This window comes from Papaver somniferum, chromosome 4 (assembly GCF_003573695.1).
Source record: "Papaver somniferum cultivar HN1 chromosome 4, ASM357369v1, whole genome shotgun sequence".
NCBI lineage: Eukaryota > Viridiplantae > Streptophyta > Magnoliopsida > Ranunculales > Papaveraceae > Papaver > Papaver somniferum.
In genome coordinates, this window is record NC_039361.1 from 61,044,638 (window position 1) to 61,116,726 (window position 72,089).

At 37.6% G+C, this 72,089-nt stretch overlaps 5 protein-coding genes across 5 annotated transcripts; 2 read left to right on the top strand and 3 right to left on the bottom strand.

Annotated features, from left to right (window-relative positions):
• Positions 1-25,682: 25,682 nt before the first annotated feature.
• Positions 25,683-26,439, bottom strand: LOC113275672 (PLAT domain-containing protein 1-like). Its single transcript, XM_026525215.1, has 2 exons — positions 26,332-26,439; positions 25,683-26,248 (listed from the first exon to the last, which is right to left on the bottom strand). The coding sequence occupies exons 1-2, from the start codon at positions 26,407-26,409 to the stop codon at positions 25,853-25,855; spliced, it is 474 nt and encodes a 157-aa protein (XP_026381000.1). The 5' UTR covers positions 26,410-26,439; the 3' UTR covers positions 25,683-25,852.
• A 798-nt stretch (positions 26,440-27,237) lies between these two features.
• LOC113272593 (heat stress transcription factor A-2e-like) lies at positions 27,238-27,930 on the top strand. The gene is made up of 2 exons (XM_026522407.1): positions 27,238-27,435; positions 27,529-27,930. Exons 1-2 carry the CDS (start codon positions 27,238-27,240, stop codon positions 27,928-27,930), a joined length of 600 nt encoding a protein of 199 aa, XP_026378192.1.
• Positions 27,768-28,727, bottom strand: LOC113275674. Its single transcript, XM_026525217.1, has 2 exons — positions 28,534-28,727; positions 27,768-28,458 (listed from the first exon to the last, which is right to left on the bottom strand). Exons 1-2 carry the CDS (start codon positions 28,618-28,620, stop codon positions 27,991-27,993), a joined length of 555 nt encoding a protein of 184 aa, XP_026381002.1. The 5' UTR covers positions 28,621-28,727; the 3' UTR covers positions 27,768-27,990.
• A 1,733-nt stretch (positions 28,728-30,460) lies between these two features.
• LOC113272595 (pentatricopeptide repeat-containing protein At4g04790, mitochondrial-like) lies at positions 30,461-32,610 on the top strand. The gene is made up of 5 exons (XM_026522408.1): positions 30,461-31,310; positions 31,546-31,756; positions 31,904-32,018; positions 32,195-32,310; positions 32,511-32,610. Exons 1-5 carry the CDS (start codon positions 30,461-30,463, stop codon positions 32,608-32,610), a joined length of 1,392 nt encoding a protein of 463 aa, XP_026378193.1.
• Positions 32,611-32,802: 192 nt separating this feature from the next.
• On the bottom strand, positions 32,803-33,596 carry LOC113272596 (ethylene-responsive transcription factor WIN1-like). Its single transcript, XM_026522409.1, has 2 exons — positions 33,044-33,596; positions 32,803-32,915 (listed from the first exon to the last, which is right to left on the bottom strand). The coding sequence occupies exons 1-2, from the start codon at positions 33,594-33,596 to the stop codon at positions 32,803-32,805; spliced, it is 666 nt and encodes a 221-aa protein (XP_026378194.1).
• Positions 33,597-72,089: the final 38,493 nt, after the last annotated feature.

Below are 72,089 nucleotides of genomic sequence, written 5' to 3' on the forward strand. Positions count from 1 at the left end.
TCTTTCTAGAGGTCCAATATCTTTGATGTGTTGTCTATGGTGCTCCATGGATGTTGAAGTATCATGAGTTGCTGTTGTAAGGAGCTTAACTGTTGCTGAATATTGCCGAAGGAAGTTCTGTTTCATAATGATAGTACTCTTCTTGCTTCTCCAAGTTTCTGATCCAAATAATAAGCTACAGAACCCCTAAATTGCTTGGCCCAAGCATTATTAATCTGAGTTTTACAAGACATATCACGCAACCAACATTCAAAGAATTTCCAGTTCCTGACACTATGTTTATCATTTGGTGACATGTCAAGAAAGATGGGACAATGGTCTGAACCAAGGAAAGGAAGGTGTTTAAGACAGGTGTTAAGGAAATTAACTAGCCACTCAGTATTGATGAAGCCTCTGTCTAATCTAGATTTAATTTTTCCTGTACCATGTTTGTTGCTAGTCTAGGTATAGGGATTGCCATGAAACCCTAAGTCCATTAAACCTATATCTTGAATTATCTGAGCAATAGGGGAAGCATGAGAAGTAGAACCATTACTATTTATCCTTTCCTCACTGTGCAAAGTTATATTCAAGTCACCTATCATGACCCAGGGAGAAGAAATATTATAAAGTTCACGAACATTCTCAATAAAATTCCATTGAATAGCTTTCTCTTGAGGGTATGGTGACCCATAGACACAAGATAAAAGCCACTTTGGTTTAGATGGGTCACTACACACCAAGCAATGAAACATGTTTTTATCTTTATATATGATATGAAGTTCAAATCCATCTTTCCAAGGAGACAAATGCCCCTTGTTCTACCAACATAAGGTACATAGCAGTTGTTGGGAAAGTTCAAAGGTATTATATAGTTTAGGATTTTATTAGAGCTAACTTTGGTTTCTTGAAGAAAAACAATATCAGGGTTTAACATTTTATTAAGGTCTGATAAGTAGTTCCTAGTTTCTTTGGATCCATAGCCATTGCAATTCCAAGAGATGATTTTCATGATGTAAAGAAAAACAGTCAGAAAAAAACAGTTATGGTGGCTGACAAGAATATGAAAATTATTGAATACAGAAAATTCGTTGATGAAAATAGAAGTTGTAGGTAGTTACCTGGGCAGATGTTCCTTGGATTTCAATTGTGGGGTTCGAGTCAGCTGCACTTGCAATATCAGCTTCCATCGACTCAGTTGAATTGTTGTCCATAGTATTATGGTTATTGATCTCCCTAGAGTTAGGTGGTAAGACATGCAGGTTATGAGGGTTCATTGACGGAGCTTGATTTAGGGTTGAGTTACTCATCCTTTTACTTTGCCTGGATTCATCAGCTTCAGCTTTTACCGCCATTTCTTCAGCAAAAGAGCTATCCATACTTCATTCATCATCTCTGCCTTCATACACATCGGCTTCTTCACGCATATAAGCCTCATATTCTTCAGAAGACAAGCTGTCTAGATGCAACAAATAATTTGTTTGCATGCAGTTTCTATCCACATGATGAATAAACCAGCATTTGTCACAGATGTTGTTTGGGTGCAGACACCAATGATATCTAACCCACGCTTCTTTACCGTCCACAGTTTTCCACCATCCTCCTCGGTATAACGGCTTTTTGAGATCCATCTCTATTCTGGAAGAGACTGTGCTCCGATATCTATGTCTACAATTCTCTGGCTTAGTTGATATCTTTCTCCCCATGTATTCTAAGGCTTCATTAATAATTGTAACATTCATATGTTCAAGTTTCAGATACTTGAATTCAATGGTGAAGACTTGAGCTTTGAATTCATAATCCTTAAGAGGAATATGAGAGAAATATTTTTGAACCGAAAATAGAGCTCCACCTATTATCCATGGACCATTTTGAATTATTTCATCTTGCTCCTTCTCATTGTTAAGTTTTACCAGCATTAAGTTATGACCCATGACACGAATCTCCTTTCCTCTATATTGTCTCCACAGAGAGTTCACTCCATGTATCATTATCTTCATATTAATTTTGGTTTTTGATTTAAGCTGACAAAGTAGAGCATGTGTCCATTCCTCTGATGCAGCATTGATGTTTTGAGAAGTACCCACAACACGTCTCTGAGTTGAAGGGATAGAAATAGCTGCATTTCTGAGCTATCTTGAGAGAATGTGGATGCGATTTTCCTTTTTTGCAGCCATATTAGGGGTGTATTTAAATATTTTTGATTCTAGTTGTGCGATGAGATAGCTCTGAAAGAACAAGGTGACATGATTCTAGGAGAGGTATTCTTGTTATATAGAATAAGTACTTTCCGCAATGGTTTGTTTTTGAGATCCGAATATCCAGATTCAAATCTTTGAAAAATATAGAATAATCAATGAGATAATTTCATGTATAGGGTATCAAGCTGTAAACTTGCATGCAGTTACCATTTTTGATATTAACATGCCTATGATAACGCAACAGAATTGATGGCAAATATTTTTGAATTTTTGCTTGATTGACTCGGTGATTGATATGCCTAAATTTCTGGAGCAGATTACGAATCAAATTTTTTTGTATTCTGGTTTGATTGACTCAGTGATTAACATGCCTATAATGTTGGAACAGTTTAAGAGGCAAAAAAATTTAAATTCTGGTTTGACTGACTCGGTGAGTATCATGATGAGGATTTTGGATTTGATTTTTAATGAAAGGTTCATGATGATCAATGAAGTTTTTGTGTTTAACTACCTGGGTAAAATCTATAGGATTTCTACTACTATGGACCACCTTAGTTGAGAACATGGTGAACGCCACTGCCAATAACACCACTGCCTATATTCCAAGTGTATGAAGCATCTTGAAACTCCACCAATGGATTCGCAACAACATACTAGCCAAGGTATCTGCACAAAAAAATTAAGCTTTCATTAAACAAGATCAACTTTGAGAATAGATAATAGAAAAGAAAAGATTGCTTTAAGCAAAGGAACAAAAAAGCAAAAATAAAGATAATTTTGTCCTAGAAAATAATTCCACAATTGTTAGAAGAATATTATATTAAATAGATAAATCATAGCAAAGATTAGAAAAGCAGAATCATAAGGAAGAAGATTATTCAGAAAATATTGAAAAACAAATTTTTGGTGAGTCGACTCATTGGTCGCCTGATCCTCATAGCTTGTCTCTCTATATTAGAACCACACTCCAACTCTTCTGATTTTGTGCTTCGAATTCTTTTGATTTTGATATTTTGTGTTTCTGGCATTTTCTTTTTGCCTATTCTTATTCCCCCGTTGGTTTACTTCACCATCCAGTTATGTTATAATCATGAGAAATGATGCATGAATTTGTGAAGGAGGACGAGCAGGACAGTCAGCAGGTTCAGACCCAAAAGAAGAAGAAGCTATAGGAGTGCTCCAGGCGGCAGTTTGGGATAAGGAGAAGCAAATTCAAAATTTTAGTATTGAAAGTGACTGTGAAAGTATTTTCGACTCCTTTCATGGGAAAAGTTCAGACATTTCTTGTCGTACTAAAGCCTATCTAAATGAAGCAATCATGATTACTAACCCATGCTCTACCTTTTTGGGATTTCATTTTTTTTCCTAGACTAGGGAATAAAGCTGCGAACATCTTAGCTAAATTTGTAAGACCTCTAAACTTATGAGAATCTACCTCCTGTATGTATTATGAATCAATTATCAGTAGATAAATCTAATATTTGGAGATATCCTCAAGATCCCAGATTAGATGACTCTACTCAATGAAATATCTTATTTACAAAAAAAATAAAATCCCATTACTACGTAATTATAAGGCACAAAAATGAGCTAAGATATTTGTTGTCGGCACTACACAATTCACCTAATGAAGTAAAAAGAGTAGAACTCTAAAACCTTAAGCACCTCCAAAACCACAGAGAGATGGAGTACTTACCATAATAAAGACAGGTCATATACAATGAAGGAATTTTCTTGACGAAAATAAGAAAATTCTAATCCCTGGTTATTTCTTTGTGTCCTATTCTAACTGCACATCGATTCTTTTCTATAATTTAGGATTTTTGTCAGCAGCTTTAAACCTTAATGAGGAAGAAGGGACGTATCAGGTTTGAGAGAATTGAATTTTATAATTTATGAGAGTTCTTACTTGCTCAACCTGGCGAATTCATGTATCTTCTACTTCCTTCTCGAATGGTTCTTCCGACCACTTTATATGGAGTGGTCATGGATACTAATGAATGCCAACCTATTTACCTTGATATCCCTATTGCATATATTTCATACGTAAGTTACTCCGTAACTAAACTAAATGGTGAGAGGAAAAAAGAGCCATGCCGTGAAAAGGTTAATGTTACTACGGACCCCAATAGGTAACCGATCTATGTGCTTGGTACCCAAGATGGAGATCTTATATACTTCCTCGGATATGCACTTCCATTCATAATTCATACGATGATAGAAATTATGGCATGACCTGTCTATATCCCAGCTAACTAAAAAAAAAAGGGTTGAAGGTGATACTAGTGCATTTGTAAAACTAACCGACCAGTATACCACATTCATCAATCATGTTATCATTTATCACATTCATCAATCATGTTATCATTTATCACGGTACAAATAGTTGTGCGATAACAGAAATAATAATAGGTGCAGATCCATGCGAATGGGGATTTCAAAACATACCTCACTTATGACTTCCTTGATCAATTGTTTTGCAGCTTAATCTGTTCTGCTATACCATCAATGTACACATTCCTTTCTGTTGATGTGTCACAAGGAGGTGGATGCAATGGAATTAGCTGGAACAAGAAAATGTAACATGAAATTTTGTAAAACAAATTTATGCAAAATACTGTTGTTGTCTGTATATTAAAAACACAAAAGATGAGAGTAGTAAGCAAATCAAAAGTAGAAAAGAATGATAAGCACAATTGGTTGATATATCTCACCTGAATACAATCTCCGGACTTTGCTTGCATACAGTAGAACGTTCATGTATTGATAATCCTTACATTAATAATATCCACATATTAATAAAAAATTATGGGCCCAATTTGGGCCAGTTATAAATAATAATAACCTCCGCGGTTTAATATTAATAGTTTTTTTGCAGTCCCACCTTAAGGAATTTACCTCCATATATATCAATAATCGACAACATATTAAAGAAATATAAATTTTGTTGTATAAATCTTATCTTTTATATAAATTCTTTTCCTAACAACATTGTATGATATTTTGATTTATTGGAAAGTAAATAAATTGATTATTTATCTTCTACTATACATTATAGTACTATTTATAGTTGTCGAAAACATTAAAGATTCTCTAATAGCCTAAAAATTTGTTGGATATGTACATGTATTTGTGTATGGAACATAAAAATATATGTACATCATCTAGTACAACTATAAATTAATACATTGAACACATACTGAACTTAGAATTTTACATTCTCTGAATGTACCTCTCTATATTAATAACCTTTGTATATTAATAATTTTGTGAATGCCCAAGAGTTTAATATAGAGAGGTTCTACTGTACTTCTTATTTTCTCTTCACGTTTGCCCGTGATCAAACCAACATGTAAATCCATCATTATAATAACATTCGAAGAGAGCTAATCGAAATGCATGATCTCACGCAATGCAGAGATCTATCTAACCTTGTCGTTTGAAATTGTCATTTGAATTATTATAACATCTAAAGAGGACTAATCGAAATGCATGATCTCAGGTAATCGAAATGCATGATCTCAGGCAACGTAGAGATCTAACTAACCTTGTCGTTTGGAATTGTCATTTGATATTGGTCCGTCCCAGCCTAGTAATCCTTAATACTCCTGGATACTTTTAAAATGAGTAAAGAATAAACAAGAAAAATGTTAACAGTTTTATTTGTTGATTATATAAATATATTTTAAGATTTTGAAAATAGTTTTCTTTTAAAACGAATGAAGGAGAAACAAGAAAGATATTAACACATTTATTTCCTGTTTATACAAATATTCTTTAAGAATTTCAAACCGTTTAAAATAAATTAATAAGTATAACTGAAAAAGCGGGGATCTAACAACCTCACCCAATATTTCTATTAGCAATCTGTACGGACAAACTCCAATATACTTTTATGAGAATCAATTAGACAGTTAGACTCAATCAACAGAAAAGTATATCAAAGAGTTTTATATCTCTATCTCTTGATTTAATTCTTACTCAAGCAAATCTGTGAGTCTTGATTAAATACAAAAGATATAAACTTGGATGGTACAAAAGACCAATATTCAAGTATCAATCAATTTCTAATCAACAACCAAGGGTTGGATTCCACAATTGATCGATACAACGCACAACCTGTGATATTTCAATTATATAACTAAATATAATGCGGAATAGAAATAACACAGACACCCGAAATTTTGTTAACGAGGAAACCGCAAATGCAGAAAAACCCCGGGACCTAGTCCAGATTCAACACCATAGTGTATTAAGCCGCTACATACACTAGCCTACTACAAACTAACTTCGGTCTGGCCTTTAGTTGAACCCTAATCAATCTCACACTGATTCAAGGTACAGTTTCGCTTCTTACATCTCTGATCCTAGCAGGATACTACGCACTTGATTCCCTTTTATGATCTCACCCACAACTAAGAGTTGCTACGACCCAAAGTCGAAGACTTGGTAGACAAATCTGTCTCACACAGAAAAGTCTATAGAATTGAATAAATTTGTCTCCCACAGAAATACCCAAGAGTTTTTGTTTTGTCTTTTGATAAATCAAGGTGAACAGGAACTAATTGATAAACATGTCTTATATTGCCGAAGAACATCCTAGTATTATCAATCACCTCACAATAATCTAAATCGTATGGTAGCGAAACTAGATATTGTGGAATCACAAATGACGAGACGAAGATGTTTGTGATTTCTTTTTATCTTTCCTTATCGGAGATATAATCTCAAGCCAATTATTCAATTGAACTCGTACGATAGAAAATGGCAAGATCATATTGCTCAACTACAATAAAAGTATTTTCGTCTGGCTTCACAATCCCAATGAAGTCTTTCAGTCGTTAACCTACAGGGTCTCGAGAAGAAACCTAAGGTTAAAGGAGAATCGACTCTAGCAAACCAACTAGTATCACACAGGAGGTGTGGGTATTAGTTTTTCCAGATGCTAGATGTCTCCTTTATATAGTTTTCAAATCAGGGTTTGCAATCTAAGTTACCTTGGTAACAAAGCATTCAATATTCACCGTTAGATGAAAAACCTGATTCAACCAAGCTAATATCTTTCAACCGTTGGATAGAAACTTAGCTTGTTACACACACAAATGAAATGTATTCATTTAGGTTTGAGTAACCGTACCTAAATGTGTACACTTAGTTGGTTCACAAATAGTTAACCAATGGTTAGCCATATGAGCACTTTCATATTAACCGTATTCATCTTTCTCATTACTAGTTCAAATAACTCATAAGAACTAGTTGAAGAGTTGTTCAATTGATTAGGTCTTTATTCATAGACACAATTGAAACAAAATCGGTTCGATTCACTTGAATCAATTCATTAACAATATATCCACGGTTTGCAAAGATTGCATTCCTTATAATTTATTGTTTTAAGTTCATGAACTACCGAATTGAGATATCACCAGCTTGAGTACGCGTACGGGTATGCGTACCTTAGCTACCCGGTTTGAGTTTACAAACTCAGCAGAAATTTTCGGTTCGAAAAATTCTGTGGGTACGCGTACCTAAGGTGAATGGTTTACTAGTTTGCAAACTTGCAAACTCCAGCAGAAAGTTTTGGTAGAAAACTTTCGTGGGTACCGTACGGGTACGCGTACTCAACCTGTCTCCTTCACCAATACCACGTGCACACATATGCACGCACTTGGCTTCCGGTACATGGATTTATACACTAATATGCGAACACACTATATATGCTTATATCCATAGATGGTAATCTCAACTATACATTTCAATCATTGAAGCATTCTTTTATAATGTTATAACAATCGTTATTCACAACTATCGTCATCAAAGCTATTTTCAAGATTGAAACGTCATCATGACTTTCGTCACGGGTAAAGATGAAAATGGTTAAAGGGAAAGCTTAGAAACACATATTTCGAGAAAAAGATAGGCGAGTAAACTCGGCTCGAAATAGCAAATGTGTATGTATGAAAACTATCATACTTAAACGACTTTTTCTCAAGAGTAGGAGATAGAATAGACTTTTGAGTGATAGATAAGTTCAAGTCTCCACATAACTTTTAGTCGGATGAAGTTCCACCGGTTCCTCGAGTAGTTCTTCGTCTTCGTAAGATGATCGTCATGGAGTATGGAGCTTCAACTATACTTGACTATCCTATACTGAGACTTAGTCATAAGTAAATTAGAAATCAAGACATATAGTTTTGATCACTAATATTGACAAACATGCTTGATATATCAACGCATTCTAGTTATACCAATCAATGCTCTAATAATCTTCCCCTTTGTCAATTTTAGTGGCAAAACTATCAATACATATGGATTACAAAATAGATAAAAGATTTGTAGCTTCTCGTCCACATGCTTGATCTCCTTGGTGCTTCAACATTACTCGAAATCTTTGTCACTTCCAAGTACTCCAATGATTCCAAAGGTTGTTAGTTTAGCTTCATCGTTGTTGAAGTTCCGTAGCCATAACAATGAGAAAACAAATGCTCTCGACCATTGTTATACAGTGTCATAGTATTATTACACAACATCAAAGTTCTCATATCACAACTTCGACAACAATACTATGGTGATATGTATCACTCCCCCTTTGTCAATACTTCGTCTCAACATGAAAATCACTCCCCCTTGCATAATGATTCGTGAAACACGTAAACCATATGTATTTGTAGTGTGAATTACATATTAATTCTCCCCCTTTTTGTCAATAAAATTGGCAAAGGTATGAAAACGGGATCCTAATGAAATTCTCATGGAGACACTTCAAGACCAAAGAAAAGTACATATCAACTTTGTTTTGATGCAATAAAAAATCCGAAGCTAAATGCATTCATCATGGAGTTTATAAAGATACAAGATAACTCCTCAAATATTACACAGCCGCACTCTCCACAAAGATATGGAAATTAAGCGCAAGTTGAAAACAACTCTCCCCCATTTGATGTCATTCCCGAAAGAACAACAAGAGCGACCTTACTTTTACAAGAAAAAAAGGATTTCAAGAAGACACTACGGTACTTAGAAGATACATCTACTTAGAAACAAATGTGGAAAACTTTACACCTCAAGTAGTTCCAAACTCGATTGCCCAAAGGATCTAAATAAGAGCAGGGGCAAGAGTTATGGAAGACTAATGAACTTGAACGACACCAATAGACTGTCGTAGGTTTTGAAACGTAACAATATCTAATGGTTTGGTGAGAATATCAGCCAACTGTTGTTCCAATGACACAAATTCCATATTAATGATACCATTTTCATAAAGATTTCAGATAAAATGGTACCTTATGCAAATGTGCTTAGTCCTTGAGTGCTCAACTGGATTTTCTGTTATGAGAATTGCACTGGTGTTGTCGCATAAGATTCTTCTCATTATTCTAGTGTTGATTCCATAATCAGCAAGCGTTTGTTTCATCCATAGAAGTTGAGTACAACATGATCCTGCAGCGATGTATTCTGCTTCACATGTTGAGAAGGATTGTGAATTTTGTTTCTTGTTATGCTAAGCTACGATATTCAAGCCTACATAGTAGAAACCCCCTGATGTACTTTTTCTATTTTGCGTGTGTGGATGAAAAACGAGTCTAGATCCTAAACAATGCACTGCGCGGGAGTACTTTTGATTCGAGATCAATCTGTACAATCCTGGCCTAAACCAAGAAATGGCCGTTCCAGGCTTGCTTCGGTCACAAAGTGAAGGAGAAGGGTAGGTCTTAGGAAGGTAAGCGAAGAAAGTGTTGAGACCAGAATCGTTGATTCTGAAGGTGTGGTTGTTTACTACTTGTATCAGAAAGTAGAACTGGCTAGCAAAATGGGAAGTTATCAGGTGATTTCTGGATACTGTGTTGTTCTCCGACCAAAACTTGTTGTTTGGTGGAAATAGGTGAGACCTATTTATACAAGTCGCAACAAAATGTACCCTGGTCTCGTAGGAAGTGGAAACGGTTGAGTGGCGGAAGAGTGGAGTAACATGTAACGCCAGGAATTTATGTTTCCATAATGAAGGATCCGTTTACATCATTACTTCTTGCCATTACTAACCTCCCTGTTTTATGACACTTTCTTGTAACGAGCGTATTGCATGCCGCACGCTGTAAACTGCCAGACCAATACCCTGATGAGTGTCCCCCTAGTTTGTGGCATGTTTGATGTCTCGAGTGTTTTTGTGGAAAACATGTAGCACTTTGCTACATGTGGCAAATTAAGATTGAGAGGCTTGCCGCAGGAAAATAGCATGTGATGTTATTAGACTCGTCTTGGCTGGCCGCCTGAAACTTGCCACAAGTATATCAATTCGGTGGCGAACTTGGATGGTTAAGATTACATCTCATGAGGAAGGGTAGCCATTGATTATGGCTTCCTTCTGTTGGCGCCTGATAATGGCACAGTGGCGCCTTTAGTGCATGCCAGTGGCATTGCGGTATGGCTGGCATAGTTTGTGCATACCAGCGGCATGATGGTGTAAGTGGCGCCTGGCGTAGCCATGGCCACAGGATTTAGGCGGTTGGTCGCCTAAAATTTGCCACAAGTCTGTTAGTTTGGTGGAAAACTTGGATGGCTGAGATTGCATCTCATGGGGAAGGGTAGCCGTTGATTGTGTCTACCTTTCGTTGGCGCCTGACAATGGCACAGTGGCACCTTTAGTGCATGCTAGTGGCGTCGCGGCATGGCTGGCATAGTTTGTGCATGTCAGCGGCACGATGGTGCAAGTGGCGCCTGGCGTAGCCATGGCCGCTGGATTTTTGGCACATTGGTGTTAGATTCAAACGTGGTGTGGAAACATCAGTTTAATGGCCACATTGATCCCCATGTTCTGCGGAACATTGTTTGGCTCGGTTGGCGCGACAACTTTGCCTAAATTAAGGTTTGGCATGTCGAAACCCTAATTAGCGTATATGGCATGTAGTATGCAGTAGGTGGCACGTTTGGCATGCGCACTTGGCATGCCTGTTTGGCGTGTGCGTTTGGCATGTTCGCCTGGCATGCACGTTTCGCATGTGCGCCTGACATGTTTGTTTTTGACATGTTTGACATGTCGTTAGCATGTTGGCATGGTTTTGGGAAGCCAACTTGGTAGGGTAACCTTTTGACACAATTTCCAAAGCTGTGGAAGGTTTAGAGCAACCTGATTGGTCAATAAAAGCAGGGAGACGGCCAAGTATGGGCGTGGCCACCCTTTTGGTGCGCGTGGCGAGTTTAGTGCGACCTGATTGGTCGATAGGAAATAGGGCCGGTAAGTATGGGACCAACCAAAACTTATGTGCGTGTGGCGAGTTTAAGGCGACCTAATTGGTAGAGGGAAATAAGGCCGGTTTAGGATGGGGCGTGGCAAATGGAAAATGGCGTCGGTTGGCCTAAGGAATGACCACGCCTCTCTTTGTTGCTGCTCCTATCCTGCGGCTCCTTGTTTTCTGATTCTGGGCAAGATTTTGCATCTGCTAATCCATGGAGGATTAATTACCTAGTTTGCCTAGGCTTAATTTCGATAAGCAAGGTCTGATATATGGCGCAAGGCGCAAAACCCTAACTTTTGCAAATTAGTCAGGATAATTGATTGAATTCTATGTGTTGACACATAGTTCTTAATTTACAGAGTGCAGTGCGCTTTCTGACTGAGTATTTTGTGCAAGGGCTTTAACTTTGGTACTTGGAGATCCGTGCTACTGTGCTGCGAGTGAACACAAATCCGTCATGCCATAACGATATTAAGGGTTCTTCCGGGGAACATAGCACAGGAAAGGTACTCAGTGAGTCTTATATTAATAAGTAATATAGGAAGGGCGCCGAAATTTACAGAGCATCTGGGATTGTTGCTACATGCGCCAGTTTGGATAAATTTCATGTAAATATATTGAACGGCTCAATAAATATGCCAATGAAGAGGTTGACACTCATGGATCCGCTTCCTTACAGAGTGACGTCACATCATATGAAAGGTTTTACGATTTTAACCCTAAACTAAAAACCAACATCAACACTAGTCTAAATTCAACACCACACTGTATTAAGCCGCTACAGACACTATCCTACTACAAACTAACTTCGGTATGGACTGTATTTGAACCCTAATAAATCTCACATTGATTCAAGGTACAGTTGCGCTCCTTACGTCTCTGATCCCAGCAGGATACTACACACTTGATTCCCTTAGATGATCTCACCCACAACTAAGATTTGCTACGACCCAAAGTCGAAGACTTGATAGACAAATCTGTCTCACACAGAAAAGTCTATATAATTGAATAAATATTTTTCTCACAGAAATACCCAAGAGTTTTTGTTCCGTCTTTTGATAAATCAAGGTGAACAGGAACTAACTGATAAACCGGTCTTATATTCCCGAAGAACAACTTAGTATTATCAGTCCCCTCAAAATAATCTAAATCGTATGGTAGCGAAACTAGATATTGTGGAATCACAAACGATGAGACAAAGATGTTTGTGATTTCTTTTTATCTTGCCCTATCGGAGATATAATCTCAATCAAACTATTAAACTGAACTCGTACGATAGAAAATGGAAAGATCAGATCGCTCAACTACAATAAAAGTAGTTTCGTATGGCTGCACAATCCCAATGAAGTCTTTCAGTCGTTAACCTACAGGGTCTCGAGAAGAAACCTAAGGTTAAAGGAGAATCGACTCTAGAAAACCAACTAGTATCACACAGGAGGTGTGGGGATTAGTTTTTCCAGATGTTAGATGTCTCCTTTATATATTTTTCAAATCACGATTTGCAATCTAAGTTACCTTGGTAACAAAGCATTCAATATTCACCGTTAGATGAAAAACCTGATTCAACCAAGCTAATATATTTCAAGCATTAGATCGAAATTTAGCTTGTCACACACACAAATGAAATGTATTCATTTAGGTTTGAGTAACCGTACCTAAACGTGTACACTTAGTTGGTTCACAAATAGTTAACCAATGGTTAGCCATATGAGTACTTTCATATTAATCGTATTCATCTTTCTTATAACTAGTTCAAATGACTCATAAGAACTAGTTGAAGAGTTGTTCAATTTCTTAGGTCTTTATTCATAGACACAATTGAAACAAAATCGGTTTGATTCACTTGAATCAATTCATGAAAAATATAGCCACGATTTGCAAAGATTGCATTCCTTATAATTTATTTAAGTTCATGAACTATCGATTTGAGATATCACCAGCTTGAGTACGCGTACGGGTATACGTACCTTAGAAAACTTCCGTGGGTACGCGTACCTAAGCTGACTGGTTTGCTAGTTTGCAAACTTACAAACTTCAGCAGAAAGTTTCGGTAGAAAACTTCCGTGGGTAAGCGTACGAGTACGCGTACTCAACCTGTCTCCTTCACCAATACCGCATGCACACATATGCACGCACTTGGCTTTTGGTACATGGATTTATACACTAATGTGGGAACACACTATATATGCTTATATCCATAGATGGTAATCTCAACTATACATTTCAATCATTGAAACATTCTTCTATAATGTTATAACAATCGTTATTCACGACTATCATCATCAAAGATATTTTCAAGATTGAAACGTCATCATGACTTCCGTCACAAGTAAAGATGAAAATGGTTAAAGCGAAAGCTACTAACACATATTTCGAGAAAAAGATAGGCGAGTAAACTCGACTTGAAATAGCAAATGTGTATGTATGAAAACTATCATACTTAAACGACTTTGTCTCAAGAGTAGGAGATAGAATAGACTTTTGAGTGATAGATAAGGTCAAGTCTCCACATACCTTTTAGTTGGACGAAGTTCCACCGGTTCCTCGAGTAGTTCTTCGTCTTTGTAAAATGATCGCCATGGAGTCTGGAGCTTCAACTACACTTGACAATCCTAGACCGAGACTTAGTCATAAGTAAACTAGAAATCAAGATATATAGTTTTGATCACTAATATTGACAAACATGCTTGAGATAGCAACGCATGCGAGTTCGACCGAGCAATGCTCTAACAATAACAGATACAAGGGTCTATTTGAGATATTTTTAACATATCTATTTCCCGATTATACAAATATACTTTAAGACTTTTAATTTAGATCCAGTTTAAATTGGATTTATGAATACAAAAGATACAAGGGTACATACATTAGATGCAATTTTGGTGATGTTAATCTTCATAAGAAGTAATTTTAAAGGATTGTTATCCTTTACTTTCGAAATGAAAATTCGTTTTCGATGTAGATACACAGTATGGTCAATCTTAGGTTTGTCCTTAGATTTCTTTTTCTCATTCTTCTTCTTAAGTTCCTCATCTTGGTCTTCCTTTGACTGGTCATCGGCATCGAAGTCCTCCATGAACTGGTTCTCAGTATCAAATTCCTTCATGACCTGGTTCTCTTCATCTTGCTCCTCCTCCATACATCTGTCTTTATCACCCTTTACCTTCTTCACAACATCTCTACAAACCTATATCATTCAAAAGCAGATAAGTTATAATAGAAAATATAACTATAAATGGAAGTTGGGAAAAACTTTGGAACTAATGATTATAGAATAAATACAAAACAATTTAAGAGTATTTTGTAAAGAACAGATTCTGTACTGCTTAAAAAAAGGAAATGTACAACTATTTGGTTGATCTTTAAAATAAATAGTCTATATTTTACAATGATCCGACTTTATACTGCAATACTTTGTAAAGTGCAGATTTTATATTGTTTCAGAACAAGAGATGTACAACTTTTTGGTTGATCGTTAATATATTTTTCTGTTTATTTGAAAAGAAATGAAAAATAACAGAATTTCAAATGTATAACGTAGAAGTTGATAGAATGTTGTGGTTTATGAGAAATAATAAACTATATTATACATGATTTGTTACTAGAAAAATTAAGATTTCCAGTTGAAAATATTTAAACTAGTAGCTTGTTAGTCACCTACTTCTATTTAATAAACTTTCAATAAACCCTTGATCTTTTATAAAAATATTTTCGATGGGATCGCATTGAAAATCAAATAAAGTATATGCATTAATAGAAAACAAATATTATTAATATCTTTCTTTTCTATACCCATTGTTTCTAAAAAAAAAATATTTTGTTGAATTATTTTTATAAAGTTTCCACTCCATGAATCATGCTTAATAAAAATACTAAGTTTCTAAATTTTAGAATATCTTTTATTCTTACTTTTCGTCCCTTATATTACATAGAGTTAGGAAATTCTATGTAATTCTTCGTAATAGTAATATTGTTTTATAAAATATATTTGTTAGAGCATAGGTCGGTTGAACCCACTAAGCGTTGATATGTCAAGTTTGATTGTCCTTTTTTTTTGTGTCAAAATTCATCTAGAATCGCTTGATTAAATACTAGAACCAACTTCGTTTAGGTTAAACTAGAAAGTCTAGGAATGCTGAGACGTACAAGTATTACTCCGAAGACCTGAAGAATGTGAAGAATTAACGACAACAATGATGACATCATCCTTCTACTCGGGGTTAGTAATATTGACTTTATCTTGTTACCATTTCTAACATATCTTTCAAGTCGTATTATATTGAAAACATAGCATGCGAAGCTATATATATTGTATATAATACTCTAGTGATGTGACTTGGTCATAATAATATGATCAAAGTGTCAAGGAAAACATATTACGAAGTATAAACACTTATCTTCTGGAACTTAGTAAATACGACATCGACATAATCTATATAGGAATGATTTCATCCTAGGAAACAATGTTTTTAACATTTCTTTAAAGGAAGTACATTTATGAACTTGTTTCATAATCGAAAGGAAATCATGATTAGTCTTGCTATTCTTCGAATATCCTTTGGATGACCAATGGAAGATGACTTTGGTAGAACCTATCTTAACATTTTGAGATTTATGGTATAACCGGTCATAGCCTATATAACATTGTTTGTTGTAATAAATCATAAGCTTCATTGGAAATAAAGGTGTAACTGATCACAAGCTATATTGGAATGCAATTTATAACCGGTCACAAGTTACTTTGGGATCCAAGGTATAACTGGTCACAAGATGAATTGAGAAGTTAGTTGTAATCGATCACAAGATACCTTTGGGAAGAAAGATGTAAACGATCATAAGCTAACTCAAGAAGTAAGGTGTAACAGATCACAAGCTACCTCTGGGAAGCAAGGTGTAACCGGACACAACCTGGTTTGGGAAACATGATATACACGATAATAACTTACATTGTGAGTTTGGTACAACCAATCCCAAGATGCAAAACCGAGTTTCCAATATTCACGTATCTCTGTTTGTTTTCTGTAATGCTTGGAATTAGAGTTTGCTAAGAAACTTCTAGATGTTGACATATTTGAACATGTACATAACTCTTATCATCTATTGTTCAAATATATTCCTTGATACTCAAGGTGATCCCTGGTCCGAAAAAGTGAAAAGCATTTAATTATGATTTTTTATCATATATATTTTAGTTATCAGCAATTAAATCCTATCCACTAGAATATATTATTAGTTAATGTGCTAGACTAATTATAGAAGTTTTCCATGAGAGTTTTCGGATATATTGGTTAACATTTACTGGGAATAGGAAAACCGAATTTAGGTACTTTAATGCATATCTTCAGAATAATTTTGGTTTTGGACTTTCCTTGTTGTCCAAACAACCTTGATCTATAAATACTTGAGTTTGCATTTCTTGCAAACGATCTTAAGAGCCAAGAAAACTTCGTTTCTTGTTGTTTCTGGTGGAGCCGTCTATCCGGAGAGGAAAGTACCCTAATTAGGCGAAATCTCTTATGACCGCTCGTTTATATACTTATGTGGGATCAAGAAGCTCTACGAGTACCGTTAGTGGAAACTAGATAATTGTAGTGTTATTAGTTTTAGATTATTGATTTGATTGACTAACGGTTGTTGAAACTTGATTGTACCTAGTTTGTTTATTCTTGAGAATCTTCTATTCTGATATAAGATTCATTCAGACTAGATCAAAGTATTGACGGGATCTTTAGAACCATCTTCGGATCTAAAGAAATCTTGTGATAATCCATTGTTAACAGACTCCGTTCGGTGCGTGATTGATCAAAAGAGGATTCAAGTGTTGTTGTGTAGGTTTTTGAAGGCAATAAAAGATTTGAATATGAAGAATAATTCTTATTAGTTTTCGTATCTTGTGGATTTAGTGCACAAACCTTGATCGGCTGGGATCCAATTAGAATCGGTTTATCTTTGATAGACTTGGTTGATTAGTTGCACGTTATCGGCATCTCTTTGTAGTTTCTCTTTGAGATCTATATTGATTAATTACGAATCTAGAATTTGATTATTTCGATAATCAACATTTGATCTAACCAGACAAAGGAGTTTATTAGATTAAACGGAAGAGCCTTTGTCAACGACTCATTAATATTTTCAAGCAAGATTGACTAGAGTGGTTACCAAACAGATTCTTCCTTTGCTGTTTAGAATAAGATCCAAAGGACTTGCTATTCACGTGCGTGATTCTAGAAGTCGAAGGCGTAAGGATACTAACGAAACTAAGTGTCTAGGGGTAGTCTGCTTGGTATCAAATATACGAAGTTGATATTAGAATTTGTATATCGGCTTAATTCTGAGAGTATTCAAAATGGGATCAGGTCCCGGGGTTTTTCTGCATTTTCGGTTTCCTCGTTAATAAAATCTTGTTGTGTCTTTTACTTTGTTTTTTGCATTATAATTGTTATTATAATTAAGTGCACACTTTGTTGTCGCATCGTCTCGATCTTGTATCCATAGTCAATCACACAAGTAATCTTATTGGTGTATTGTCTCGATCTCGTATCCATAGACGATCACACAGAGTGTGAACCGAATCTGTTTTATTGTCTCAACTATGCCCACGAACGATCACACTTGGTATCGGACTTATATGTTGATATTTTAAAGATTGTGATGTATTTTGGGTACCCTCGTCTTTTCAATATTTGGTAAATCGTTAAGAGTAGTCAAGGAAATCCCATGGCTTCTTTAAAATATTGACTTTTTCAGAAAATGATTAGAATTATGAAATAGAGAGAATAGAACATAACATGACGATTTAAATATTACATACAAAACTTTTTATAAATAAGTTTTTTAAGTACCAGAGGTTTGATTGATGTTAAAGCCATATCTAAGAAAACTAAAAATGTAGTACAAAACTTGTGATTATTTCATCCATAGTTTGTTTTTGAGATTATTGATGAGGAACAATGGTGAGTATGGTATGAGACTTTATACTCTAAAATTCACCCTCAAATAGAAATATAGTTTAGGCTAAAGTAGTGTTAGTATTATGGGTTTCGATTAATAGTAATAGTTTGAAAATCTAATTTTTATTTTTAAAAATCAACTTCCTAATTTGTTAAAAGATCAGATTAAGTGGATGTGATCTAGGTACCACGGATGTTCCTAAAATGTTCTCGTATCTTCTCGCGTCCAACATTTGGACACACACGTCTCCGCATCAGAAAAACTGGTGACATTACATACATCTGCCACACATTATTTTAATATAAATACCTATTATTATATACATGTTTATTCTTACACAAATTTGATATTTATCAAAAATTTATTAGCATTGTTGAGAAGTTACATCCATAATACATATATTTTAGTGGGAAATATCACTAATTCCATAGCATCTACGCGTCCTAATTTTGTGAGAATTTTTGTTCGTATCCGGTTCGCGTCGTGTCCGCCTCACTGTTACCCAAAATGTGATAACTATCCCTGTAATTACGATTCTTAACTCCATGATTTTAAACAAACTAAACCACATATATAGTCGACAAGTCCGGTGTTAAAGCATAGCTTGGTTGAACTCACCAAGCGTTGGTATGTCAAGTTTGGTTGTCATATTTTAGTGTGTCAAAACTCATCTAAAGTCGCTTGATTATATACTAGAGTCAACTTCGTTTAGGTTAGACTAGAAAGTCTAGGAATGTTCAGACATACAACTATTACTCCGAAGACCTGAAGAATTTGAAGAAGAAGCGAACTACAATGACATCATCATCCTTCCTCTTGAGGTTAGTAATATTGACTTGAACTGTTTCATTCCTAACGTATCTTTCAAGTCGCGCTATATTGAAAACATAACTGCGAAGCTGTATATATTGTACATATTGTATATTACTCTAGTGACGTGACATGATCATATTTATATGATCACAGTATTAGGGAGTTAGACTACGAAGTATAACGCTTATCTTTTAAACTTCGTAGATATGACATCGACATAATCTTGTATATACTGTTATGATTATGTGAATGAGTTATGATGAAGATCTCATCCTAGGAAACAATGTTTTACATTTGATTAAAGGAAGTACATTCATGAACTTGTTTTATGAATCGAAAGGGAAATTGTTAGGCTTATTGGTACGGCTATTCATTTCAAATATTTGGATTACCAATATGTATGAGATGGTAGAACCAATCGTATATTTGTTATGTATCTTGGTATAACTAATCACGATGCCTGACTTATGATTTGGTATGACTGGTTTTTATTAATTGGTGTAACCGATCCTAAGTAATCACCATGAGATAGTATGATCGATATTTGTAATTGGTGTGACTGATCCTAGTAGTTGGTGTGAGCGATCACAGAGTGTTGTGTAATCGATCCTTGTAATTGGTAACCAGTCCTGGTAATTGGTGTAACCGGTCCTGGTAACTGGTGTGACCGATCATAAGCACTACCATGAGAATATGGTAACTGGTCCTGGTAATTGATGTAACCGGTCCTGGTAACTGATGTAACCTGTCCTCGTAACTTGTGTGACCAATCACAAGTATTTCCATATTGAGGTATAATCGATCCTAGTGATTGGTAGAAACGATTGAACCCATGCATGTGATTTGATATTTTATCAATCACATAGTAATCTTGGAATACAGGTGAACCAATTCTAAACTTGTTTGGAAGTGTGGTATAACCGATTCCAAGAATGTAAATCCATGTAAATATGAATAAGGATTTACAGCGAAAAGATGTCAACATACTTTGAACACGTACAATAACTCTTATCATTTATTGTTCAAAGATATTCCTTAGTACTCAAGGAGATCCTATGCCGAAATAAATTGAGAATCTTTTAATTAAGGTTTTTGGTTTTATGCTTTAATTACCAGCGATTAAATGCATATCTATAGAGAATAAAAATTAGTAATGTGCATTTACTAATTGGAGATTTTATATTGAGAGATTTCTGAAATTTTGGACAAGCATTTATTGGAATTAGGAAATCCGAATTTTGCTATTCATTGCATATCCTTGGTGTCCAAACATCCTTGGTCTATAAATACCTAAGTTTGCATTTCTAGCAAACTATCCTAAGATCTAGGCAAACTTCATCTTTCTTGTTATTTCTGGTGGAGCCGTCTATCCGGAGAGGAAAGTGCCCTAATTAGGCGAAATCTCTCACGACCGCTCGTTTAAAGACTTCTGTGGGATCAAGAAGCTCTACGAGTATCGTTGGTGGGAAACTAGATAATTGCAGTTTTAGTTTTTGATTGATTTGATTGAATAACGGTTGTTGAACTTTGATTGCACCTAGTTTTTTTCTCTTGAGAATCTTCTCTTCTGATATAATATTCACTCAAACTAGATCGAAGTATCGACGGGATCTTTAGATTTGTTCGTAGATATAAAGACATCTTGTGATAATCCATTGTTAACAGACTCCGTTCTGTGTGTGATTGATCACAAGAGATTCAAGTGGTATTGTGCAGGGATCCAACTAGAAGATTAAAGAAGATATGAAGACGAAGAATAATTCTTATTTAGTTCTTATTTCTTTGTGTGTGCACAAACCTTGATTGGATGTGATCCAACTAGAATCTAATTTATTCGATTGATTAGTTGCGTGAGATCGACATTCTCAATATATCTCTTTGAGATTTATTTTGATTGAGTGTGAATCTAAACTTGACTACTTCGATAGTTATTGGATAAATTGATATAACCAGGCAAAGGAGTTTATTAGATTGAACGGAAGAGCGTTTGCATATGACTTGAGATTTCTTTATCTTGAAAGAACCGGAAGAGTTGTTACCAAACAGATTTGTTGTTCCCTTACAATTTGGAATATGATCCAAAGGAATTGTTCCAGTGCGTGCACTCATTGTAATCGGAAGCGCAAGGATACTAAGGAAACTAAGTGAACTAGGTGTAGTTGCTTGGTATCAACTATACGAAGTTGTGTAGATTTTGTATAGCGGCTTAATTCCGAGAGTATTCAATTCTGGACTAGGTCCCGAGGTTTTTCTTCATTTGCAGTTTTCCTCGTTAACAAAATCTTGCTGTGTGATTTACTTTTATTTTCCACAGTTATATTTGTTTATATAATTTAAAGTAAATTACACAAACGTTAACTCTGCATATACTTGATAGTGATCCTATAGAGTATGGTTAAGTCCGAACCTATTATCAAGTAATCACACTTTGATTGCTGTATTGTCTCGATCTCGTATCCATAGACGATCATACAAGTTATCTTGTCATCGCAATGTCTCGATCTCATATCCACAGACGGTCACACGAAGTGTGAACCGGTTTGTTGTATTGTCTCGACTCAGTCCATAGACAACCACTTTCGTAGAGGACTTATAGGTGGATAAATAAAAGATTGTGGTGTATTTGGGTACCCTCGTCTTTTCATCCGTGCAAAGCAAGAGCTAACCTAGGATATTGTCCGTACCTATTTTTAGCTCAACATTCTTTTACCATGTAAAATTTATATAGTTTTATCTTTTACCCATTTATATCAACCATTCTGCCCCACTTATTTTGTTCATAACCCACTTGTATTATTCTGATTTCGGTCAAGTTGTAATTAGCCTACTTATTGAATAATTTTGGGCTACTTATGTGACGCCCCAATCATAAACCTGCTTAGCTAATAAGATTACAACCTAATTGAAGAATCAATTCCAGATTGACGATTTTCAGAATCATAATTACAAACTGTGAACTAAAACCAACTTGAACCCAACAATCTGATATTTATAAATGATGAATTCTCAAATGATATTAATATATTAATATGTTGTTGTACAATAAATAAAGAATACACATATACAAAAGATACATAAATGTAACACAGTTCGACAATGCTTTAAACTAAGAAAAGGGATATCTTCACATGCACCATTTCTTCTGGTAACTGAATCTGAAGTGGGAACGAGTGAGCACATCATCCCAAAAGGATGCTCAAAGAAAACATATCATTCTCAAGTAATCACTAACATGCTTCCCAGTTCAAAAAGAATATAAATTGAAATAAACAAGAAGAAACTAATCGTTCAGCTATTTATGCATTATAAAGCAAGTGCCACTCTAACCTCGCCCAACTCATTGGAGAAGATGACGCGAGAGCAACCCTAATCAATAATAATAATATCGTCCACACAGAGTGCCCATACAACCCATGATTTAGAATATTACCATCAAGATCAGAAAGTTAGACAAACAAGTATAATATGCACACGAGTGATTTCCCTCAAATAAAATAGTATATATAATATCAAAACGGATGACTTACCGCCCTATTATTTAATATTGCTTACAGATAAGCTACTGCCCTACTATATTAATAAGCAATAATATTAAAACGGATTAATTACCGCCCTACTAAATGAAATAGATATAATAATATTAAAACGGATGACTTACCGCCCTACTAAAATAATATTATCGGCGGATGACTTACCGTCTTACTTAACTTAGCTAAGAGCCATGGAGAAACATAGACACTCCTCGCAGGTAAATCTCACAATGCATATTACACACAAACACATTCATAGCAATATCGTAAATGGAGATATAACATACATCACATAAAAAAAGTAACACAGAAATAATACATCAAAGTACACGCAATCATGCACACAGATAGTAAAGTCTCTTCATGCTCTCAGATAAAGAGAAGCTTAATGATTACAAGAAGGTTACAAGTTCCCACATGTTCTGGTGACAAGCCATACCTACCTTCTATTTCTCAATCCACTGGTTCATCATTTGAATCGATTGTTATTATTATAGACTAACTTGATTAGTTTCTCTAGTTTGCATCATCAATAACCATCATGTATCATCATCACCATTAATTAATTAATTATCTTCGTATCAAACTAAACTAAAAATACCATAAGAGCTTCACCAACACTCCTACTAATTTCTAATAATTTACCCAAACTCTTTTGCTTATTCTCTTTCAACAAAAACTCTCCATAATCATCAATTCCCTTTTAATACTATCTATTATCACAACCAAAATAATAATCGTATACCCTCTAAACTTCCTATCCTCACCTCTATCGTAGTTTTACTATCTCTATTTATTTCCATCATCATTCCAAAGTTATACGCATCTACTCCTATGGTCCATGAGGCATCAATTCTAAAACCACCCGTTAAACCCAAAAGCTACAAACACTTACTCTCCGAAAACAAAACAGGAAGAGATAAGCTTCCCATTTAAAATATAATTTGAAATTATGTAAAGGATTTACTGCCACCACTCTTTAGTTTTGGTTGGGTGACTAGTTACTGAATGGAGGTCCATCAAAATGAAAGATCCGGTCAAGTAAAGTCAACGGGCAACGACAACGGTAGTTTGACTAATTTTGACTCCATCTTCCGAGCCTTGTATCTTCTTCGTCCGGTATCAGATTTGCGCGTTCTGCAATCCATTTTTTCGTGATATATCTAATGGTGATAATTTCATGTTCAAAATATTATTTTATTAATTATTATAATTAAGCGCATAGTTCGCGGTTAAATGGCTTCATGACTGGTCTTTTAGCGTTGACGTGTTTAAGGGTCCTTACAACTTAAAAGATAATTCTTATGCAAAAGCAAAATATTTCTTCTACTCAATAATATTATGTCTCATTTTTCTTTGGTCAACTGTAAATTTCATTCCGTGGTTAATTTTAGTTATTGATTTTGTTATTTTTTAATTTTTAGTTGTTTATATATTTATTTTTGAATCAGAAGTCGTTATTGATTTTGTTCTTTTTAATCTTTAGTTATTTATCTATTGAGTGAAATATCAAAATCAGCCATTAAATAAAAGATTCATTTCAAAAACAATCGAGGGGCTTTTGGTAGCCTTGTAAACTACTGACATTACAGTTCTACCCAAGGAAGAATCCTAGGTTCGTCCATGATAGTCAATTACCCATGATAAGAAGAATTTGATAAGCTAGTCTCTAACGCTGCGACAATCATTGTTCTCTTAGAACCACTCCATTGGATTGAAGTTATCCTGGTAAAAATTGTTAAGAAATCCTCCTCGACAACTTGATGGGAACGCATAAAAGTAGAGCTAGCATTATTGGTTTGACTTTGACTAATTGTATATTTTTGAAAATTTGTCTCCCTATTTAGAAAGTCAACCTCCCCATTTCATGGAACAATCAAATTTTGGGTTGCTATCCAAAATTGTGAGCAAACCAAACCACCATAGTTTAAATAAAACTTATGGACATTCATATGAAAAACGTTCAATTCTTTTATTTGAGAATGAATGACATTTATTATTTAGATCAAGCCACATTCCAAAAAGCTTTACATGATATAATTGAGATTTTTCAAGGTGGCTTAAAGCTGGCATTATGAAATTGACTTTGACTACTTGTATATTTTTGAAAATTTATCTCCTTATTTAGAAAGTCAACCTCCCAATTTTGTCAAACCATCAGATTTTGTGGTTAGTACCCAAAATTGTGCGCAAACCAAATCACATTAGTTTAAATAAAACTTGTGTAAAGTTCAGTGAAAAAATTCAACTCTTTTATTTGAGAATTTGGAGTCAGATGAAATTTATAATTTAGATCAAGCCAGATTCTAAAAACCTTTACAGATAGTTGTAGATTTTCTAAGGTGGTCATGGGTATGGGATGATTTTAAATGAAAATAATTTTTTTTTCTTCATATTATAAAGGAATATTTTATTCATGCACAATTTTTTAAGTAAATAAAAATAAACAGATAAAATATATATAAATGAGAAAACAAAGAAAATAACTACAGTAACCTAAAGAGCAAAAACCCAAAGTCCAAGAGCCGAGTTGAAAAGACGCACGAATTGGTAGTATTTGTTCTCATATGACTCATTGCTGGCTAGTTTGCCGAATTCCCATAATTTACTTCTTTGAGTACATTATAAGTAATTATGATTCTTTTTTTTTTTTTGAAGCATGAAGTAATTATGATGGTCAAATAAGATAAAAAAAGATACTCTCTCTGTTTCTAGAAAAAAGAGATACTTTCACTTTTTTAATTTGACCTATTTTTAGGCTAAAATGAAAAAGTGAAAGTATTTCTTCTCCAAAAACAGAATATAAATTAAGTTTGCTCGCCGGGAGATCCACATTTGACAAGGACTTGGAATTGCAAAACTTACTGGAGCAGCTTCGACCATAGTCCTCGAAATGTTGACTAAAGCTTAGCTGATGGCTCGACTTTGGAAATTCAGACTCGAACCACGTCCAGCGATTATCACTGAATTAGATTCAATTTCATACAACAATTTATTTAAATTTCATTGTTTTCAAATAATTCATGAACACATAGAAATCGGGATACGTATGAAGGATGTTTTTTTATTTATTATTGTGGTTCTTATCTAGAGCCAATTTCTAGCTGTAAGCAGTTTGCGTCTTAGTATCAGATATTAGGACAGATGCTTATGGGCATTCTCCATGACTAGCATCAGGATAAACAGTATCAATCTCTTCAAGAAATTGAAATGTTTTCATACGATTGATAACACCTGGACCTTTTGTACTAACTGTGATGTTTTCTATATACCAGTGAGGATTTAGTTCTCCTTTCTTCCCTCTGATCCCAATCCAACAGAAATTGTCTTTCATACAAGGTAACCTGGTTCTGAATCTATCTGATGAATACGGTAGAAAATACGTGTATCCTTGACCCATAGCGCCCCACTTCCTAATCAAGTTAGTTGTGTTGATGGTGCCTTCGCCGCCAATCGCCTCAACTATTACGCGGAGTTTGGAGTTAGATGGCCCTCTGGTTATGCCAGTGTTCACTATCATCTCATAGTCACACTGTTGAGTAGCCTGTAATCACCACCATGTATAAGAATGAGTACTGAGAACATATTTCATTAAAGAACAAAAATGAACACAAAAGTTGTATATACCTGAGCTTTGATTGATGTTGAGGCCATAGCTAAGAAAACTAGAAAATGCAGTACAAAACATGTGATTACTTTAGCCATGGTTTTTGTTTTTGAGATGGTTGATGAGGAATAATGGTGATCATTGTATGGGACTTTATATCAAAAATTTCACGAATATGAGATAAAGTTTTGGCTAAACTCGGTACAAGTGGAGCTGGCATTGTGGGCTTGACTTTGATTATTAGTAGTTTGAATGATCAGATTCAGTGGATGCCGTTGAAAACTATCTCCACCGCTATCAGTCTTAAACTCCATGATTTTTATCAAACCAAACCACATGCTCACTTAGAAAATCGGTCGAGTCCCCATGGTAAGAAAAATTTGTCAAATTTAGGCTCTGACGATGCGGTAATTCGCTGTTCTCGTGGAGCCACTCCATTGCGTTCCAGTTGCCCCGTTAAAATTTGCAGCTATATTATTAGGCAATAGTCAGATGAGAAGTATGCCAAACAAATCAGCAGGGCAGCGCGTGAAAAAGATAAATGGCTCAACATATGCTCCATGCCTTCGGACAATGGGTTAAGAACTTTGATGGGGAGCACAAGTAAGGATGCCGCACACAGCTCATTAATTTATCTCCGGCGCGCCACCTGGGTTTTACTTTGTACTTAATCGATCAATTTCTCCAATGTTCCCTGCTCTTCTCTAATCTTGAGGCAAGACACACATTCTCTGCATTTTGGGTGCGAAAAATGAAAAAGTAGGTACAGGAATCTTGCATTCTTTTTTTAGAATACATGAGTACAACAAACACACAGTCTGCATTTTCCAAGGGAATCAAATTTATGAAGACAAAATGTGGGTATTTAAGAAATGTTGATTTCCACATTTCTCAAAATGTTTGTGTAATTTGTTCAAGTGATGATAATGGGGTTTCCATCGCAGTTTATTAGAAAGACATACGAAATGGTAGACGATCCATCGACAGATTCAATTGTGTCATGGAGCCAAACCTTCAACAATAGCTTTGTTGTTTGGAACCATAGAGATTTGGAGAAACATGTTTTGCCAAAATACTTTAGGCACAACAATTTTTCGAGCTTCATTAGACAACTGAACGTCTATGTACGCGCTATTCTCTTATCGATCTCCATTTTGCTAGTTAATCAAATTCAGTTTGTTTCGTTTACGTAAATTTTGATATTTTTTTGTGGTCAGGGATTTAGCAAGGTCGATCCAGAACGTTGGGAGTTTGCACATGAAGTATTTCAAAAAGGTCAGAAACATTTACTGAAGAACATTAAACGGCGGAGACCATCTTCGTATACTAGTGCAGTTATCCATCAACAACATTCTCAAGGGATAAGTTCTTCAAATGGATCAACAGAAACAGAAGAGAAAGAATCACTTAAAGAAAACAAGAATAAATTAATTAAAGAACTAGTGAAACTGAGGCAAGAACAACAAAATATGCGGCAGTGTTTTCAGTTCATCGAGCAACGTCTTGATCTCATGGAGCAAATATTACAGCAACAACTTCACAGTATGGATATACGAATTCGCTATATAGAACATAAATTCAGTGAAATATGGAATTCAAGAGAAATATGTAAAACTTAACAGCAGAATATTAATATGCCAATATAGCTAGCTAGAGTGATCATATACATTTAGCTCAGCTCAGTGCTTCTTCTTTTGGCTCTTCTTTTTATGCGATTTACGGCAATTACCATAGCTAACAGGAGGATTAGTACGCGCTATATTATGATGTTTACCGAAGAAATGAAACGTTCTCACTCGATCGATGATCTTGTCCCCTCTAGTAATCACTGTAATGTTATTAACATACCAGTGTGGCTTTAAACGACCTCCTCCATTACTTCCATTCCCACCACCAATCTCGATATTGCAGAAACTAGTAGTGAAACAAGGTCCGGTCGCCATAAACCCGCTCTCGGAATCAGCTTGAAAGAACGTATGGTATCGACCCATATCTCCCCATTCGCCAACAAAATCACTAGTACTGATGTTTTCGCCATTTTTTGTTGTCAAAACAACTGATAGCCTGTAATTTGTTGGTCCCTGCGATTTACCTGTGCTCACCACTATTTCATAGTCACATTCATCTCCATAAATTGTATCCTCGTCCTGGGAAAAAAAAAAGGTTAAGTATTATGCAGACAATTTTAGTGAAAACCTGATGAGAAATGGATGTGTGCATACCTCTGTGGCTTTGATTGTGGAGATGAAAATACATGAAACCAGCAAGAACAAGAAAAGCGGTTTTGTGAGACATGATGATACGGCCATGGCTGGATTGAGGTGGGGAGAATAATTTTTAAGATGTTTTGTCAGAATGGGGAATACTATGTATATATGAATTTGAGAAAGGAGATCAGAACAATGAAAAAATGAGATCTGAAATGTTATTATTATAAGCCAATTAATTTGCATGTGAGTGTGAATTATTAAACTGCGACAAAAATTCTAAATTATTGATGGGGGAGAGACAGTGATTGAATAAGTTGAATAGTGAATGTAAGACAGACAGCAAGGTGTATTATTATTAATATTATGCATGATGGGGTGCCATTGCTGTGGGGAGGCAGGGCCAGGGCAGGTATCGTTAATTTAGGTCGGTGTTTGCTGGATGCACGTAGAGATGAAATGAAGATTGATTTTTACTGTAATGAGATTCAATAATTCCAATATAATTTTATAACTACTGACCGACCTGCTCCAGAAAATGTCTATCATTAGATATCTTTTCACTAGCAACTAATAGTATTTAGTGACAGTAGCACAGTTTTATGGATTTAATCAAGAAACAATAAAGAACAAGTTAGAGGTGAAAACATATTCTGATGCGCGCGCTTATGCGCACTCCTACATGGATATTGTACTTATTTGTAGCAAAAAATTCATTTGATGAATGAGGATCACAGGAGAGATTGGATCATCTTTTTCTGGCCTTGGCTTTTTAATAGAATTTCTTTTTTATACTGTTACATTATTTTAATAGGAAAAGAAAATAACATTGTACGTACTAATATATAAAGGAGAAAAAGGGTTAGAGACTAGTGAAAAAAGCTTACCATTGAAGCTAATCCAAAGGAAAGGAGGAAACAAAGCAATCAAAATAGATCACAAAAAAAAAAAACAAGAAAAATGTTTTTTGTTTTGAATTTCTGGCTGTTGAAGCTCTTTTTGAATCTTGGATTCGCATAAGTCCATTAGTTGAGGGTTTTGCATTGGCATAAGTCCATTAGTTGCTCAGAAATTGCACCAAACTAACCCTCTACCGTCACATTATTGTGTGGTTCATTCATTTATTATACAACTCAGCTAAGATAGTGAGGAAGATACGGTCCCGGAACGAGTTGATATTGATCGATAGTACTAAAAATAACGTTTTCTTTATTTGAAGGAATACTCGACAACACTATCACACAGCACAACTTTGGATCAGTTTCACGAGGAAAACCAGCTAAAAAGAGAGACTGCTAGTTGCTAGGCATGTATAGGGAAGACAGGGCAACCGGGATTAGCCTGACTGAGGTGGCAGCGGTTCAGGTTGGTGAATCAACCCTAAGCGGGCTTAACGATTCATGGGTTGGTTTGGCAACTTTGTCTACCCTAACCCTTTCCACCGGTCAACCCTTTGACAGCGAAGACAGTTGCTCGCACTCAAAGCTGGAGAGTGAAGAGTGGAGATCGGAGAGTATAAAACAAGTTAAATGAAATTACAACAACTCACTCAGTTTAACCTAAACCCTCCCATACCCTAGCTCCTAATATAGATCGAATGTGTGGATTAAGAAAATTAACCTCTCTATTTGCAAAAATTCCGAAGAATTTTGCAAGAAATTCTGATTTGAATGCATCCACTGCTGAAAAATCAACCCTAGTGAAAAGAAAATCTCCATCCGAAAACTTTGATGTCCCAAAGGAGATCACTGATCCTCATTCCATAACTTCAGTTTCGAGCAGTGATGGAGCTAAACAAATGGATTCGTTTTCTTCGTATTTCCAAGACCAAGACTCAGGAATATCATGGGGCGGAAATAAACCCACGACAGATCTTGGTTACCTGGAGCGCAGGAGGGTTACGGCACGGGAAAGAAAACAGAAGGTCGTTTAAAAGAACAATATGAATCATCGGTTTGCTGAGACTGTAGCTTTATTTGGAGATAAACTGGGTGCAGATGATGCACTTGGCATCTTTGGTAAGACTGGGCGAGATACTGGTTCGAAAGAAAATTATGCATTAATAAAAGTTTTCATAAACAGCATAAAGAAGAGTTTTGATGAAGACGAATGTTTACAAAACATACATGAAGCTGATCAAATCTTTAAAGCTATGAAAGAAAATGGAGGTCAGATTAAAGAAACAACCTATGGCCCGTTGCTCAGATATATTGTCGAAAAGGGGATGGTTGAAGAGTTCAAATCTTTCAGTAAAGTTATCACAGAAGCGAATCCTGGTGCATCTTATAGAGTAGGTTACTATGAAATGTTGCTTTGGATTAAAGTTGGCAATGAGCATAAAATTCAGGAGCTTTGCGACTCAGTTGGAGTTGATAATGTTGGAGGCGAACTCACAGAAAGCTATTTGTTGGCATTATGCGAAAGTGACAGGTATGTGAAAGAGCTTGTGAAATTGTTAAGTGTTATCGATGTAACGAAAGTTTCATCACAAGACTACTTATCCAATATTTTTAAGTCCCTGGGAAAGCACGAATTGAAAATTTTCGCAGAGAAATTCATTTTGGCACTGAAAGCTTCTGGAACATCAGAGGAAAAATTGTCGCACTTACTATACAGTTATACAAGTAGCATCCCAGCTTTAGCGGTTGATGACGCCATATCTGAATGCGAGAAGCTGCACGAGAAGTTTCATGTTTCACCCTTATCCTTATCATGTGGGGAGCATTTCAATAAGGAGCTACAGACTATGTTGTCAAAGGCGAGCGAGGCGTCGGCGAAAACGCACAAGGCGGGTGATTCAGTGTGCACGCCTCATAGCGCCTCGCCTCGCTAATATTCCTCAGTTGGACGCCGCAGTGTCTTATCCGTTCCAAGGCTCTCGAGTTGGGCACTTTGAGAAAATTTGAGGCGCTAATAATGCGCCCTGGGCGCTTTCTCTTGCTACAACTTCTAGGAATTCCTTCTTTATTTTCCTTGGTTTGTTCTATCACAACTTAGATGGTCGATCTAACTTTCATTTGTAAATAGTATTTGAAGATCTTATTTCTATAAAAAACATTGAAAGATTAGAACCGGCTGAACCAAAAGGCTCTGAAGCAACAGAGGGAAAACTATTGCATTTTATATACAGCTACGCAAATAGCATCCCAGTTTTAGTGGTTGAGGACACCATATCTGAATTTGAGAAGTTTCACGAGAAGTTTCATGTTCCATGCACCCTCCCTGGGCGCTCGCCTAGGTGCTCTAGGCGCGCGAGTTGCCTAGAAAAAAAAAAAGCACCCAAGGTGCCAAATCATGTGTGTTGTTGTTTTCGCCTAGCGCCTAACACAACATAGCCCTCATCCTTATCATATGGGGAGCTTTTCACATACTTTTGTAAATTCAGGGAGGTGCATCCAGCCCTTGATCTTGTTGGTAAGATGGATGAACTGGACTCCCTCTCTCTTGAAAAAATCCATCAACTTCTGGGTGCAGTCGAGGAGAGCCGTAAGCTTGATTTGGTTCGTCTTGTATATTTACGGATTTGATGACATAACTTGAAGCCAACGTTCAGGGGGATGATAAATTTTGTTGGTTAGAGTGAAAGATTTTGAAGATGCTTACAACATGCTAAGCGATCATATGAAAGAAATGGGCGTAATGTGTACGACAGTTATGTACATTTCTACAACGGCAGGATACTTCAAGCAGAAAACATTCTTGGATTCTCTCGACAGATTCTCTGGCATACAGCAATGTAATAGCCAATTGTGACTTTGTGAATGTGAAGAGGATTTTGCCAATTACTACAAGGTAATGCAATCTTCTAGTATCATCCTACAAAGCCGGTTTACATGTCAACTACAAATGCACATGTGAAGTTTGGGCATGGCGAAGAATGAATCTGAAGGAGTTGGATAGATTGATGGAGCTGCTTGGGGAGTTGAGTGATCCAGACTATTGGTTTGATGGCTGTGAAATGGTCATCTTATATTGTGTTCGAACCATCTCAGTTCCGCGGTTGACTTACTCACAAAACTGAAAGACAGAGATGAGCTGCTGGCAATCAAGCCTTCGCCTATCTTATACAGGCGCCTGAACCCACAGCTGTAGAGGTTGGACCTGTGATTATTAAAGATAAAACCAGACAAACTAAATTAAACGGGAAAGTACACACATGTTATTCTCATCAAGCAAGGAGTATTACATGAAATAAATGTCGATGTCTTTGAACAGGGATCTCGCAGGCAAGAAAAGTACAATGTTCAAGGCGCAGGTCGTTCCTCTTTCGTTCAGTTGGGTCATTTAATCAACCACGGAAGAAAATGCAAGAGATTGTTCATTAGCTTCTGATTGCGTCTCTTTAATTTCTGATAATGTATTATCTTTTCCTCCATCAACATCAATATTAGAAGGTGCTACAATAACAGAAGAATAAACCTTAGAACTACAAATGATGAGAACCCATAAGTATTCATCAGTCCAAGCCTTTCCTTGCATCCATTGCTAAACCCAAATAATATTTGATGGTCATAATCCGACGAACAGCAGGCTACAGTTTCTTCAGTGACGGAGCTATATTTAAACGAAGAATCGAATTCGTTCGGTCTCTTCTCATCATACACGACCGTCCTAGAACCTTCCTTGGCGGTCTCTCCCGTGGACAACGACTTCGCGTGGTTCTTCAAAATAGGACGTCGAAGAAGTTGATAAAACCTTGGATTTTTGGCAGTTAAATGACTACGACCAATATTCCCTTCATCTTCATGATGTGTGTTCTGCTTATTGGTACTGATACCCTTATATGGAAAATTTGTTTTTGCATCCCTTCCACGAAGAAGGCGAGCAGCATCGTCATAAGCCATGGCTGCTTCTTCTGGTGTATCAAAAGTTCCTAACCAAAGTCTTAGTTTTTGTGAAGAGTCTTTGATTTCAGCAACCCATATTCCTGATGGTCTTTGTCTTACACCTAGAAACCTTCTCACTGTTCCCTTACTACTAGTAACAGAGGTAGTACTTCTTACTCCCGCTTGTTCTTCAACTTGATGATTTCTATACGAGATTTGTTCTTTTGACGAGTTTTTGTTTGTACAATCCATGGAATCTAGCTAGTGAGAGTAAGAAATGTGTTCAAGTCTAGCTTCAAACAAGTAGATGGAATGATGGAAGTAAATGAGACAATGATAAGACTTGGTGACTCATTATGTGCATTAGACTAATGTTGAATGACGTCAACAAAACCGTATTTGTAACTAGGGTGGATTTTTCAGCATAAGGTCCAAATACCATGCTCCAATGATGTTGGTTTTTGTTTTTGTTTTTGCTAAACCAACTCCTAGCTAGCAGAAATGCAAGATCCCAAATCCAAATCTTTCATTGAGGGGGAAGATACATAGACAAAGATATGAATGAAGAAACCCCTAGTTTTCATTTGTTGTTCCTAATTTTATTTTATTTTGTTTAATCAGAGAAAGGAATCTACACTAATTTTTGACTTGAACCAGTAAATCCAAATTATGAAATTGACAGGAGTAATACTCTGTGATTAAGTGTCTACTACTTGTAAAGCATGCTTGTCATACAAAAATGGTTCTTAATTAGATAAAAAAAGAGTTTATGAACCCAATTAATACTCAATTAGTAAACATACAAACACTTGAAAACAAAATCCAACACCTTAAAAGTGCAAAAATAAACACTCCCCAATGGTTCTTTTCATCTAACCTTTATTATTCATTAACAGAAAAGTTATTTATTCCTAGAACTTTTGTCACTCAATGGGTGTCTTTTTTTGTTCTGAAGAATTTATCTGATTATGGATACATTTTATATAAGAGTTTGAATTTATCAGCACAAGACTTATAACTTGACTTCTCTGGCTTGTTATCTGATCAAACACCATAGGTCCATAAGTATTTGAGGAGATGGATGTTGTCTAGAGTTCAACCGGTAATCTTGCTTTAAAACCTGCGTATGCTTACTACTGCAATACCGTCTGTGCTATGTATACCCCGCAATCCATCCCCCAATGGGCCAACACCAACTATATATGGGAGTAACAAATCCTTCTTTTCTTCTAAAAGTAAGGTCGTATTTGTTGTTCTTTCGGGAATGATATTTTATGGGGGAGAGTTCATTTTGAACTTGTGCTTAATTGCTAAATCTTTGTGGGGAGTGAGGCTGTGGAATATTAGGGGTTATCTTGTATCTTTGTAAACTCCTTGATGAATGCATTTAGTTTCGGCTTTATGATGGCATCTAAAATAAGTTGATATGGTATTCTCTTTTGGTCGTGAAGTATCTCTGTGAGAATTTCATGAGGATCCCACTAGTTTTCATACCTTTGCCAATTTATATTGACAAAAAGGGGGAGAATTAATGTGTAGTGCGATACTACAAATACATATGGTTTACGGATCATTATGTAAGGGGGAGTGGTTTTCATGTTGAGATGAAGTTTGAATAAGGGGGAGTGATACATATCACCATAGTATTGTTGTCAAAGGTGTGATACAATTGGACTTTGATGCTGTGTAATAATATTATGACACCGTATAACAATGATTGAGGGCATTTTTATTTTCTCATTGTTATCGCTACGGATCTTCAATAACTGTGATGCTGAACTTACAACCTTTAGGATCATGGAGTACTTGGAAGTGATGAAGATTTCGAGTCGCGTTGAAGATGCCAAGGAGATCAAGCATTTGTTAGAGAAGCTACAATTTCTATCTATTTTGTAATCCATATGTATTGATAGTTTTGTCACTAAAATTGACAAAGGGGGAGATTGTTAGAGCACTGCTCGGTCGAACTCGCATGCGTTACTATCTCAAGCATGTTTGTCAATGTTAGTGATCAAAACTATAAGTATTGATTTCTAGCCTATTTATAGATGTCTCGGACTAGGACATAGATAGTGTAGTTGAGCTTAGATTTCACAGAGTTCATTATTTGAAGACGAAGAACTACTAAGGGGAGCTTGTGGAACTTCTTCGACAAAAGGTATAGGGAGACTTGAACTCATCTATCACTTGGAAAGTCTATTTCTACTATCTCCTATATTGAGACATAAATCGTATTAAGATATAGTTTTCTCTATACACATTTGAGATTTCGAACTGAATATATCACGCTTACATATTTCTTGAAATATGTGTTGGTAAGCTTTCGCTTCGACCAAGTTCATCTTATATCATGAGAAAATTGCCGAGTAACATCTTACATGGTTTGTGTGATACAATCATTTGATGTAGGCTTGGAATGTTTCGATAATGATTATTTCAATATCTTGAAAATTGCTTTGATGCTAATAGTGTGTAAAAACGGCTATTGTCATTATAGAAGAATGTTTCAATGATTGAAATAAAGAGTTGAGAATGTAACCATGTTTGGATATAAGCATATATAGTGTGTTCGTACATTAGTGTATAAATCCATAAACCGGGAACCAAGTGTATGCATATGTGTGTATACCAAATTGGTGAAGGAGACAAGATAAGTATGCATACCCGTACGCATACTGGCGGAAGTTTTCGAACCGAAAATATCTGCTGAGTTTGGAAATTACAAAATCCTAAACTAGTCACCTTAAGTATGCGTACCCGTACGCATACTGGCGGAAGTTTTCGAACCGAAAATTTCTGATGAGTTTGGAAACTAAACAAACTCAAATCCGGTTGCTTAAGTGCGCATACTTAAGTTGGTTACTTTGTCAAATCGGTTTGTTCATGAACTTAAACATTTAAATCATAAGGAATGCAATCTTTGCAAACCATGGCTATAATGTTCATCATTGATTCAAGTGAATCAAACCGATTTGGTTTCAATTGTGTTTTATATAACAATTGAACAACTCTTTAACTAGTTTCATTTGAGTCATTTTAAATAGTTATGGTTGAGATGAATAAGGTTGATATGAGAGTAATCATATGGCTAGCCTCGGTTAACTATTTGTGAACCAACATGGTGTACATGTTTAGATACGGTTACATAAACCTAAATGAGGGTACATTTCATTTGTGTGTAACAATCTAAGTTCGATCTAACGGTTGAAAGATATTATCTTGGTTGAATAAGGTTTTTCATCTAACGGTGAATATTGAATGCTTTGTTACCAAGGTACGTAACTTGGATTGCAAACCCTTATTTGAAAACTATATAAAGGAGAACTCTAGCAACTGGGAAACCTAATCCCCACACCTCTTGTGTGTTACTAGTTGCATAACTAGAGTCGATTCACCTTTTACATTAGGTTTCTTCTCGAGACCCTGTAGGTTAACGACTTGAAGACTTCATTGGGATTGTGAAGCCAGAACCAACTATTATCTTTGTAGTTGCGTGATCTGATCTTGTTGAGTACAATTGAAATAATTGGCTCGAGATTTTATATCTCCGATAGGAAAGATAGAAAAGTAATCACATACACTTAATATCATCGTTTGTGATTCCACAATAACTTGTTTCGCTAGTTGATTAAGTTTATTGTGAGGTGGTTGATAATTCTAGGCTGTTCTTCGAGAATATAAGTCTGGTTTATTAATTGGTTCCTGTTCACCTTGATTTATCAAAAGACAGAACAAAACTCTTGGTTATTTCTGTGGGAGAGATTTATTCAATCCTATAGACTTTTATGTGTGAGACAGATTTGTCTATCAAGTCTTCGACTTTGGGTCGTAGCAACTCTTTGTTGTGGGTGAGATCAACTAAGGGAATCAAGTGCGTAGTATCCTGCTGGGATCAGAGATGTAAGGAGCGCAACTGTACCTTGAATCAGTGTGAGATTGATTAGGGTTCAACTACAGTCCAGTCCGAAGTTAATTGGTAGTAGGCTAGTGCCTGTAGCGGATTAATACAGTGTGGTGTTCAATCTGGACTAGGTCTCGGGGTTTTTCTGCATTTTCGGTTTCCTCGTTAACAAAATTCTGGTGTCAGTGTTATTGCTTTTCCGCATTATATTTTGTCATATAATTGAAATATCACAGGTTGTGCGTTAAGATCAATCAAATAGAATATCCAACCTTGGGTTGTTGATTTACATTGATTGACACTTGAATATTGGTCTTTGGTACCGTTCAAGTTACTCATCTTGGGCTCGCAGATTTCTATTTGCTGATTGCAGATTGAATTAAGAGTCAGAGATATTAAATTCTTTGATATACTTTACTTTTGATTGAGTATGACTGTCTAGTTGATTCCATAGAAAGTATATTGGAGTAAGTCCTCTCAGATTACCAAACGAATTGTTGGGTGTTGTTGTTAGAACCCTCGCATTTTCAATTGGTATCAGAGCAGGCAAACACATTAAAGACCTTATAAGTATGTGTTTGTAGCGATCTGATTATGGACGAGTCTATCTCTAATAACATACCATGTCAGAAATTACCAGATGTTTTTCAAAGATTGGATTCACCTGAGAGAACTGTCACATCTATGTCAATATCTAAACATTCTCTTAATGTAAAAACTGTTGATAACTGGGAAACACTCCTAAAAGAACAATTGGATGAACTTTCTGATGAAGGTGATTCATACATTGACAGAGAGGTTGATGAGGAAGTCTCAGAGTATGTTAAGGTTTTGAATTCGTTGGAAAAGAAGAAGATGACAACTTTTCATGCCACTCCTCTTCTGACTCCTCTCTGTCGAAAAAACAAGCAGTTGAGAAGATGTTACACAGGTGTTTATGTTTCGAATCATTCTAACGAATCGATCCTCAAGGATTCTGAGGAAAACCGACATATGAAGTCACTTGAATGTGATAATCTTTATCAAAAGTACTTTTCGTTGGAAGAAAAACTTGCAGAATCTGAAGCAAGGATTAACTCTCAACAAGTTAGTTTTGATGACAGAGAAAGTGCTTTTCTCGCTCGAGAAAAGCGTCTTGAGACTGATTTAGCTTCTGCTCTTGATAAAATCAAGATGTTGGAAGATGACTTGAAAAGGTTCAATACTAGTTCAAGCAAGTTGACCACTATGCTAGGAGAAAGTAAAAAATCATCGTGATACACGAGGATTGGGCTATAAGGGAATAGATGCTCCAAGTATTAGCAAAGAGGTAAAAATTTTCAATGCTAATGATTCTTCTCAAAAAAAAGGTTTCCACTAATGGGAAAAGTGAAATACCTTCACCGGAAGTTAAGGTTCAAAAGAGAAAAGTATATCAACCTTCAAAGTCAGCACACACAGATCGAGGTAAGAACATTCCTTATGTTTGCCACTATTGCGGAAATAAAGGTCACCTGGAAAGGAAATGTTGTTTCCGTATAAGGAATAAGAAACTTCATGATGTTCTCGTTTTGGCATCACAAGAAATTGTGAAACCAAGATCATATGTTAAGACTAATCCCCTTAACGTTCTAGGTTGTAACTGTCCAACCTTTAGGCAAAAGAATCAGTGTTGTGATAAACCTAGGTTTGCCTATAAACGCTATACGAATCCTTTTCATAATCGTAATGGTTATCAAAAGGATAACTTCATAAAGACAAAGACAAGATCCGATGCTCCCAATTGGAGAAAGTCTAACTTGCAAAAGAATAGTCAATCCAATTCTCTCCCGAGAATTCTAGAAGAGAGTAATGGGAAGAAGGTCCCATTTGTTCCCAAACGTACTCAGAAGTGAATACCAAAGAAAGTCAATGATGTTTTGAGTGTGAAAATGAATGATCTCCCAGAAAATTCCATGACTATGGAGAAAGCAGTATCCATGATGTTGGAACTTAATAAGTTCTTTGGAAAGATGGATTTGGATGTGAAAGGTTCTAAAAGCGATCTCTTTCATGATAATCCAAAAGTCACTTGTAGTGAGCAAGACATTGTTCACCTCAACACAACTTGAATGTGTTGTAAGTGCATCCTCACCAAGGAATGCCCTGCTATGTATACAATGAGGAAAGCACGAGAATTAGGGCACACATATTATATAATCGGTAAGACTGTAGAATTCAATTGGAGTCTTCTAAAAAGGCATGTCTATAAACTTGAGCAATATTTTTGTTTTTATTTGCTTAGAGTACTTATCATGATCCGTGTACCTTGCTTATTGTTCATTTCTGAAAAAGCGGGGGTCTAACAACACCACCCAATATTTCGCTTAGCAATCTGTATGGACTAACTCCGAATTACTTTCTAGAGAATCAACTAGACAGCCAGACTCAATCTAGGTAAAAGTATCTCAAGGAGTTAATATCTCTCTCTTATTTTGATTGACTCGAGCTAATAGAAATCAGCGAGTCTTTAATCAAACACAAGGAATAACTTGGATGGTACCAAAGACCAATATCCAAGGATCAATCAATTTAAATCAACAACCAAAGGTTGGATATTCTAATTGATGATCTAACGCACAACCTGTTTCAATTATAAAGATAAAATAATATAATGCAGAAATTGAAATAACACAGACACCAGAAATTTTGTTAACGAGGAAACCGCAAATGCAGAAAAACCCCGGGACCTAGTCCAGATTGAACACACACTGTATTAGGCCGCTACAGACACTAGCCTACTCCAAGATAACTTCGGACTGGACTGTAGTTGAACCCCAATCAATATCCCACTGATCCAAGGTACAATTATGCTCCTATGCCTCTGATCCCAGCAGGATACTGCGCACTTGATTTCCTTAGCTGATCTCACCCACAACTAAGAGTTGTTATGACCCAAAATCGCAGGCTTTGGCAATAAACAAATCTGTCTCCCCCCAGACAAGTCTATCAAAGGATGAATCTGTCTCCCACAGATAAACCCTAAGGTTTTGTTCCGTCTTTTGATAATAATCAAGGTGAACAGGAACCAATTGATAATACGGTCTTATATTCCCGAAGAACATCCTAGAGTTATCAATCACCTCACAACAATCTTAATCGTATGGTAGCGAAACAAGATGTTGCAGAATCACAAACAATGAGACGAAGATGTTTGTGATTACTTTCTATATCTTGCCTATCGAAGATATCAATCACAAGCCAATCAATCTGATTATACTCGTACGATAGAATATGCAAGATCAGATCACACAACTACGATAAAAATAGTATCGATATGGATTCACAATCCTAATGAAGTCTTTAAGTCGTTAACCTGGTTTTAGAAGAAGAAAACCAAAGGTTAAAGGAGAATCGACTCTAGCACGCAAACTAGTATCACACGTAAGGTGTGGGTATTAGTTTTGCACAATACTAGATGTCTCCTTTATATAGTCTTTCAAATCAGGGTTTGCAATCTATGTTAGCTTAGTAACAAAGCATTCAATATTCACCGTTAGATGAAAACCTGAATTTGATTCAAGCTAATATTTCTCAATCGTTAGATCAAAAACTTAGCTTGTTACACACACTTGACAATGCACGCTTCTAGGTTTGTTAACCGTACCCAAACGTATGCACTTGTTGGCTCAACAATAGTTAACCAAAATGTTATCCACATGATCATTTCATATCAACCATGTTCTTCTTCACCATAACTAGTTCAAATGACTTCAAATTAACTAGTCAGAGAGTTGTTCAATTGCAAGGAAATATCATGTACTACACAAGACACAATTGAAGCAACGATGATTTGATTCACTTGAATCGGTTCATGAAATTTTATAGACACAGTTTACAAACTGCATTCCTTAGTATTTTTAAAGTTTAAGTTCATAAATTATCTTCAGATATATAACCTTCTCAAGTTCGCAGACTAGGTTCGCGGACTTAAGTTACCGGGCAGAGTTTACAAACTCCAGGGGAAATTCTCAGGTTTGAGAACTTCGTCGGTTCGCGGACTGGGTTCACGTACTTGGCTCATGCCATTCTTCCGGTTCTCTTGATCAACAAAGTTCGCAAACTTTGGTTCAAGGAATAGGACTTATACATAAATGTGTTTCCACAACAATGCTTATGTCCACGATTGGTTATGTAATCTAAACTCTCATTTTAATCATTGAAACATTGTTAGAGGACGTTACATAGTTGTTACACCATCTCTCGTCAAAGCAATTTTCAAACTGATTGAAACATATCATGACTTTCGTCACTAGGTAAAGATAAACTTGATCGAAGCGAAAAGCTTACCAACACATATTTCGAGATATAAATAGGCGAGGTATACTCGGCTCAAAATACCAAATGTGTATAATCCAAGTCTATATATATAGCATACGACTTCTTGTCTCAAAGAGTAGGAGATAAAATAGATATACTTTTGGGTGACAGATAAGTTCAAGTCTTCACATACCTTTTTTTCGAGAAGTTCCACCGGTTCCTTGAGTAGTTCTTCTTCTTGTATGATGAATTGCCATGAAGTCCTTGAGCTCAACTACACTTTCTATCATAGTCCGAGACTTAGCTATAATAGACTAGAAATCAAGACTTATAGTTTTGATCACTAACATTGACAAACATGCTTGAGATAGCAACGCATGCGAGTTCGACCGAGCAATGCTCGAACAATCTACCCCTTTGTCAATTTTAGTGACAAAACTATCAATACATATGGAATACAAAAACGATAAAGAAACTTTAGTAGCTCCTATTCCACATGTCTAATCTTCAACATTCCTTGAAATCTTCGTCACTTCCAAGTACTCCAATGATCCCAAAGGTTGTAAGTTTAGAATCACTGTTGTTGAAGATCCGTAGCTATAACAATGAGAAAGCATCGGTCTCGATCATTGTTATATAGTGTCATAGTATTATGGTGATAGGTATCACTCCCCCTTAGTCAATACTCCATCTCACATGGAAACCACTTCCCCTTACATAATGATCCGAAAACCATATGTATTTGTAGTGTGAATTACATATTAATTCTCCCCCTTTTTGTCAATAAAATTGGCAAAGGTACAAGAACGGGATCATAATTAAATTTCCGAAAGAGACATTTCATGACTAAAAGAAAAAATACATACCAACTAATTTAGATGCAATCATAAAGCCGAAACTAAATGCATTCATCAAGGAGTTTAAAGATACAAGATAACCCCTCTAAAATTCCACAGCCACACACCCCTCAAGATATGACCATTAAGCACAAGTTCAAAATAACTCTCCCCCATTATATGTCATTCCCGAAAGAACAGCAACGAGCGACCTTAATTTCAAAAGAAAAGAAGGATTTTTATTGGACACCAAAAACCATTAGAATGAATTTCTATATCCGAAAACTCAATCAAATTAATCACAAGTAAACCCATGATTAATTTAATCGGAATATACAACCAAATTAAACACAAAAAGTGATTAATTCATTTGATTGTGCTCAACATAAGATAACTTACGGATCTACGACTAAGTTAACCATAAGAAAATGATTAGCTTAACCGTTCATATACTCAACAAAAGAAAACCTTATGGAGTCACGAAAATACTCAACTTGATTAATTATAAAAGAACCCATAATTAATCTAATTGGAATAAACAACCACACTAATTACAAAAGTAATCAATTTAATTATCATTTGTTTTGTTCGACATAAGAATGCTTACGGAGCAATAACTAAATAACCAAACAAGATGATTAATTTAGTTCAATATGCTCGACATACCATATCTCACGGAACAACAACTAAGCTAAGAATATCAACTTGGTTGTATAATGCTCAACATAAGATACATTACGGGGCCTCACAGTAATATGGATCAGGGATGATCAATATTGCGGAATACACAAGGATTCATTCTATCTTCAACCACTATTTGCATAACGACAATAATAGACATAATCCTTGAAAACAAAAGATTTTAACCTATATTCCATCAAATAATTGACAATATAGGCTTAACTTTTGTATTTGCCAAAAGTCCATTCATTCATTCTTTTACAAGTACGTGAATACCGAACACGAACGACTTTACTTTTGACAAGGTATGGGACAAACATAGTTCACGAACGTAAACACCAATCTCATAACAAATTGCAATATATCAAATCCTAAAGATTAATACTGCAAAACATCATCCTCTAAATATTTTTAGAATTTAATACAAATAAACCTAAAACAAAAAAGATGAAACATAATAGCTATGTGTAGTCACAATCATTGCTATTCAAGGCACTAGTTATTCTTCCAACTAAACCAAAAATAAGACATACTAGGAAACAATATGAACACAAATTACTCTTCTTCTTCCTCATCGGAGATACTCCAAGATGCTTGAATTGCTTTCAAATCTTCCTTGAGCTCGGGAAACTTTGTTGCAACCAAAGACAATTGTTCTTGGACACACTTCACCCTTGAATCAACCTTACACACACTTTATGAATTTTTTGAAGAAGGCTCACGGTGGTGGGGTCACTGAAATCAAGAGAAGCGATTCTTTGTCGCTTGCAAGCATTTTCCCTTATGCTCCTGAAGGTACACAGACGAACTGGTTTGGGAACCCCAAGAGAGTTGCCAATTGAATCAAACCCATGGTCACGACAGATTTGACTAATCAAGCAAGGGTAACCTAACGTATTGGCGGGTGAAGTCATCGAAATCATTTGAAAGATAATGAAACCACAAATATCAAACTTGGAATACCCGATTCAAGGAAATAGACCAATTCCGCAAACTCATGACTCCACCAAGAATTTTCAATTGTGGAGGGACAAAGGTTGGGGATACCAAGTTTTCCAAAAGCCAATAACACAATACTAAGATCATTAGTAGGGAACTTTCCTTGACTCCAAACAACCTTCTTGCCACAAAGTCCAATTGAGATATCATCACACGAAGGACGTTCATGACTTGGTCTAGGAAGCCGACGTTCCCCAACGGTATTTTGGTAATCCTTGAAATTAATTCTCTATCAACAAGAAACCTTTCTCTACCAATCATGGATTTGAATTCCATCTTGTTGTAATCAACAACATGAATGTTGGCATAGAAATTCTTTGTGTGAGAATCAAATCCTTCACCAAGACCATCAAAAATATTTCCAAGCTTGAATTTTTTAAAGCAAGCCAAATCCTCTTCATGCCCACTAGAGAAATCCAATATCTTTTCTAGAATGAACCCTTTTGAGGTAATCTTATCAAACACCCTATCACAAGAATCATTCACAAATCTAATTCTAGGAGAATTCAAGCTAGGGAAATTTGAGCTTTTTGAACTCCTTTTTGAGTTTCTAGAATTCATCATAGATCTAGAAATAAACAAGGATCAAGAGACACCCCTCATGGCATCTGCTATTCGCACCCAAGATGCCATGAGGGGTGTCTCTGATCAGCTGTTTGGGTGCAAATATCCTTTGGGTACCCCTTATCATTTGGGCACCCCTTATCCACAAGTGAGAGTCTGAATAACACGTTCCTTCCGGTGCTTTAGACGACTTTTCGAGCCGATTTTTCCAAGAATGTTTATTTCCAAAAATACCTAAAAACACATAAAATACCATAATAAGTACAAAAAATCGAGTACCAACAATACATCAAATTAAGGACAACGTAGACACAAAAATGTGTCTATCAAATACCCCCAAACTTATTATTTGCTAGTCCTCGAGCAAATCTAGAAAATAAAAATGACTACACTTAGCACGTGCAGCAAGCCGTTAAACCGCTGGGTGGCCCTAGTGGCGGAGTGTTGTCTCCGGAGGGTTTACCAGAGGTGTACCCACAAAACCTTTACTCCAGACCCTAGCTATCTACGCAGAACCTTGGAAGGCACTAAATAATCTCCTTGGTTGGCATACAATCATTGACTATAGGAGGAAGTACCCTGATGCGAAATTCCAATTGTTGTACACGAGTTTACACTCAGCATACTAAAATTCATATATAAGTGACAGAGCTCTACTCAGATAGTTTTTGTACATCATAACCAGAGTCAACCAATCACATGGAAAGATTAAGAATATGGATAAAGAGATGGTTAAAAGTGAATGGTGTTTCCCATATCTGTCTGAAGGCCTCTGCCAAGGTGAACCTATCTTAATGGACTGAGATACCGGTCTGACTAATATCAACACATCTGGCATATACAAGGGGACCAGTGGTCGATAAACCTAACTCTAGGTCAACACAACTGGCATATACAAGGGCACCAGTGGTCGACTTTATTGAATTTATTCCGGTTGGTCTAATGGTCTGGTCTCTCTTCTTTTTTTCTTTTTTTTTTTCTCTTTTTTTTTTTGTTGGTATCTCAATCACTCTATTCCACCCTAGCAAAGGTAACAACTTGAATCGTGTGCCCCACCAAATCATTTAAAAAATAAAAACAGAAGGATTAGGATTCAACGAGATATGGTGAAACTACCATGTTTTTTTTAATTCTAACACCTGAGCTTTGTGCTTTTATGAATAGACTCTTTAGATGTTTCCATCTAATCAGATTGGTTCCTCAACTCCTACAACCAAGATGTTCCCATCCACTTAGATTGGTTAGTGCCAACCTTAATAAGCATAAATTTCTAGGCTCTGGAGTTTATTTGTTGCAGCTAAGAGCTAACAAAAAGTTTCTTCCCCACCCCCAAACTTAAATCTAACATTGTCCTCAATGTTATAAAGATGAAATTAAAAGCATGAACAATAAGAAACTGTTACCACTTGATGGATGGAAAAAGAAATAAGGAAGGATATTACTGTAAGCATGAGTACCGAAATGCTAAATTTAAAGTCTTTAGCTAGACATCAAATACCTCAAAAAGGATTGTCACCTTCCAAAGTCATATATCAATAGTCGAAACAATTGTGGGTCCATAAGACCAAATAGAGCTGACACCAGTATGAGACAACTGCACTGATTCAGAAAAATGAAAAGAAGGAGCACGTCCTCATCTAAGGTTTCTGTCAAGACAACTGGGTTTATCTGCGGCGCGTAATTGAACTTCATATGTGTATCTCGATAAACAGATTCATCCTAAAAAAGGGTCTCTAATACCTGGGTTACCTCCTGGACAGTATCAGGAGGATCGGGTTGCGGAGTCTGAAAAGACTCAAGTAATATCTCAGATGTACAAGGCTCGAGTCCCAAGTTAAGGACTCTAATTAGGGATACGATACAATCACAAGAACCATCACTACCCCCAAACTTAGGGTTCACAAAGAAACCTCTAACTATTTCTTGAATTTCCGGATCTTCAGAGTCCTTAAAATACTCAAGAGATTCTTCTAGTTCGCTACCCCCAAACTTAGGGTCATCATTATTCTCAGAAAAACCTAAAACTATTGCCTGAATTTCTGGGTCCATAGAATCTTTAAAATATTCAAGATCTTCTTCTAAAGATTGATCACATATCTGATCTAAGAGAATGGTTTCCTCAAAATCATCTAAAGAATCTACCAGTAAAGTGTCAAGCCAATTATCCTGAACTAAAGTGCTAATCATATTCATTTCTTCTAAATCATCATTCTCAGAAGGTTGTCTAGTAACATTAAAGACATTTAGTTCAGTGGTCATATTACCAAAGGATATGTTCATAATCCCAGTCCTACAGTTGATGACAGCGTTAGCTGTGGCTAAAAATGGGAGACCTAAAATCACTGGGATTTGACGACTTAGGTCCTGAACAGGCTGGGTGTCTAGAAAAACGAAATCCAGAGGATAAATAAACTTATCAACCTCAATAAGAACATCCTCTATGACACCACGAGGGACTTTGACAGACCTATCAGCTAATTGTAGTGTCATTTTAGTCGGTTTCAACTTACCAAGACCTAGCTGGGTGTATACATGATACGGGAGTAAGTTAACACTAGCTCCTAAGTCAAGTAAAGCTTTATAGACCATGTGATTACCAATCACACAACATATGGTGGGGCATCCAGGATCCCTATACTTAGGGGGTGTTTGGTTCAGAAGAATGGAACTTACCTGACCAGCTAAAAAAGCTTTCTTATGGACATTAAGCTTACGCTTTCGTGTACAAATATTTTTAAGGAACTTGGCATAAGCAGGCATCTTCCTAATTGATGTTCACCTGCTTAAATGTTTCCATTATCTCGTTGAAAGTCGACTCCTTCTTTGTTGGGGCTAACAAATGTGGATATGGGGCTCTAGGCACAAAGGTAGACCTATCAGGAATTTCTTGGGAATCCTTAGAGACTGTTTCAGTTTCCTCGTTTACGGGCTCCTCTTGGGAAGTAGAAGGTGGAACTACAGTATGTCCACTAGGCATGTCTACCGTTTTACCACTCCTAAGGGTTGTTATCGAGTTCACATGGTTTGATGATTTCTCACCATCTAAAGATATTTGATGGACTCCCCTAGGGTTGGGTTGTGGTTGACTAGGAAACTTTCCTTCTTCTCTCAATGTCTCATTTATCTGACTAACCTGGGTTTTCAACTCGGAAATAGCCTGGGAGTTAGCCTGACCTATTCTCTTATTTTCTTCTAAACCTTGAGCAATAGATTGCTGAAACTGCACAGTGTTACGAGTTAATAAAGCAAGAGACTCTTCTAAACTCATAATCTTCTTATCCGAAGGGTTCTGAAACCATGCCGGAGCTGAAGGATTCTTAGTATAGCCAAAACCTGGGGTAACCTGAGCATTACTAGACTGACCTTGATTCTGGCCCTTGGACCAAGAAAGGTTTGGATGGTTTCTCCAGCCAGGGTTATAGGTTACTGAATATGGGTCAAACTTCTGTTGGTTATCAAACCTAATGTTGTTATAAATAGCATTGGCTTGCTTTTCAACAACATGGCCTTCCCAAAAAGGCTCATTTCTTCCACTACTACCACTAGAATGACCTAATTCTAAGGCTTCTAATATTTTGGCTATAGCTGCTATTTTGGCATCTGGCTCATAAGATCATTCTACCTTATTAACATTTTCTCTACTTAGAAGAATTGTTTTCCGGGGTTCCATACTATTTTCCCATTATTGGGTCTTATCGGCGATTTCATTCAAAAATGTCATCGCTTCATCAACAGTTTTATTCTTAAACCCACCTGTGCATAAGGACTCAACCATGGTTGTTGTTGAATAATCTAAACCCTCGTAGAGGATCTGAACTAACCTAACCTTCTCCAAACCATGATGAGTACATTGAGATATCAAGTCATTGAACCTTTCTAAGTACCTATATAAAGATTCTCCCTCTTGTTGGCAAAAAGTACATATTTGTGTCCTAATAGACGATGTTTTATGCATTGGGAAAAACTTATGTATAAAAGCAGAAGTAAGTTGGTCATAGGTTTCAATTGACTCAGAGTCCAAACTATACATCTAAGATTTGGCTTTATCTTTTAAGAAAAAGGGGAATAACCTAAGTTTCAACGCATCATCACTTAGGTTTTTAATTTTCAGAGTACTACAAACTTCCTCAAATTCCCTAACATGAAAATAGGGGTTCTCATTATCCTTCCCTAAAAACATTGGGAGCATCTGTAAAGTCCCAGGTTTCAGTTCATAATTTGCCTCGGTTTCAGCTAACTTGATACAAGACGGACGAGAGGTCCTAGTTGGGTTTAGCAAAGCTTTCAAAGTTGCCATTTCTGGCACTACCAAAGGACTAGGAGTACTAGGGGTACTTTCCTCACAAAGAGATGGATTCTCAAAACTGAAGTTTCCAAAAACGGTGCTCTCAAAAGAAGAGTCTTCGAGCTCCCCGTCTTCACAAGAAGAACTACTCGGTTTTTCACTAATCAAACGACCTAGAGTGTTTCTTTTCCAAGCCCGTTTAAAAACTTCGGGCATACACTAGAAAAAAAAATCAAAAAGAAAAGTCCTAAAACGGAAGGGATGTTCTATGCAAACACAAACAAGGCTGACTCCACCACAGCAAACCTACTGATTTCTAGCAAACAAAAAGCATGATGGATCCACTTAGATTGTTTCTAGACCAGCTTCTAATCCTTCGAACGGGAATTCGTTAAAATTTAAGCAAACCCCTCTGGAATCAATCCGAGTTAAAGTAAGTTAAATAGAGGCGAGGGAAGCTCGGTGGAGCTTTGATACCCAAGGCCTCACCGGTATTACAAGGCGGCGCAGTCACGCATTCAACTTACAGAAACCGTCAAGAACTTCTAAGTATGCTTAAAAGAATAACCAATATTTTTCGAATGACTTTACTGTTAAGCTCGTTACCCTATCGGTCTCGTTCTAGTCAAAATTTTAGGCTTAGGTTCGCGTTTGGTGTCGTTTTCCTAAGGCGGCCAAGAAGAGAATGGTGATGAAATCCGAACCCTTATCTTGTATGGACAGTCCTTGCCCTTTACTAGGAAATTAAAGCAGCCGTTTTCAAGTCCTCAACATATATGCATACGAAGGAAGACAGTAACTCGCTGACAGGGGATTCGTGAGTGTTTCGACAAACTTACCTCCCGTACCAGACGGGGGATGAACCTTTGTAGTCGACTCGGGCCACGACTCCTATGTCATGTACGAACTCGAGGGGCCGAGGTGATATCGTAATCACCGTCCTTCTCTGCAAACAGTTTATATTTAAACTACCCTTCCGTAGGGTTTAAAAAAAATAATGTCCCAAAATTTAAAGTCCAAAAATATAAAGTGCAAAAGAAAAAGAAAGTCTAAAAAAAAAAATCTACAAATATAAAAATGTTTCTTTTTTTATATAAAAAAAAAGATCTTCTTCTTTCGCTCCTTTCGCTTTGCCTTTCACTTGAAGTCTTTAAGTATTCACCAAAAGCTTTGGCAAAATTTTCTTTCGCTCCAAATTCCGAATTCTGTAAGAAAAAGACAAAAACCCAAAAACGTAAAGAAGAACAAATAAAATAAAAACCTAAAAAAAAAAAAATCTAAAAACTCTAGCCTAAAGACAAGTCCACGTCGGCGGCGCCAAAAATTTGGGCGCTCCTTATCCTAGCTCAACTACACTTTCTATCCTAGTCCGAGACTTAGCTATAATAGACTAGAAATCAAGACTTATAGTTTTGATCACTAACATTGACAAACATGCTTGAGATAGCAACGCATGCGAGTTCGACCGAGCAATGCTCTAACAATCTACCCCTTTGTCAATTTTAGTGACAAAACTATCAATACATATGAAATACAAAAATGATAAACAAACTTTAGTAGCTCTTATTCCACATGTCTAATCTTCAACATTCCTTGAAATCTTCGTCACTTCCAAGTACTCCAATGATCCCAAAGGTTGTAAGTTTAGAATCACCGTTGTTGAAGATCCGTAGCTATAACAATGAGAAAGCATCAGTCTCGATTATTGTTATGCAGTGTCATATTATTATTAAACAGTGTCAAAGTCTAATTGTATCACAACTTCAACAATAATACTATGGTGATATGTATCACTCCCCCTTAGTCAATACTCCATATCACATGGAAAGCACTCCCCCTTACACAATGATCCGAAAACCATATGTATTTGTAGTGTGAACTACATTTTAATTCTCCCCCTTTTTGTCAATAAAATTGGCAAAAGTACAAGAAGGGTATCATAATGAAATTTCCGAAAGAGACATTTCATGACTAAAAGAAAAATACATACCAACTAATTTAGATGCAATCATAAAGCCGAATCTAAATGCATTCATCAAGAAGTGTAAAGATACAAGATAAACCCTCTAAAATTCCACAGCTGCACACCCCTCAAGATATGACCATTCAGCACAAGTTCAAAAGAACTCTCCCCCATTAGATGTCATTCCCGAAAGAACAACAACGAGCGACCTTAATTTCAAAAGAAAAGAAGGATTTTTATTGGACACCAAAAACCATGAGAATGATTTTCTATATCCAAAAACTCAATCAAATTAATCACAAGTAAACCCATGATTAATTTAATCGGAATACGCAACCAAATTAAACACAAAAAATTATCAATTCAATTGATTGTGCTCAACATAAGATAACTTATGGAGCTACGACTAAGTTAACCATAAGAAAATTGTTATCTTAACCGTTCATATACTCAGCACAAGAAAACCTTATGGAGTCACGAAAATACTCAACTAGATTAATTACAAGAGAACCCATAATTAATCTAAATGAAATACACAACCATACTAATTACAAAAGTAATCAATTTAATTGTCATTTGTTTTCCTCGATATTAGAATGCTTATGAAGCAATAACTAAATAACCAAACAAGATGATTAATTTAGTTCAATATGCTCGACATACCATATCTCACGGAACAACAACTAAGCTAAGAAAATCAACTTGGTTGTATAATGCTCAACATAAGATACATTACGGAGCCTCACAGTAATATGGATCTGGGATGATCAATATTGCGGAATACACAAGGATTCATTCTATCTTCAATCACTATTTGCATAACGACAATAATAGACATAATCCTTGAAACAAAAGATTTTAACCTATCTTCCATCAAATAATTGACAATACAGGCTTAACTTTTGTATTTTCCAAAAGTCCATTCATTCTTTTACCAGTACGTGAATACCGAACACGAACGACTTTACTTTTGACAAAGTGTGGGACAAACATAGTTCGCGGACGTAAACACCTATCTCATAACAAATTGCAATATATCAAATCATAAATATTAATACTGCAAAACATCATCCTCCAAATATTTTTAGAATTTAATACCAATAAACCTATTAAAAAAAAAGATGAAACATAATAGCTATGTGTAGTCACAATCATTGCTATTCAAGGAACTAGTTATTCTTCCAACTAAACCAAAAAGAAGACATACTAGGCAACAATATGAACACAAATTACTATTCTTCTTCCTCGGAGACACTCCAAGATGTTTGAATTGCGTTCAAATCTTCCTTGAGCTCGGGAAACTTTGTTGCAACCAAAGACAGTTGTTTTTGGACACACTTCACCCTTGAATCAACCTTACACACACCTTTATGAATTTTTTGAAGAAGGCTCACGGTGGTGGGGTCACTGAAATCAAGAGAAGTGATTTTTTTTCGCTTGCAAGCGTTTTCCCTTATGCGCCTGAAGGTACACGAACAAACTGGTTTGGGAACCCCAAGAGAGTTGCCAATTGAATCAAACCCACGGTCACGACAGGTTTTACTAATCAAGCAAGGGTAACCTAACGTCTTGACGGGTGAAGTCATCGAAATCATTTGAAAGATAATGAAACCACAAATATCGAAACTTGGAATACCCGATTCAAGGAAATAGACAAATTTCGCAAACTCATGACTCCACCAAGAATTTTCAATTGTGGAGGGACAAAGGTTGGGGATACTAAGTTTTCCAAAAGCCAATAACGCAATACTAAGATCATTAGTAGGGAACTTTCCTTGACTCCAAACAACCTTCTTGCCACAAAGTCCAATTGAGATATCATCACACGACGGACGTTCATGACTTGGTCTAGGAAGTCGTACGTTCCACAACGATATTTTGGTAATCCTTGAAATTAATTCTCTATCAACAAGAAACCTTTCTCTACCAATTATGGATTTGAATTCCATCTTGTTGTAATCAACAACATGAATGTTGGCATAGAAAATCTTTGTGAGAGAATCAAATCCTTCACCAAGACCATCAAAAATATTTCCAAGCTTGAATTTTTTAAAGCAAGCCAAATCCTCTTCATGCCCACTAGAGAAATCCAATCTCTTTTCTAGAATGAACCCTTTTGAGGCAATCTTATCAAACACCCTATCACAAGACTCATTCGCAAATCTAATTCTAGAAGATTCATGCTAGGGAAATTTGAGCTTTTTGAACTCCTTTTTGAGTTTATAGAATTCATCATAGATCTAGAAATAAACAAGGATCAAGAGGAAAATACTTACTTTAAGTGAGCCTTGAAAACCCTTCCTTTTGATTTCTCCAAAGAAGCTTTGATGGAGGAAAAAAAAAACCCTAGATGTTCACGTACGCGGACTGTTTGAGAAGATGAAGACGTCCGCGAACTTCTTTTATATACCCTACGTGGGATTTGACCTGTGCACGAACCTGACCCATTTGAGGAGTGGGATTTCTTTAAAGGTACAAACAACAAAATAAGAAGTACCTACTGAAAAGCTCTTATCACAAAAACATAAGAAAAGAGAGATTAAAACAAAAATCAACCTGTTACTTGCCCCATTTCAAGTTATATACAAATGGGGTAGAGCCAATCCTGAAATTAGGTGCTGGAAACTGCAGAGAATTTCATGCAAGTGGTTTGTCAACTCCAGCAGAAATTCTCGGCTTTGAGAACTTCGGCAGTTCGCGGACTTGGCTCATGCCAATCTTCCGGTTCTCTTGATCAACAAAGTTCGCAAACTTTGGTTCAAGGAATAGGACTTATACATAAATGTGTTTCCACAACAATGCTTATGTCCACCATTGGTTATGTTATCTAAACTCTCATTTCAATCATTGAAACATTATTAGAGGACGTTATATAGTTGTTACACCATCTCTCGTCAAAGTAATTTTCAAAGTGATTGAAACATTTCATGATTTTCGTCACTAGGTAAAGAAAAACTTGATCGAAGCAAAAATATTACCAACACATATTTCGAGATATAGATAGGCGAGGTATACTCGGCTCGAAATACCAAATGTGTATAATCCAAGTTTATATATATAACATACGACTTCTTGTCTCAAAGAGTAGGAGATAGAGTAGATAGACTTTTGAGTGACAGATAAGTTCAAGTCTTCACATACCTTTTTGTCGAGAAGTTCCACCGGTTTCTTGAGTAGTTCTTCTTCTTGTATGATGAATCGCCATGAAGTCCTTGAGCTCAACTACACTTTTTATCCTAGTCCGAGACTTAGCCATAATAGACTAGAAATAAAGACTTATAGTTTTGATCACTAACATTGACAAACATGCTTGATATAACAACGCATACGAGTTCGACCGAGCAATGATCTAACAATTTCTACCTAACTTGATCTGTGTTTAAGGTTCTTAAACGTTTAGGTTTGAAAATAGTAGTTCCGGATGTTTGAACTTCATGGTACACCTACCAAGTATGCATAACATCATTTAAAATCTAAATCCAGGGGTTTTAGTACGCATAATCGTTTGCATAATGCCTTAGTTCATGAAAATTCGTTTGCAAACCCGTATGAATACTTGGCTGTAGACGTCGATTTTCGGTAAACTTGTTTTGGCCGTAAACTCTTCGTCCGAACTCGGATTAACCTCATTCTTTTTGAATTCTCTTCCTATTTGAATTCTCTTGAATATGTAGATGAGAAACCTTGAATTTGGTTGAGTTAAGATTGGTATTTGTCTTGTCTCTTTCCTGAGTATCCGTCATTGTATCTTGCCTAGGGTCTCAGCAGCTTGAACGCCTTTGCCAAACTTGCAAGCAGTCAAAAAACATCGCTTCTCGAGACGGAGGGTGGCGGTGCTGAGCCTATCCGTAGCGATGGGGAATCCGAGAAGGATGAAAGCTCAGAGTTCAATGATGGTGAGAGTAGTTCTTCCGACAGCAGTGCTGAATCTTCCTCTAACCAGTCTGAAAGCGAATCAGTGAGTCTCCCGCATTTTTTTTTCTCTTTGGAAAATATCTAATCCGTGATGTCATAGGGGGAAACCGTTTCTGAAGATGGCCCTGAGACGGAGACTGGTGGTGATACAGCTTTGTCTCCAATTGTGGAAGCCGCACCAGGCGACTTTGGAATGGATGTTGATCGAGATGAAAACGTCGTTGTGACTCAGACAATGGAGAGTACTCCAGTGGCCGCAGGTGCAATTGTCGTTAGGAATCCCTTGTCGGTTGTTGATGTAGACGCGGGCGCCACTTTCAATCCTCCATAGCTGGTTCCTTATCCGGATTATGTGTTGAACGGGGGATTTAGCGTGCCGGCCAAACATGCGGTGCTATACACCAATATATGGGAAATCTACGGACATATAGCCACGACCAAGAAGTTTACTAGTCGATTTGCGTTGGTTAAGCGTGTGGAGGAAGCTTTGTCTTCGATTGACGACATATGCAAAGTGACCGGTAATACTTTTTCTGAGGATATAATCTCGAGCTGGAGGATCCATCGTAACATGTGTGTAATCTTCGAGTTTAATGTTCCTTGGTTCGTTGAAGGTTTATCTGAGGTTGAAAAGTTGCTGGTCGAAACAGCCGAAGGTCCTTCTGCGGATATGGTAAAGAAGCAGGAAGCGGAAGTCGAAAAATTGTCCAGAAAACTGAAGTTGAAGAGGGAGACTCTCCAAAGCACGAAGGAGGCTCTTGCTAAGAAGAGCAAGCCATTGTTGAAAAACTTTCCTTGAATGTATTTCTGTCTTCTGAACTTCTTATTTTTAGGTTTTTTTTTTTTAAAGGCAAATAAAACGCCTAGTTTATGGTTTTGATTTCCTGGATTTTTGGGTTGATAGACAAATGTTACCTTGAGGGTTTTGGATTATTCTTTTGGAATGAATTGTTTTGGAATAAATTGTTTTGGGAATGATGTTGTATTAGTTACAATTGCAAGTGACGCAAACATCCCAGGAAAACCATGGAACCGTGAGCGTTGCGTGTCGGTAGATGAGATGGGGTGAAACACAACATGGCTATCGGTTTCATCATTCCCATGAAAACTTGAAATAGCAAACCATTTATTTTGTTTAGGTAAGACTTACTCGGTTTTCCAGGTCTCCTGATGAAAACGGAATCTTCCGGGTGTAAGACCGAGTTTTACGGGAGGCACCGCCATGATTGTGGAAAGTCCCCAGTCATCTCATCTGATAATCGAGTCGTCGATCCCTAGTTAGATCGTTCGCTTTTAACCTATACGCAGTCCCTAGTCATCCCTTGCCGTGTCAAGACTGATAATCGGGTCGTTTGGTAAATGAGTCGTCGATCCCTGAGCGGATCTCCTGCTTCTACCGTCTTGATGTCTGGGTTGAAGCATGATATCGATGGTAGAAAATTGACATTGAAAGATCAATCTCCCACTGTGGTCGCCAATTGTTTGAGTGTGGAAACGTTTTCTGCTGATTTTGGTAATTTCGGGTGTGTGGGTGAGAAACGAATTTAAACCCTAAACAATATACTACAAGGGAGTAATTTAGATTCGAGAGATCAATTTGTACAAATCCGGCCTAAACCAAGAAATGGTCGTTCCAGACTTGCTTCGGTCACAAAGTGAATAAGAAGGGTTGGTTTTGGGGAGGAAAGCGAAGAAAGTGTTGAGACCAGAATAGTTGATTCTGGAAGAGTAGTTGTTTCACAACTTGTATCAGAAAGTGGGAAGCTAACATATGGAAAGCTAGCAAATGTTTTCTGAGTGTTGTATCCTCCTGACCTGAACTTGTTGTTCGGTGGAAATAGGTAATGCCTATTTATACAAGTTGAAGTGAAACGTACCCTGGTCTCGTCAAGAAATGGAAAACGGGTGAGTAAATGGGAGGAGGTGGTAAATGGTAATGCTTGGAATTGATGTTCCATAAAATAAAGTGTTTCACCATTACTCCCTGTATTTAATAACCGCCTCATCCTTCTGACACTTTCTTATAACGAGCGTAGTGTACGCCGCACGCTGTAAACCGCCAAACCAATACCCAATGAGCATCCCTCAGTTTGTGACATGTGTTGATGTCTTGAGTATTTTCGTGGAAAACATGTAGCATGTTGTTGTTGTCTGGAAAGTTGAGCTTGGGAGTCTTTCCGTCTCGGTGGTGACCTTCAACGGTCGAGATTTTTCATCTTAAGAGGAAGTTAGCCTTTGATTATTGCAACCTTTCGTTTGGTATCCAGTGGCATGAAAGTATGATCAGTATGGCTTTAATATGGCCCAGTTTAGGCACGGCCAAAAGTTAGGGTTTTGGCTTTGTTTAGGCGCGACCAAACTAGGGCCAAAGGTTTCCATGTGTTAGCTGGTAACCTTGGACGGCTAAGATCTGCATCTTAGATGAAAAAGTGGTCGTTGATTGTTGCAGGCCTTCCTTTTAGTAGACGCATAGGGAAGGCCGGCATGGTATGGCGCGGCAAGGTGGTTGGCATGCCATTGGCACATTTGGCATGGCATGCCTTGGCGCGGTTTGGCGTGGCCAAAACTATGGTTTTGGGCCAAAGTTTACCATGTGTTGTTTGGCGACCTTGGACGGCTAGGATTCCCATCTAGGATGGAAGGGTGGTCGTTGATCGTCGCACGCCTTTGTTTTGGTAGCCGCATGGGGAAGGCCGGGATGGTATGGCGCGGCAAGGTGGTTGGCATGCCATTGGCACATGTGGCATGGTATGCCTTGGCGCGGTTTGGCGTGGCCAAAACTACGTTTTGGGCCAAAGGTTACCATGCGTTGTTTGGCGACCTTGGACGGCTAGGATTTGCATCTAGGATGGGAGGGTGGCCGTTGATCGTCGCACGCCTTCGTTTTGGTAGCCGCATAGGGAAGGCCGGCATGGTATGGCGCGGCAAGGTGGTTGGCATGCCATTGGCACATGTGGCATGGCATGCCTTGGCGTGGCCAAAACTAGGGTTTTGGGCCAAAGGTTACCATGCATTGTTTGGAGACCTTGGACAGCTAGGATTTGCATCTAGGATGGAAGGGTGGCTGTTGATCGTCGCACGCCTTCGTTTTGGTAGCCGCATAGGGAAGGCGGGCATGGTATGGCGCGGCAAGGTGGTTGGCATGTCATTGGCATATGTGGCATGGCATGCCTTGGCGCGGTTTGGCATGGCCAAAACTAAGGTTTTGGGCCAAAGGTTACCATGTGTTGTTTGGCGACCTTGGACGGCTAGGATTTGCATCTAGGATGGAAGGGTGGTCGTTGATCGTCGCACGCCTTCGTTTTGGTATCCGCATAGAGAAGGTCGGCATGGTGGGGCCAAGGCCAATGGCGCGGATGGCTTGGCATAGTGGGGCCAAGGGTTTGGTACAGACGGCTTGGCATGGTGGGGCCAAGGCAAGGTGCGGTTGGCTTGGCATGGTGGGGCCAAGGTTTGGCATGCCATTGGCGCATGGTGCGGCTAGCATGGTTGGGGCCAAGGCAAGGTGCGGTTGGCTTGGCATGGTGGGGCCAATGGTTTGGCATGCCATTGGCGCATGGTGCGGCTAGCATGGTTGGCATGCCTTAGCGTGGTAGACGTGGCTGGCATGGTTTTCCATTGGCACAGTGGTGCGGCTGGTATGGTTGACATGCCTTGGCGCGGAGATGTGGCTGGCATGGTTTTCCATTGGCACAGTGGTGCGGCTGGCATGCCTTGGCGCGGAGATGTGGCTGGCATGGCTTTCCATTGGCACAGTGGTGCGGCTGGCATGGTTGGCATGCCTTGGCGCGGAGATGTTGCTGGCATGGTTGGCATGCCTTTGCGCAGAGATGTGAAAGGCATGGTTTTCGATTGGAACAGTGGTGCGGCTGGCATGCCTTGGCGCGGTAGCATGATAATTAGGGTTTGGCATAGATGATGTCGTCTAATGTTAAGGGTTCTGCCGTGGAACAATGACACATAAAAAAAAGGTACCCTGGTAATTCTTACGTAGGCATGCTGATCGATTCAATAAATGTGCTAATGGTCATAGTGACGTCATGTCAGTTGTACGGTTTTACGATTTTAACCCTAAGCTAAAAACCACCATCAATACCTGGTTTTAGAAGAAGAACACCAAAGGTTAAAGGAGAATCGACTCTAGCACGCAAACTAGTATCATACGTAAGGTGTGGGGATTATTTTTTCACAATACTAGATGTCTCCTTTATATAGTCTTTCAAATCAGGGTTTGCAATAAATGTTAGCTTAGTAACAAAGCATTCAATAGTTAGATGAAAACCTGATTTAGATTCAAGCTAATATTTCTCAACCGTTAGATCGACAATTTAGCTTATTACACACACTTGAAAATGCACGCTTCTAGGTTTGTTAACCATACCCAAACATATGCACTTGTTGGTTCAACAATAATTAACCAAAAGGTTAGCCATATGAGCATTTCATATCAACCATGTTCTTCTTCACCATAACTAGTTCAAATGACTTCAATTGAACTAGTTAGAGAGTTTTTCAATTGAAAGGAAATCTCATGTACTACACAAGACACAATTGAAGTAAAGATGATTTGATTCACTTGAATCGGTTCATGAACTTCTATAGACACAGTTTGCAAACTGCATTCCTTAGTCTTTCTAAAGTTTAAGTTCATAAATTATCTTCAGATATATAACCTTCTCAAGTTCGCATACTAGGTTCGCGGACTTAAGTTACCGGGCAAAGTTTACAAACTCCAGCAGAAATTCTCGGGTTTGAGAACTTCGCCGGTTCGCGGACTGAGTTCGCGGACTTAGCGTCATGCAAGTAGTTTATCAACTCCAGCAAAAATTCTCGGGTTTGAGAACTTCCGCAGTTCTCGGACTGAGTTCGTGGACTTGGCTCATGCCATTCTTCCGGTTCTCTTGATTAACAAAGTTCGCAAACTTTGGTTCAAGGAATAAGACTTATACATAAATTTGTTTCCAAAACAATGCTTATGTCCACCATTGGTTATGTAATCTAAACTCTCATTTCAATTATTGAAAAATTCTTAGAGGACGTTATACAGGTTTTACACCATCTCTCGTCAAAGCAATTTTCAAACTGATTGAAACATATCATGACTTTCGTCACTAGGTAAAGATAAACTTGATCGAAGGGAAAATCTTACCAACACATATTTCGAGATATAGATAGGCGAGGTATACTCGGCTCGAAATACCAAATGTGTATAATCCAAGTCTATATATATAGCATACGACTTCTTGTCTCAAAGAGTAGGAGATAGAGTAGATAGACTTTTGGGTGACAGATAAGTTCAAGTATTCACATACCTTTTTGTCGAGAAGTTCCACCGGTTCCTTGAGTAGTTCTTCTTCTTGTATGATGAATCTCCATGAAGTCCTTGAGCTCAACTACACTTTTTATCCTAGTACGAGACTTAGCTATAATAGACTAGAAATCAAGACTTATAGTTTTGATCACTAACATTGACAAACATGCTTGAGATAGCAACGCATGCGAGTTCGACCGAGCAATGCTCTAACAATATACCCCTTTGTCAATTTTAGTGACAAAACTATCAATACATATGGAATACAAAAATGATAAACAAACTTTAGTAGCTCCTATTCCACATGTCTAATCTTCAACATTCCTTGAAATCTTCGTCACTTCCAAGTACTCCAATGATACCAAAGGTTGTAAGTTTAGAATCACCGCTGTTGAAGATTCGTAGCTATAACAATGAGAAAGCATCAGTCTCGATTATCGTTATACAGTGTCATAGTATTATTAAACAGTGTCAAAGTCTAATTGTATCACAACTTCAACAATAATACTATGGTGATATGTATCACTCCCTCTTAGTCAATACTCCATCTCACATGGAAAGCACTCCCCCTTACACAATGATCCGAAAACCATATGTATTTGTAGTGTGAACAACATTTTAATTCTCCCCCTTTTTGTCAATAAAATTGGCAAAGGTACAAAAATGGGATCATAATGAAATTTACGAAAGAGGCATTTCATGACTAAAATAAAAAATACATACCAACTAATTTAGATGCAATCATAAAGCCGAAGCTAAATTCATTCATCAAGGAGTTTAAAGATACAAGATAACCCCTCTAAAATTCCACAGCCGCACAGCCTTCAAGATATGACCTTTAAGCAGAAGTTCAAAAGAACTCTCCCCCATTAGATGTCATTCCCGAAAGAACAACAACGAGCGATCTTAATTTCAAAAGAAAATAAGGATTTTTATTGGACACCAAAAACCATGAGAATGATTTTCTATATCAAAAACTCAATCAAGCTAATCACAAGTAAACCCATGATTAATTTAATCGGAATACGCAACCAAATTAAACACAAAAAGTGATCAATTCAATTGATTGTGCTCAACATAAGATAACTTACGGAGCTACGACTAAGTTAACCATAAGAAAATGATTAGCTTAACCGTTCATATACTCAACACAAGAAAACTTTATGGAGCCACGAAAATACTCAACTAGATTAATTACAAGAGAACCCATAATTAATCTAATTGGAATACACAACCAGACTAATTACAAAAGTAATCAATTTAATTGTCATTTGTTTTGCTCGACATAAGAATGCTTACGGAGCAATAACTAAATAACCAAACAAGATGATTAATTTAGTTCAATATGCTCGACATACCATATCTCACGGAACAACAACTAAGCTAAGAAAATCAACTTGGTTGTATAATGCTCAATATAAGACACATTACGGAGCCTCACAGTAATATGGATCAGGGATGATCAATATTGCGGAATACACAAGGATTCATTTTATATTCAATCATTATTTGCATAACGACAATAATAGACATAATCCTTGAAAACAAAAGATTTTAGCCTATATTCCATCAAATAATTGACAATATAGGCTTAACTTTTGTATTTGCCAAAAGTCCATTCATTCTTTTACCAGTACGTGAATACCGAACACGAACGACTTTACTTTTGGCAAAGTATAGGACAAACATAGTTCACTGACATAAACACCAATCTCATAACAAATTGCAATACATCAAATCATAAAGACTAATACTGCAAAACATCATCCTCCAAATATTTTTAGAATTTAATACCAATAAACCTTAAAAAAAAAAGATGAAACATAATAGCTATGTGCAGTCACAATCATTGCTATTTAAGGCACTAGTTATTCTTCCAACTAAACCAAAAAGAAGACATACTAGGCAACAATATGAACACAAATTACTCTTCTTCTTCCTCATCGGAGATACTCCAAGATGCTTGAATTGCCTTCAAATCTTCCTTGAGCTCGGGAAACTTTGTTGCAACCAAAGACAATTGTTCTTGGACACACTTCACCCTTGAATCAACCTTACACACACTTTGTGAATTTTTTGAAGAAGGCTCACGGTGGTGGGGTCACTGAAATCAAGAGAAGCGATTCTTTGTCGCTTGCAAGCATTTTCCCTTATGCTCCTGAAGGTACACAGACGAACTGGTTTGGGAACCCTAAGAGAGTTGCCAATTGAATCAAACCCATGGTCACGACAGATTTGACTAATCAAGCAAGGGTAACCTAACGTCTTGACGGGTGAAGTCATCGAAATCATTTGAAAAATAATGAAACCACAAATATCGAAACTTGGAATACCCGATTCAAGGAAATAGACCAATTCCGCAAACTCATGACTCCACCAAGAATTTTCAATTGTGGAGGGACAAAGGTTGGGGATACCGAGTTTTCCAAAAGCCAATAACACAATACTAAGATCATTAGTAGGGAACTTTCCTTGACTCCAAACAACCTTCTTGCCACAAAGTCCAATTGAGATATCATCACACGAAGGACGTTCATGACTTGGTCTAGGAAGCCGACGTTCCCCAACGGTATTTTGGTAATCCTTGAAATTAATTCTCTATCAATAAGAAACCTTTCTCTACCAATCATGGATTTGAATTCCATCTTGTTGTAATCAACAACATGAATGTTGGCATAGAAAATCTTTGTGAGAGAATCAAATCCTTCACCAAGACCATCAAAAATATTTCCAAGCTTGAATTTTTTAAAGCAAGCCAAATCCTCTTCATGCCCACTAGAGAAATCCAATCTCTTTTCTAGAATAAACCCTTTTGAGGCAATCTTATCAGACACCCTATCACAAGACTCATTCACAAATCTAATTCTAGGAGAAATCCAATCTTTTTTTGAACTCCTTTTTGAGTTTCTAGAATTCATCATAGATCTAGAAATAAACAAGGATCAAGAGACACCCCTCATGGCATCTTTTATTCGCACCCAAGATGCCATGAGGGGTGTCTCTGATCAGCTGCTTGGGTGCAAATATCCTTTGGGTACCCCTTATCATTTGGGCACCCCTTATCCACAAGTGAGAGTCTGAATAACACGTTCCTTCCTGTGCTTTAGACGACTTTTCGAGCCGATTTTTCCAAGAATGTTTATTTCCAAAAATACCTAAAAACACATAAAATACCATAATAAGTACAAAAAATCGAGTACCAACAATACATGAAATTAAGGACAACGTAGACACAAAAATGTGTCTATCAAATACCCCCAAACTTATTATTTGCTAGTCCTCGAGCAAATATAGAAAATAAAAATTACTACACTTAGCACGTGCAGCAAGCCGTTAAACCGCTAGGTGGCCCTAGTGGCGGAGTGTTGTCTCCGGAGGGTTTACCAGTGGTGTACCCACAAAACCTTTACTCCAGACCCTAGCTATCTACGCAGAACCTTGGAAGGCACTAAAGAATCTCCTTGGTTGGCATACAATCATTGACTATAGGAGGAAGTACCCTGACGCGAAATTCCAATTGTTGTACACGAGTTTACACTCAGCATACTAAAATTCATATATAAGTGACATAGCTCTACTCAGATAGTTTCTGTACATCATAACCGGAGTCAACCAATCACATGGAAAGATTAAGAAGATGGTTAAAAGTGAACGGTGTTTCCCATATCTGTCTGAAGGCCTCTGCCAAGGTGAACCTGTCTTAAAATGTAGTTCACACTAAAAATACATATGGTTTTCGGATCATTGTGTAAGGGGGAGTGATTTCCATGTGAGATGGAGTATTTACTAAGAGGGAGTGATACATATCACCATAGTATTATTGTTGAAGTTGTGATACAATTAGACTTTGACACTGTTTAATAATACTATGACACTGTATAATGATAATCGAGACTGATGCTTTCTCATTGTTATAGCTACGGATCTTCAACAGCGGTGATTCTAAACTTACAACCTTTAGGATCATGGATTACTTGGAAGTGAGAAGATTTCGAGTCGCGTTGAAGATGCCAAGGAGATCAAGCATTTGGATGGGAAGCTACAATTTCTATCTATTTTTTAATCCATATGTATTGATAGTTCTGTCACTAAAATTGACAAAAGGGGAGATTTTTAGAGCATTTCTCGGTTGAACTCGCATACGTTTCTATCTCAAGCATGTTTGTAAATGTTAGTGATCAAAACTATAAGTCTTGATTTCTAGCCTATTTATATATGTCTCGGACTAGGACATAGATAGTGTAGTTGAGCTTAGATTTCACAGAGTTCATCATTTGAAGACGAAGAACTACTAAGGGGAGATTCTGGAAATTCTTCGACAAAAGGTATCTGGAGACTTTAACTCATCTATCACTTGGAAAGTCTATTTCTACTATCTCCTATATTGAGACATAAATCGTGTTAAGGTATAGTTTTCTCTATACACATTTGAGATTTCGAGGTGAGTATATCTCGCTTACATATTTCTCGAAATTGTTGATGGTGGATTTTAGTTAAAGGCTAGAATTGTAAAACCAATTTTAATACGCTGACATCCTGCAAAAGGATAAAGTCATTTGATAAGCGATGAGCGCAGGAAACCTCTAGCTTTATTTATATGAAGAAATTCGATAAATATACAAAATTCACCCGGAATGGTGCATGTAGCAAATATCCCAAATATTCTGTGAATTTATAGCATTATAGATTAATGCATGATTTGCCTAGTATTTCATATGTTGTTCCTCGCCGAACTCTTATTATTAGCATGACATGACGACTGAGTGTTCACTCTCAGCAGAGTAGCATGAATCTCCAAGTGTCAATTTCGAGACATGCACGAAATACCCGTAAAAGCTATACCATTCTCTAACAAAGAGAATCTCGTATCCTCATGCTTATATTACCCCGGTCGAGCATGTTTAATTTCCTAAGGGAAATCTGGACTGTTTGTATCAGTCTCAGAAACGATCACGACCACACAAGTTGACCGCATGATTTAACCAGCCTAGCCAAACCCTAGCAGGAGCAGTCCATCACTGTGATGACTACCGAAGGGCCCACTTGTACCCTAGTAGGACGAACATTACACAAACTCCTCCCAGCACGTCAAACGCCAGCCCTAAAATAGGGTGGTTGCGCTCCTTTGGAAGAAGCTCGACGAGCTTAGACTGTTCAAGGAAGTCTTAAAATCATCACAACCGTCCAACTTCACCAGCCTAATTGAGATTAAGTATTGACTAAGGGGGAGTGATACATATCACCATACTATTGTTGTCAAAGTTATGATGCAATTGGACTTTGATGTTGTGTAGTAATACTATGACACCGTATAACAATGATTGAGAGCATTTTTGTTTTCTCATTGTTATCGCTACGGATCTTCAAAAACTGTTAAGTCGAACTTACAACCTTTAGAATCATGGAGTACTTGGAAGTGACGAAGATTTTGAGTCGCGTTGAAGATGCTAAGGAGATCAAGCATTTGGATGGGAAGCTACAATTTCTATCTATTTTTTAATCCATATGTATTGATAGTTCTGTCACTAAAATTGACAAAAGGGGAGATTGTTAGAGCACTGCTCGGTTGAACTCGTATGCGTTTCTATTTCAAGCATGTTTGTCAATGTTAGTGATCAAAAATATAAGTCTTGATTTCTAGCCTATTTATAGATGTCTCGGACTAGGACATAGATAGTGTAGTTGAGCTTAGATTTCACAGAGTTCATCATTTGAAGACGAAGAACTACTAAGGGGAGATTCTGGAAATTCTTCGACAAAAGGTATCTGGAGACTTTAACTCATCTATCACTTGGAAAGTCTATTTCTACTATCTCCTATATTGAGACATAAATCATGTTAAGGTATAGTTTTCTCTATACACATTTGAGATTTCGAGGTGAGTCTATCTCTCTTACATATTTCTCGAAATTGTTGATGGTGGATTTTAGTTCAGGGCTAGAATTGTAAAACCAATTTTAATATGCTGACATCCTGCAAAAGGATAAAGTCATTTGATAAGCGATGAGCGCAGGAAACCTCTCGCTTTATTTATTTGAAGCAATTCGATAAATATACAAAATTCACCCAGAATGGTGCATGTAGCAACAATCCCAAATATTCTGTGAATTTATAGCATTATCAATTAATGCATGATTTGCCTAGTATTTCCTATGTTGTTCCTCGCCGAACTCTCATTATTAGCATGACATGACGACTGAGTGTTCAGTCTCAGCAGAGTAGCATGAATCTCCAAGTGTCAATTTCGAGACATGCATGAAATACCCGTACAGGCTATACCATTCTCTAACAAAGAGAATCTCGTATCGACGTGCTTATATTAGCCCGGTCGAGCATGTTTAATTTCCTAAGGGAAATCTGGACTGTCTGTATCAGTCTCAGAAACGATCACGGCCACGCAAGTTGACCGCATGATTTAACCAGCCTAGCCAAACCCTAGCAGGAGAAGTCCATCAGTGTGATGACTACCGGCGGGCCCACTTGTACCCTAGTCGGACGAACATCACACAAACTCCTCCCAGCACGTCAAACGCCAGCCCTAAAATAAAGTGGTTGCGCTCCTTTGGAAGAAGATCGACGAGCTTAGACTGTTCAAGGAATTCTTAAAATCATCACGACCGTCCAACTTCACCAGCCTAGTTGGACGACTTAGATCATCCCGCGAATGATCAGTGGAGCGCTAATGTACACATTGGCGGGCCCACTCGGTCCCTACCTGATCGGCTTGCTCACGGCATGGTCATAGAACCATGAACGTTTTCCCAAAACATGATTGGCGTGAGGCTTTTCAAGGATCACGGGGATTCCACTAGCGTCTTAAATTGATCTCAACCATCCAACTTAGCCAGCATATTTTGATGGCTTAGATCGCACCTAGGCCCATCAGGAAGGTGCACATATGTTCACCGTCATCCCAACATGGGCCCCACATGATCGGTCTCCTCAAAGGAGAAGCGTAGCTTGCCAAACCGTTTGGCCATAGTCATGCGTGCTCGATTTTTTTAAAACTCTAATTAGGGTTTGCGGCGATGCATATCTGTCGTAGTTGGATCACGTCCATCCATATTCGCCAGACTAAGCGGAAGATGTAGATATAGACTTAAGAGGTACCAAGAGTGTCAACGTGATCACCTTGGACCCGGTCTGGGCCAACCATGGCTGAGCGCCTCGAAACGCGCGCCCAAAGGTGGCATGTCACGCGGCTTCAAAATCCTTTGCGGCAATGGATTTCTATCGCAAATCGATCATGGCGACTCATATTTGCCGGTCAAATTGAGTTGCCTAGATCAAGCCTTCATTAGACAAAGCGGTATGGACATGTACACCGGCAAGCCGTCTACACGCATGCCCGGTCTGTCCCACCAAAAATAATGTCCATGCTTGAATTCGATCAATCCAAATAGGGATGCTTGCGCACCACTTAAAAATCTTAAAATTCCATCAACGGTCGCAAATAAGTGTCATAAACCAATCTCGTCCGTCCAACTTTACTAGCTTGTCCGGAAGGCCTAGGTTAAAAGCTAAGTAACCAATGAAGTACCTTGATGATCACCGTCCGCCACTCTTTCACAGGGAGTGATGACCAGGGGATAGCTCACCCATGCGTCCTCCATATGATCACTCGAGGATGATTGGGCGTGATGATATCTTATTCGGTTAAGGTTTAAAACAATGATGCTTCATACATATTGATTGTTTTCGATGCATTGCATGCATCGAGTATACACAATATTTGATGAATATCGATTTCTTAAATAACTTAGTTATTTAACCTAATAGCATCACGCGTTATTTCCTGAGGGTCCCATGACTCGACCCACTCACTCGAGACATCAAACATGTCACAAACTGGGGATACTTACTGGGGTATTGGTATGGAGGTTTACAGCGTGCGGCGTGCAACGCGCCCATATATAAGAACGTGTCAGGAGGTATGGACGGTTAAGATGACGAGGGAAGTGGGCTAAGACGTGATCATGCAATCACCTACACGACCCTACTACTCCATCACTCAACTCCCTCCACTTCCTACGAGATGAGAGTTTGCGCTCAATGACTTTTATAAATAGGTCCTTCACCTATTTCCAAACAACACGGAAAAAACACAGAAAAATCAAGTATTGTCATCCTTATCCAGAAAACATCCATAGGTAATTGATTACATTATTGCAAGCCAGTTCATCATTCTTATGCAACTCATAAAAAGCCAACACCTTCACAATCTCAACACCTTCTTCGCTTCCCTCCCTAAGATCAACCCCATCTCCTTCACTTTGTGACCGAAGCAAGTCTGAAACGGCCATTTCTTGGTTTAGGCCAGAATTGTATAGATTGATCTCTCGAATCAGAAAGCACTCCCGTGCAGTGCATTTGTTTAGGGTTTAGATTCATTTCTCATCCACACACACCTAAAATTACCAAAACCAGCAGAAATAGTTTTCACCCATAAACAATTGGCGACCACAGTGGGAGATTAATCTCTCGGTCGTGAAGTCAATTTCTTCAATACCCAATCCTATTTGGCTGACTTCAAAAATGGTTGGTCTTAGGACTCCCAAAACAGTTTCAAATACCGATCGAAGTTCATACAATGAAGATACCTCTCCTCCCAACAGTGTATCTGATGGCGTAACTGGAAGAATACCAACATTGATCGAACTAGCACGGGTGCAGAAGATTCACACTAAGAACATGGACCTGATTAAAGAAACAATAAACAGCATACTTGATCTCCTCATCAAGATGATATCAGATATGAGCGGTTCTCCTGTCACGAAGATTTCTACACTGGGGACTGATCCTCACAACGATCCTCCTCAAGTCAATAGTTTCACTATGAACCAGAGGCCGGTAGATCAGGAAACGACTTATCTAGTGGAAAGTTTATGCGAACCTTTACACCTCTCGAAGAATCAGCGGGTGGAGACGTTTGCTGCAATCAACCATATAGCCCTGGACGTGCATTTAACTCCTTTGCGTCGAGAAGCCTCGAAAACATCAGAATTGTCTGTGAATAATGTTACATTCATAGAAGAAGACATGATATCCGAAGAAGGTCACAACCGGGCCCTACACGTTACTGCATGCATCAAGGATTCAGAGTTCAAGAGGGCCCTCATCGACACGGGAGCGTCTTCGAATGTGATTACTCTCAAAACACTCAGGATGGCCAAGGTTCGCCCAAGCAAGATTGTGCGACAACCTACCACAATGACAGACTTTGAAGGAAACCAAACCAACACGTACGGGTATGTTAATCTGAATTTATCTATAGGGCCTGTCCAGTCAAAGGTGAAATTCGAAGTCATAGAAAAGGAGCCGGACTACCACATGATACTGGGGAGACCGTGGCTTCATGATAATAGCATTTTCCCTTCGACATATCACCAGTGGCTGAAGATTATGCTGAATGAAGAAGTCGTTCGTATTCCTGCGTCGTTGTCTCCTTACGCACCGATGTGTGGAGTGGAGTCATTTGAGCCAAGAGAAACTCCACGGGAATAATCAGGCAAAGTTCATTGAATACCACTCCCCACGTGGGAATCAATCCAGGAAGAGGACCGACTTGCATCATTGAGGGATAAGCCCCACGATACGTCTTTGCTGACAGGCCATTCTTTTTCATCTAGTGAAGCCACAACCCATGTTCACACTAAGAGAGAGCGAACTTTTGTGGCGAGCCGTGATGAGAAAGGGAAGACCGTGTACCAACGCAGCTGTTAGCAATTAGCAGGGGAGACTGTTCCTCAGTCTCTCCGCCCAATGGAATGCTACAACAACGAAGAGCCACAGGAAGAGGTAATGGATTCTCCACGACAGCTGCAAGACGGCACCAACTCCACGACCGATGAGCTCGAAATTGTTAATATAGGGAATGAAAAATCTCCCAGGCCCATTTTCATCAGCTCAACTTTGTTCGCGGATGAACGCACGAATCTCGTGCAACTTCTCAAAGAATACCAGGACATATTCGCTTGGACGTATGAAGAAATGCCCGATTTAGATGAGAAATCGGTCACCCATCATCTACATGTCATACCTGGATCCAAGCCGATCAAACAGTCTCCGAGGCAACTCAGGTATGAGGTGGAAGAGAAAATCAAGACTGAGACACAGAAGTTATTAGCTGCTGGCTTCATTAAACCCATTCATCATCCGACCTGGTTGGCTAATGTGGTTCCGGTAAAAAAGAAAAACGGACAGATCAGGTGCTGCATGGATTTCAGAGACTTGAACAGATGTTTTCCCAAAGACGGTTTTCCTCTACCTAACATTGACATGTTAGTATATGCCACCAGCAGACACGGCATGTTCTCCTTCACGGACGGATATAGTGGGTACAATTAGATAAGGATGTACGAGCATGATGCAAGTAAGACAGCTTTTCAAACTCCTATTGGAAATTTTTATTATACTGTAATGCCATTTGGTTTGAAGAACGGCGGTGCAAAGTATCAACGCGCTATGACGGCAATCTTCCAGGACATGATGCATAAGCAAGTCGAAGACTATGTGGACGATACAATAGTCAAATCGAAATCTCGGGTGGATCACACAGGAGTCCTACAGCTAGTGTTCAAAAGGTGCCGTGAATATAAATTGAAGATGAATCCTTTGAAATGCGCTTTTGGCGTTTCTTCAGGAAAATTCCTGGGATTCCAAGTAACTTCTGAGGGGATCAAGGTAGACCCATCCAAGACTCAAGCTATCCTCACGATGCCGCCGCCACGGACTGTGAAGGAGCTCCAAAGCTTCATGGGAAAGGTGAACCACATTCGACGTTTTATACCTGGTTTGGCCCAGCTCTTCGCTTCATTCACCCCTTTGCTGAAGAAATGAGCTAGTTTCGTCTGGACCGCACTACAACAAGAAGCGTTTCAGAAGATTCAACGGATATTTTTGTCTCCAACGGTCATGAAGGCCCCTATCCAAGGCAGACTGTTGTGCCTCTACACCGCCTTCAGTGATACCGCCGTCGGGGCTTTGCTCGCTCAGGAGGATGATGAGGGAGTTGAACATCCCATTTACTATTTCAGTCAAATATTAAGAGATGCTGAACTTAGATATCCCAAAGCGGATAAATCATGCCTAGCCCTGATTCATTCCATTCAGAAGTTCATACATTACCTGATGTCCAACAAGGTGGTGCTTATATCTAAATCTGATCCTGCGAAGTTTTTACTTTCAAAGCCGGTCTTGATGGGAAGGTCGGACAAGTGGCTTCTCCAAATTTCAGAGCTAGACATAACGTGTGCATCACCAAGGGATATCAAAGGACAAGCCGTTGCATATTTACTGGCAACGTTCCGTGGAGAAGACACTGCTGCACTACATGAGGATCTTCATGGAGAATTCCCAGAGATCTCTGTTGTCGAAGGAGAGGCATGGTTGATGTATTTTAATGGCTTAACCACTCCTAGAAATAACACTGGAGGGGCAGGCGTGGTCCTAGTGTCTCCAACTGGCGAAGTTTTCTCGTATTCCTTCAAGTTGGACTTTCAGTGCACAACAACTCAGCAGAGTATGAAGCCTTTCTCATAGGACTGTCAATATCCAAACAAGCAAGGGCCACTCTCCTGGAGATAAGAGGTGACTCTAAGTTACTGGTTAATCAGATGAATGGAGTGTATGCGTTGAAGGAGGTAACGCTGGCCCCATATCGATCAGAGGCGCAAATATTATTAAACTACTTTGCTGATGCAACCATAACCCATGTTGGTCACAACAACAATAGACATGCCGATTTTTTAGCCACACTGGCATCCAAATTGCAGTTCGAAGGTTTAGAAGAGATCTTGAAGATAAAAAGGAGGACGGTGGAATCAACATGGTTTTCACAACACAAAGACACTGAGACCTGTAATTGGCGAACTCATATCATTCAAGAACTCAACAGTTCTCTTTCTCAAGGAAAGGTCAGTCTCAAAACCCTGCAGAACTTCTTCATGCTTCATGGTATGCTATATCATCGAAATCGTGTCTCGGAGATGAAGAAGCGCAGCTGCATCTTAA

What these genes read in the sequence shown, in the direction of transcription:
- LOC113275672 (XM_026525215.1), bottom strand. Translation starts at nt 26,409, where the DNA reads ATGGCTAAAGTAATCACATGTTTTGTACTGCATTTTCTAGTTTTCTTA. An exon ending in CAACATCAATCAAAGCTCAG is followed by an intron (nt 26,249 to 26,331) that starts GTATATACAACT and finishes TGGTGATTACAG; the next exon opens with GCTACTCAACAGTGTGACTA.
- LOC113272593 (XM_026522407.1), top strand. Translation starts at nt 27,238, where the DNA reads ATGGGGTTTCCATCGCAGTTTATTAGAAAGACATACGAAATGGTAGAC. An exon ending in TTAGACAACTGAACGTCTAT is followed by an intron (nt 27,436 to 27,528) that starts GTACGCGCTATT and finishes TTTTGTGGTCAG; the next exon opens with GGATTTAGCAAGGTCGATCC.
- LOC113272596 (XM_026522409.1), bottom strand. Translation starts at nt 33,596, where the DNA reads ATGGATTGTACAAACAAAAACTCGTCAAAAGAACAAATCTCGTATAGA. An exon ending in TGAAGAAACTGTAGCCTGCT is followed by an intron (nt 32,916 to 33,043) that starts GTTCGTCGGATT and finishes CTGTTATTGTAG; the next exon opens with CACCTTCTAATATTGATGTT.
- LOC113272595 (XM_026522408.1), top strand. Translation starts at nt 30,461, where the DNA reads ATGAATCATCGGTTTGCTGAGACTGTAGCTTTATTTGGAGATAAACTG. An exon ending in GGCGAAAACGCACAAGGCGG is followed by an intron (nt 31,311 to 31,545) that starts GTGATTCAGTGT and finishes ATTTGTAAATAG; the next exon opens with TATTTGAAGATCTTATTTCT. An exon ending in AGAGCCGTAAGCTTGATTTG is followed by an intron (nt 32,019 to 32,194) that starts GTTCGTCTTGTA and finishes CTACAACGGCAG; the next exon opens with GATACTTCAAGCAGAAAACA.
- LOC113275674 (XM_026525217.1), bottom strand. Translation starts at nt 28,620, where the DNA reads ATGGCCGTATCATCATGTCTCACAAAACCGCTTTTCTTGTTCTTGCTG. An exon ending in CCACAATCAAAGCCACAGAG is followed by an intron (nt 28,459 to 28,533) that starts GTATGCACACAT and finishes TTTTTTTCCCAG; the next exon opens with GACGAGGATACAATTTATGG.